The sequence below is a fragment of the Cupressus sempervirens genome, chromosome 4 (assembly GCF_028749045.1).
Source record: "Cupressus sempervirens isolate cs-2001-9-10 chromosome 4, ASM2874904v1, whole genome shotgun sequence".
Lineage (NCBI taxonomy): Eukaryota > Viridiplantae > Streptophyta > Pinopsida > Cupressales > Cupressaceae > Cupressus > Cupressus sempervirens.
In genome coordinates, this window is record NC_143121.1 from 660,262,120 (window position 1) to 660,334,208 (window position 72,089).

Sequence of the window (72,089 nt, forward strand, 5' to 3'; positions counted from 1 at the left end):
CCATTTTCTTTAGTTGCTTCGGCAATGGTGAATTATTGCACCTTTCTGCAAAGGTACCAGAATGTTTCAATTTGCTAACAAGCTAAAATTTGTAACGTCCAAAGTTAGTATTTGGAATAAGGAAGTCTTCAAGAATGTGTTTCATGAAAAGGCTAGGTTTGAAAATGATCTTAGTCTTATTTTAGATCATGTTGCTAATTTTGGTCTAAATGTTGAAGTAGCTGAGAGACAAAAATCTTTTCAATGCTATTGGGAAATTTTATATGTTAGGGAGGAGATTTATTGGAGACAGAAATATCAGGAGTTGTGGTTTAAAAAGGGTAATAGGAACATGAAGTTTTTTCATGCTTCTACTAAATCCAAGAAAGTGTCTTCGTCTATTATGTCTATTAATAGTGTGTTGTCAGGGGATATGTTGATATCGCAACAGGATATCAGTAATGAGGGTGTAGGTTTTATTAAAACTTGCTTTCCTCTTATGTGCCCCTAAGAGATAATATATGTGATAGGAGTGTGTTACTGCAGTCCATCCCTTCCTTAGTTACAAATCAAGATAATGTCGATATTATGAAACCTTTTAGTGATAAGGAACTTCATTCTATTATTTTTTCTATGGGTGCCAGAGAAAGCTCCTGGCCTTGATGGTTTCACCATGCTCTTCTATTAGAAGTGTTGAGATGTTATCAATTTTGACCTTTTATTAGCGGTTGAGGAATCTCGTAAGAAAGGATATGTTCTCAAGAGCTTAAATAGAACAAAACTTACTTTGATTCTAAAGTCAAAGTCTCCTCAAACTTTTGCTGATTTTAGGCCAATTTCACTATGTAATTCCATTTATGAGATAATTACTAAAGCTATTTACCTCAGGCTTAAACCCCTAATCCCAAGATTAGTATCTCATCAGCAAGGTGGTTTTGTTCCTAGTAGGGATACTTCTGGTGGGGCTCTTGTTGCTTTGGAAGTCCTACGTACCATTAAAACTTATTAGACGTCTTCTTTTATGGCTAAGTTGGATATAATGAAATTTTATGATAAAGTGAATTGGGCATTTCTTTTGGAAGTCCTTTCTAAAGTTGGTTTCTTGGTTGCCTGGTGTAAATTGATTAAGAAGTGCCTATCTAGAGCCACTTTTGTAGTCATTATTAATGGAAAACCTTCTTCCTTTTTTCAAGAAACCCAAGGGGTCCAAAAAGGGAATCCTCTATATCCTCTTTTGTTTATTATCATGGCTGAAACCCTTAGTAGATCCATACAGAAGCAAAATTTGTTGGCTAACTAGAAGGGTATAAGTATTCCAAATTCAGATCTCTTTGTGACTCTTTTTTTTTTTGCTGATGATACGCTTCTATTTGGAAGATCTTCTATTAGTGAGGCCAGATGTATTAAGAAACTTTTAGATACATATACTTATGGGTCAGGTCAGGTCATCAATTTGAATAAGTCAAAAGTATTGATTCTCTTTACGTATGAGTCTATTAAGCAAAGAATAATTAAAATTATAGGTTTTTCAGTGGACAAGTTTTCTTCCACATATTTGGGGATCTTGTTCTTCATGGGTCAAGTGAAAGCTTCATTTTGCGACAATGTTATCTCTAGGTTAAAAAATTGAATCTCAGCTTGGAAGGCAAGGTGGCTTTCTCTCTCTGGTAGAATTTTATTGATTAAAATAGTTCTTTTAGCTATCCCCAATTAATATATCTCAGTTCTTCAAGAACATGCATTGGTAATTAGTCAGATTGAAAAAATCATATGTACTTTCCTATGGTCTTCTAATATGATGAATACTAGAAAGATTCCCCTTGTGTCTTTACAGAAGCTCTCCATTAGTAAATTGGCTGGAGGGGCAGGAGTACAAAACTTATCTCTCCAAAACAAAGCCTTCGATGGGAAATTTGTTTGGAATATGTATTCCAAATCTCAATCATTTGGTGCCAAATTATGCAAGCCAAAGATTTAGATTCTTCTTGTGCTCATAGAATTTTTTCTATTTCTAACCCCCCTAATGGGTTGTCTACCTACAATTTCATGATGGCTTCTAGAGCAGTTGTTTCCAGGCTCCTCTCTTGGCAAGTTCATTATGGATTTAATGTTTCCTTTTGGAAAGATTCATGTAATGGCTACCCTCTGTTATGCCTCAATTCTACTTTCAAGGAAGTCATGGGGGTGTCTTTGTCATGTTGGGGGTTTTTTTCAATGAATTATGTGGATCATGTTGACATTGTATCACATAAGGTATACTGGAAAGACCCCTTCTCTCTTCCTATAGGAAGAATTGGGGCTAAGAAATTAGCTGATATTCTAGATAATAGATTGGTCTTTTTATCCAAAGGATGTGATAAACTATTGTGGTACCCTGCTAAAAATGGTGTGTACTCTGTTAAGTCTAGTTATGAAGCCCTTCAAGATATAGATGAGCAATGCATATCTCATTGAGCCTTTGTTTTTTGTTGGGATAAGTGTGTTCTTCATAAGGCTGGAGTTTTCTCCTGGTTGGCTATTCAAAATAGAGTCTTAACCTGTGATAGATTAGAAAAACTTCATATAGCCAATTCCTTTACATGTGTGTTGTGTGGACTATGTGCGGAATTAGTTGATCATCTATTTGTGCATTGTCAATTCTCTCTGCAATGTTGGCATTATTCTATGGGAAAATTATCTATCTCCTTTCCTCTCCCTAGATCTTTATGGGATTTGTTTCAGACCTAGCCCATACTATTTGCTAATTCAATATGTGCATTCTTATGGATCATTATTCCCTCTTCAGTTATTTAGTCTATTTTGTGGGAGCGTAATAAGAGAATATTTTGAAAAGAGATGGAAGATGTGACTATAGTTATCACCATAATTGAGTGTCTTATCTCTAAATTAGTGAATACTTATGCTTTTGGGCATTTCAATGGGAATGGCATCTTCTCATCTGGGATGGTTCTATTGTTCGATCTTTGAAGATTATCTCACTTCCTACTTCTCCTATGTTCCCTTGTATCAGAAATATTCCAATCAGTAGAGATTCAATTAAATGGGAGCCTCTTGATTCCTATCTTGTCAAGCTCAATTTTGATGGTTCATCTAGAGGGAATCCTGGTAAGTCAGGCATTGGGATTTGTCTGAGAAACCATCTTGGTGAAGTGTTGGCGTTTTATTCAGCTCCATTAGTCACGGTACTAATAATATGGTATAAGCTTCTAATATGTTAGAAGGTTTAATTTTGGCTAAGAGAATGTCTCTTTCTTGCTTGCATATCGACGGTGATTCTTCAGTTGTCATCAATGCCTACATTCATAGGAAGAGCAATAACTGGAAACTTTGTTATGTCCTCCAGTAGATTTGGGGTCTCATTGATTCACTAGATAGATATATTTTGTCTCATATATATAGGGAAGGTAATGCTCTAGCAGATTGCTTGGCAAATTTTGGATGTGATAGAGTTGTTTTGGACTCTCGTTCTCCTTCTACTAAGCTAGGTCATTTCTCTTCCATTTCTACAATCATCAAGAATAAGGCACCCATATCTTGCTAGTTGTGAGTTGCTAATGATATGTTAGTATGATTAATGTCATCATTTGGGTATATTTATGCATATCTGATTATATAAGTTATATGTGTAAGCAGATATGGTTATAAGTATGCCTTGCATGTTGTTATTTTGGGTGCATTAGTTATGGTAATATAGGGTTAGCATCTGACGGTTAGTGGATTGGTTGAGTTAAAGTTGATGAAGGGTTAGTGGCTAGTGGATTCTTCATTAATTTAGAGTGGGCCCATCACATGTACTTTGTTTGCCTATGTGGTGTATTCCTATCTAATAGTTGGATCCTAATTTTTTTCCATAATTTGGGCTCTGTATATTTATTGAGAGTCGTCAACAAGCTTACATTTTCTTTGGTATATTTTTACAGAGGCAATTAACAACTTTCATCTTATGATTGGATTTTGATTCTCTTTCCGTAGAAAATATTTTTACAAAGTTTTGTTGGGTAATTAGGTTGGTAGTTGCTTGTGTGAAATTATGTTCAACTTCAATCTCTTTTTATGGCTTTGTACTTCATTCGTCATACATTCTAATTATTTCACCTTATGCGATGGATCTCATATTTCTTCATCATTACATTATCAAGGTTATAAACTCATGAGAATTGGTTTAGTTCTGTGGGTTTGTGCCTATTATTTTTCTGCTCTGGCTTCTGGTTCTGGTTTCTAGTTTTTTCTTTGTGGGTAGCATTATGTCAGGTCGTCCCAACTCTGTAGTAGGGATTAGTTACCCAGTTGAGATTTGTTTGGTCTTCTCAGCACTTCACATGGATTATGACCCTAGGAATTACAGAGTTTGCTTGGAAATTGAAAATTGGGAATTGCCTTTTTTGGGTTGTATTAAAGATGATATTTTTACAACCATTTTTTTGTGATTGCCCACACATTCGTAGAGGGATAAAGAGAATCATTGGGCATGACATTCTCTTTCCTCTAAGAAAAAGAATTATCTACCCTTCTCAGATTTTATCAGTCTTTCTGTCTAATGCCTTGGATCTGTTGCAATCTCTATTCCATCTGGAGTTGATAGTTAGTAGGTTTGTTAAGTTTGGCTTTCTGTAGGGTGGTAAGCTTGTAAGAGCTTGTCAAAAATATGATCTTTGGTGTGGAGCCGCTCTAATAGGAGGTTTATTTCATCACCATGCTCTTCTTAACAACCATGGTATTTATGTGGTTTTCGAGAGCATTAAAAAGGCTCTCAAGAGGTTGTCTTTTCAGTTGGTTAAGGTTGTATTGTAGCAATATGGTGCTCATTTGTCAAGAGAATGTGTAAATAGTGTGCATCAGGTGGTTTTCTTCCATTTTGGATATCTTGGAACATGACATTTCTCAAGCACCCATAGTCTCGCAGGCTTCGGCTCCTTTCTTCCCCATCCCTGATCTTACTCTCAAGCTTGGACATTTTGATCATACATCAGGACTTATGGAGGAATAAGACATTTTATTTTGTGAGGAATTTTGCCTCCGTGTTTTTTTTGTCTTGTGTGACCTACGCAAGTTTTGAGTGTTTTCTACTAGCTTGTGGGTTTGGTTGGTGACGAAAGGACAAGCATATCTCCTATAGTAGTCTTCTATGCGTATTCAAATTTTTGATATCACATTTGGTTGTAATATATTTTGTAAGGAAAAATATGGAGCAAGGTGATTTTGGGTTTTTAGTATTTAGGTTTCTAGTGGTAGTTGTAGCCTTCTTCTATATCTTATGTTAATTGTAAACTGGAGGTACTTATCTTGGGATTCTGTTATCCGGATTAGCAATCCTACACTTCTTGGATGTGTTTTTCTTGATGGAGTTATGAATGGAGTTTTTCTTCCTGGTTCTTTTCTTTGGGAGCTCGTTATGTTAGAATCAATGTATTTGTAGAAAATTGTTTATATATATTGGCCATGCCACCTTTTTTTAAAAAAAAATTATCACAATTATTGGTTACATTAGGGATATATCACCAATTTTTAGTTTTCACTATTGATTTAAAATATAATGTAATGATCTTTATAATATTTCATGGGCTAATATTCCATGGTGATTGATGAACTTCCTCTTATCATTGAGATTCACCAATATTTGCTACACAAAAATTGTGATTCTAAAATAATCGCCAATATAAATTATATTTAAAATAGAAGAATTAAGAGATTCGCCAGCAAAAATTATTATATTTTCCAAAATAATGAAAGATTGTCAATATTTTATATCTTTTTCTGAAGGGGGTTTCTTAAAGTTTACCCTGCAACTAAGAATTGTTGGAGATGGCTCCCCGTATTCAATGATAAAATAGTAAGAACCAAAACCATAGATATTTTATATATGCGAGTGAGTCACTAATCTTAGGGTCTTTGGACCACTATTGCCAAGTTGGACAATAAGTTTTGTCAAGGTTGGGGAAGTCAGGTGCTTTCATTAATAAAGCCTTGGTCAATGTAGTGTAATAATCATAAGTCAATGAACTAGTAGTACACGTCTAGTTAAGATGGTCATTCTTGTAGCCATGGATGTTTATACGGGATGACCAATTAATATAGTTGTGAGTTTTAAACGTCATTCAAATAAATATGTGAGGGAAAGAGGGGAATTTCCAATATAAAATTCTACTTATGATCCAAATTAGATTAGCTAGAACCCAAAGAAAGAAGGGTGCTAGACTGGGACGGCAATAAGAGTGGATCATGTTTTTACACCTCTTGTGTAAGGTGGGACATGAGACAACTTTTGAAAGGAATTTAGACTAGAGACTGAAAGTTCAATGGTTAGAAGGTAAAGCCTCTAATGGTGCTCTCCCTCTCAATAAGACATCAATGACAAAATTAGTGACTAAAGAAACAAAGTACAGCCACTTTCTTCTTTTGCAGGTGGATATAATAATTTAGATAATTTCCTTATCTAATGTATTAGTTTTATACCATTAATTGTTATGTATCATTTTTATACTATTAGTTATTATATTATCATGTGAAAGCATTTCCTTTTAATATCATATTTCATTTATGATAAAGTTGGTTAAATAAGTAAATGTAAATTATTCATAATCATGTGAAAGGGAAACAATTATTCAATACCTAAAGTTCAATGGTCCATATTCAAATGTTCACCAAACTAGCACATGCATTGCACCAAATTCGGACTAATTGACTAAGCTTCACATGATTAATGTTATTTGTCTATTTAATAACCATTATACTATAAATTGATAACTTAAAATCAGCTAAAAGCATTTGCATACAACACAGAGGAAAACTTGTGCCTTCATGATCTAGTAACATCCATTAGGTATATTTATTTAGTATTAGTACTTAACAACTAACAAGCAATAAATAATTTAATGAATCAATAGATATAAAAAATGTTCACCAAATAATCAAGAGCTATGGGGATAGATTTGCACCTACAAAATTGGTTATTTCATGATTCCACCTATAAGAAAACAATAGTTGAACATAAAATTTCAAACAATGAACACTCAAATGATCTATTATTTCTATATTTAAATATAAAAGTTTTCACATTTTTCTACTTTATATTTAATTTAAAATACACTCAAATTCTCTATTATTTCTATATTTTTATATAAAAAATGCATATAATTCAAATTATCTATTTTATATCATCGTTTTATTGCTTTAAGATTTAACTCAAATTCTCTTTTATTTCTATATTTTCATAAGGAATATGTGCAAATATTATTATTTTTGTCCACATAAAACGTTACTAGAATTTTTATTGCCACACAAGAAGCTGCCTTTTTAATTTGGTGTGATTCGGTTGTATCTTTTTACCATTCTATTTTCCCCTTTTTCAATATGTAGGAAGGCACACATTGTCAAAACAAATACACAATACTAGCAGCTGAGTAGCGAGTGAAGAGACCTCTTTAGTGAATTTGGTAGTAAGAACTACATTTGAATCCCTCTATACTCGAAATTTTTTTGCTAGCAGTGCTTTCATTTTAAAATTTCTTAATAATTCTGCCAACTAAGAAAAACTTTTTATTATTGTGATTTTTTCATTTCATGGTTAACATAATGATGAAGTAAAAATAATGTTTTTAATCTTCTTCTTTTTTTCTTTTTTCTTTTTTTTTAATTTAAATTCTTATATTTATAATATTTTTTATATAAAAAAATTAAATCACTCTTTTCTTTGATTGTTATAGATTAATTATTATCATTTACTATAATGATTATTATTCACTATGTTAAATTAAGTTTTTTTTTATCACTAAAAGATTCAAGTTATATTACTTTTATTAATAAAGTTCATATTAAATTTTCTCCATTCAAACAGGCACTGGTAGGAAAGAACAAAGAAGAAAATTTGCCTGAGACAAGAGTCCTATATAAAGATACAAAATTAAAAGGGGCGTACCCCAATTTGTAGATTTGATGAGATGCTACCTTTATGATCTGTTGCCTTCTTTAACGAATACCCCTTTTAGTATGGATACTCCTTAGATTTTAATACCTCTTTTTTGGATCTAGTGATCGGATCTGAGTAGCTTGTCATTGAAGTCATAGTTTCTTCAAGAATCTTCTGCATTCTACTAAAACTTTTGAACTCATTTGAACCATTATAGTGATGAAATCAAGGATCAATCTAAGAACTACGCAGCTTATACCTAAAGAGTTAGTAAATTTAATTTAATAAACATAATATAATCAAAATAGTTATCCTTTGAATTTTTACCTCCAATTCTATTGAATGGTATGATTTTTCAGTTGTTTCCTTTGTTGTAAATCTTGTTTAAGTTTGAATTGTGTTTTATTAGTGTATTCATTTTAGTGCTTATCAATATGAGTTTATGGGGATAAATTAAAAAGTATGTTTGGGGAAAGGGTGAGGGTTGTCTTAGAAAGGATAGGTTATCATTTCTACAATTGTCATTAATCTCCCTTGATGAATTATGCATTTTGTCTTAGCAAGAAGTCGCATTGTGGATAGACTTTAGTAAGTTGATACTAAGAATAACTAGTAATCTTCCTTGAGTTTGTAAGGGAGGAACAACCCATTAATGTATCAGATGGTAATAATCAAATTTAAACGTTGTGGATTTGACGAGGAAAGGAAAATCCCAATAATGTTTTGCTTGTTGCTAATATGTTTGGTATAGTTGGCGGCTTCTAAAATACTGAGCTACAAAAATCAACTTTGGAACAAGCTACAAATTCACCATCAAAAGGGATAAAACTGGCTTGTAGCCATATAATAACATAAGGTTAAGTCGAAAGGTTAAGATTGCCTATGGGGCCTAAGCCTAACATAAACAAAAAAGATATAGGCAAAAATGATATTAGAGGGGAAGTAAATCCATTAAAGGAGTAGTTAAAGACATTTTCTCCTATAGCCCTGGAGACTACCAACCTAGTCATATCATCTACAAGGTTCAATAGTTTATTCCACCGCTCTTTCTTGACAAGTCCCTTAAAATTCATGGTTCTCTCCTCACAGGTATGAAAAAGAACTATTCTAGACTCCATTAAAAACAAGGGAACTAAAATACAAACACAGATAGATGATTACGAAGGGAGGATAAATGAAACAATGTGAGAAGGGACTGCTAAATAAAGGACAAAATAAATCTAGAGTCTTCTATATTCTCCGAGAACAATCTAGATCATTCATATCAGAGACAAAGCTCACGAACGAGTAGTCTTCATCAGGTATTGAGCTTCTCATAGCTTAGTGAATTATGATGAGCATTGTAGTTATTGCTATTGAGTCACCAGCTTTAGTGATTATACAAGTCCTTGTATTTAAATAATATAAATAGTCTCTAGATTTAGAAATAATGGGCTTAGGTTGATGAATGTTCTAAATCTTAAGTCACTCAAACCTAGAATCTATAGGATGAATATGTGATCAAGGTAATTTAGGAAAGGTGAGAAGAGGGCAAAGACCAAGGTTGGTCAGGAGTGTATGGAAAACTAAGAAATAGTGTTAGAAGGGGTGGAGTATAGTCGTGGAAAAAGGGGTGAGAGTGAAAATGGGAATCAAAAGGTTCCAACCTAATTACGGTTTAAATAGTTGAAATAGTTTTCTTTACTATTGATTAGTAGATCTTCTTCATTTGCTCCTTTATTTGCTAGGATATATGTTGTTTTATTTCCTTCTTTGTATAAATGTTGAATTTTAGTCTCCTCAAACTAGTCTAGTATTGCAAGAGCATACTTTGATTTAAAGTTGATTTTCTAGATGGGTGTGTTGTTTGTTCTGATTGCATTTACGATTAATTGGGAGTCCCTTTCTATGATTAATTTCCTAATACCCAAGCCTAAGCTTAGGTTTAAACCTTCCATCAAGATCTCTAGCTCTATTATGTTATTTGAGACTTCTTTTAACAGTTTGGCTTTCTACACTAACCATTCTCTTATTTCTGAACTGATGATACAACCTATAGCTGCTTTTCCTAGGTTGCCTCGAGACACTCCATCAAAGTTCATTTTGGTCCAACCGCACGAGGGGTTCCCATTTGCAATCCTCTCTAGCTTGTTTACCCTTTTTGGGGTAAACTAAGGATGGATTAATAAGTTTGCTCTAGTTTCTACTCAATTTTGTGTCCCAGCTTGTAAATGATCCTTCCTCTTTGATTGTTGTTCCCTAAGGTTTCTATTCATGACTTTTTTTATACTAGCTTCTAGTTTGTTGAAAAGGGAGAGAGATGCTAATTATGTATTGTCAAAAATTCTCCTATTCCTTTCCTTCCAAATCTCCCATAATAAGATCGAGGGTGAGATGTTCCAAAGTTTTCTAAAAAAAAAAATTCTTACCAAAATTGGGCCAACTATTCAGGCGCTCCTCGAGGCTACTAGGTAGGGTTGTAGCCCAGTTTAGCCTTTGCATAGCCATTGATAGCATTTTTCTGTGTAAAAGCAACGAAAAAACAAATGTTATGTTGTCTCAAAAATACAATTTTACAAAGCGAGCACTTTGAGGGGCCTTCAAAGTGCATCTTGGTGAATCTATCAGCTGTTAGAATCTTATTTTGAGTAGCTTCCCATAGAAAAATGCTCGTCTTTGGTAGGCATGTTGGGTTCCAAGATATGTTAAGGGGGATAGTTACCTTTTCTCACCTTTGAGAATTGATAATCATGTTGTATCCTTGCTTTACACTATACGTTCCAGTCTTGGATGCTTCCCGAATCAACTTGTCATTACTGTTTTTGTGATTGACTTGTCTTTGGTTGATGAAGTTTGTGAATGTTTTCTTTTCTTGGTCTGATAGGTTGGTTTCTTCTACTAATTTCCATTCCCAGATCTCTCTTCCATTTTCTATTTTTGCATGTTTGTAATTGAAGACTTTCTTGCCCCATAGAGCAACTAGAGTGTTTTTAATGTTTATAGGAAGGTTGTAGTTAGCAGGTGTTGGGAGCCCATTCCACAAATCTTCCCAAAAAAGAGTTTCCTTGTCGTCTCCTATGTCCCAAGTTAAGCTATTGTTGATGATTGGTTAACATTGTAGCATAAAGTTCCAAGTTTCGGAGCCTCTGGGAGGTTCCCTTGTCCTAAATATAGAAAGGGGGTCTAAGTTGTTTAGATATTTATGGAATAGAATTTTTGCCCATTTGCTTTCTTTTTCCTAGAACATCCTCCTAACTAATTTGGCTCCCAAGGCTTCATTTTGTCACCTTAGGTTCTCGATGCCTAGACCACCTGATTTGTTTGGTTTGCAAATATTTTTCCCATTTAATTAAGACTTGTACTTTTTTCTCATCTACTACTTTTCAAAATAAGTGTCTAAGTTTGTTGTCTAATTTCTTTTTGACCCCTTCCAATAATGACAGGGTGGACATTTGGTATTTAAGTTTTTGTCTATTTTATCTTACTTTTTTTCTTTTTTTAAGACTGCAGGAATCGGTGCAGCATGGCCCCCCTATAAACTACAGTGCACCTGGTAAACTTTTTAACGTGACCGGTAGTGCTGGCGCGACACACCCACCGGTACCACGAGGATGGGGGAGACTAGAACCCATGACCAACCCCCTACAACAGGGAAGATTTAGCCAACCGAGCTAGGGCCCCCGCCCTATTTTATCTTACTTTAATTATATATTATAAAATATAATTAAAATATACTTCTATTATATAATTTTTAAATTTTTAAATTTTTAAAAATAATATATTATAATTATATCTATTATAAATTTATTACTATAAATTTTTTAATATAATATTAAAAAAAAAATTACATTAATTTATATTCTAAATGTATTTATTATGACATGTTATTTTTTATAATATTAATATTTAACATATTCTTTATTTTGGAGAGCATGAACTTATTATTTTAAAATGTATTTGTCATTTACATTCAATACATATTAAAGTAATTATATGTAATTTTTTAAATAGTAATTCTATATCATTTTAATTATTCTTCTATATATTTTTTAATTCATTTTAATATTGAGGTTAATGTTTAGATTAGTGTAAGGGTTAAAGTTAAAATTAGAGTTGGGATTCAAGTTGTCATAGGATTTGTGGTTCAAATTATGATTAAGGTAACATGTTGGATCATGGTTAAAGATAATTATCTTTAGTGTAAGGATTTGATTAGCATTGAGTTAAGGTTACAAATCTGGTTAGTTTTATTATTAAAATTAGGTCTCTTATTAAAGGATAATGATCTTTGATTTTGTCATGATGAGAGAAAAATGACCTCTAACCTATTTTGTGTATCTATTGCACCCTAAATACACAGAAGAGGTTAGAGGTCATTTTGGAGAGGATGAAATTATAATTTTAAAATGTATTTGTCATTTACATTCAATACATATTAAAGTAATTGTATGTAACTTTTAAATAGTAATTCTATTTCATTTTTATTATTTCTTCTATTTTTTTAAATTCATTTTAAGATTGAGGTTAATGGTTAGATTAGTGTTAAAGGTTAGAGTTAAAATTAGAGTTGGTATTAAGGTTGTCGTAAGATTTGTGGTTAAAATTATGATTAAGATAGCACGTTGCATTGTGGTTAATATTATCTTTAGTGTAAGGATTTGATTAGCATTGAGTTAAGGTTATAAATATGGTTAGTTTTATTATTAGAACTAGGTTCCTTGTTAAAAGATAATTGTTTTTGTTTTTGTCATGATGAGAAAAAAATGACCTCTAACCTCTTCTATGTATCTATTGCACCCTAAGGTGCGCTTATTAGTTGTAAACTAGTAATTGTTTACACCCACAAATATCAAACAAAAAAATACCAGGGGATATCAAATTTAAAGTCCGTTATTTAATATGTAATTGGAATACTACTTATTTTAAAAGTACAGTTCTCATTATAAAATATTAATTAATATTTTATCATGTAAATTTTTCATAAATTACACAACTATCAAACAAAAAATATCAAGAGCTATCAAATTAAAATAATTTTATTTACTATATAAATGGAATACCGCTTATTTAAACGTAGTGGCTGAAAAATGATTCGTTTGTATTGCTTTTTGACAAGTTTTGGAAATAAAACAAAGCGTACCCCCTTCGTATGGACGAAGGTTTTCGTGCCTCTATAGCCGCTGCCCTTACTTTGAAAGCACATTAAATTTTCATAAATTTAGATTTTTGAACGCACGTAAAATTTTCATAGATTTGGAATGAAAAAAAATAAAGAAGCTTTAAACACAGCTGCCATTACATTCACACTCCACCCTCGATGCCATTATAAAACAACTCCACGTTAATCAAGACGAGATACCCTCCAAAGGATCGCTTTATGTCCACGAAAGTTGCCTTCTAAATTCTGCATAGTCTTAACGTTTAATTCGGATTGTGTGCCTTTCCAACAATTAAATTTCTTATGAAACCTATTATGAGAGTAGTATTCAATTACTAGCTCATAGTGTTGTTCTTTACTTGCCGCAATTATGAACACCCATGCAGAAGAATCGCCAACCCTGGCTCAATGTCTTATATAATCTATGAACATTAGTGGATTTAAATAACATAAAAAAATAGTTAAACATACTTGGTGTACAGCACCAATAAAGTTTATAGTCATGCTAAATAACAATACGTAACACTTCGCTACCATCCATTTTGATCATTGAGCCTGTTATATTGAAATGCCTTTTCCATTAATATCTTTTCAATTTCGAAATTTACACTTACCCGGTATTGTTTTATAACGAACATTTATCATGTCAAAAGTTATTTGACACTGTACCGGATGATGAAAGAACGCGAGAAAAAAGGGTACACAAGGACCATCACCTAACCAAGGTCAAGAAAATTCTCTGAAACTAACTTGCTAGCAGCCCCCGTGTGCCAGTCTATCTTGCTGCCTCTTAACAATCCCATCAACATGGACTAAGCAGGTACAAGACATATGCTACAAATTATAAGATCCCTCCCTATTCATTGTTAGTGACTTTAGTGCCAAATGAGCTCCTGCTTGAATTGCCAAACAAGATTTCAATGTTCAAGACATCCTAGAGTCAACAGCTCGACAAATCCTTTTCCCTGTCAAAACTTCAAAAGAATCCACAACAGCCTCCAAATTCCTGCACAACATGGTGCTAGTAATACACCAATCACACAGAGCACTGAACAGGTTAAAAATGCAATTATCAAAACATGGAGTACTATGTGGTATATAGACTATGAAAGGAAAATTCAAGGACAGAATAAATATGCACCAAACTATCCAAACTTTAAGTTGCCAAGAGAAGATTGTAACTCACCTGCAAAACAAAGTGCAATTTGATTATTTGTGAATGAATGTCAAATATGTCAAAAATCAAAAGCTTGACTCTCTATAGCTGAGATTGGAAGATATCAAGACCAACCTAATGAAGAATTTTGCAGTATCACTGGATATAACAGTCAGCTTCAATTACTCCTACAAGATGGATATTCTTGACGTGACACACTTCCCTAGTTAACTCAGAAGCACCGTCACATCCTCATCTATAAAAATGCGAGAATGAAAAGAAAAACTTGTCAGGTTACACTTTTTTCAACATCAAGACTGGTAGGCAAGCTAGAAAGGTAGCGATAGTGACCTCGGTTACCTAGCCTCCTTATTGCTGTACAGAACAGAATATACAACCTTCATGCCAACATACCTTCTTTGTTTGAATTCCGCAGAAATTAAATGTACTATACCGATTCCATACACTTCCATGTCAAGACATCTCCAGGTTTAAAATAAAGATTTAAATAGAACTTCTGACAATCTTTGACTTTTATGTGTGTCTTCTCATTTGAATATAGAGGCACGTGATATTAACCTTTTCTTTCTCAAATGGAAATTATTAAATCAATTCAGTCAATGATGATGCCCCGCTGCTTTGCAGTTTCAACTACTTCTGCTAGATTATTAGAACGTTGACGGAAGTCACGGAAAGAATGCCATAAAGCAACAGAGAAAGGGTGAATAGACAAAGCCTGCTGGTAAAACTCTTCAAGGACAATATCAACATCTAAAAGCTCTAGAAATTTAGTTACTTCTAGCCAGACTTTTTCTGGGGCTATAGGGAATGATTGAAATATAGAGTTGATTAGAAGTGAACTTGCCCAGAAGAGGGCAGCCACAGCTGAAATGCTCTGTGAATTGTATCTCTGAACTACTATCCTAGATATAGAGAGAACCAGCTTAAGGTTTGCCGGTGCAAGCTCAAGAAGACCTTCGATAAAATCTACTAAGTCCTTGAATGCACCAAAATGTTCAGGTAAAAGAGATGAACCATGCCAAATTTCTAGAATTGAGTTCAACAGCGAACAATCTACAGGTATAGGACCCAAGAGATTCTCGATAAAATTTCGGATTTTCAGCTTTCTGATGCTTTCAGTGAAAGCTCGCGACAAAGGCTTAGGAAGAGGAAATAGCTGGGATCGAAGGAAGCACTTGTCAAATAGTTGAAGCATTCTGGTATCAAAGCCACTCTTCATTGGCTCTGATTCATCGGGAACACTAAATAAAGCTAGTGCAGCACATTCTTTGATGCATTGCTTAACATCTCCATAATCGAGAGCAACTTTTAGTGCTTGATCTGCAGCAGATTGAGCTTTTTTGGGATCATTATTAAGGAATCTATAAATTGCAAGATTTAGTAGTGCAAACATCACATCTTGGCACCAACTTCTCCTATTCACCCCTGTTTCTGAAAAAAAATCATGAGTTTTTCCTTTTGTGTCCTTGTGTTCTTCAACTTCCTGCTTTCCCACTGTATGCCCTAGAGGAGAGCATGTAAGGTAGTCTATGTCTCTGAAGAAAATAATTCTGTCTAACATTTTATGTTGGTCCATATAAATGTACCATTTGTCAATTATGTTCTTGGCAGAATCAGCTCCTTTCGACTCTAGAACATTCCCAACATACTGATTCCAGAAACGCTGTATACCAGGTATGCCTTCTGGCCAATTAGATAACGACTCATCAAAGAAAGCTGTGCCTGCTCTGTCATCTCCACTGTGTGAATCAATGGAAGAAGAGATTAGGAAAAGTTCAATACAGGATGGATATAGCTGTCTATACTGTAAACACAGCTTACGTGCACTTGCTAATCCTTCAATTGCTAACACACATTTGACGTGGTTGATAACCACTGCATGCACTGGTTGAAGAGAATTGTCATTATTCTTCCATAACTGAGAACTGTGATCATGACGAGCATTGAGATTAGAAACTGCATTATCCATCAATTTCAAGGTACAAGCAATCAGTATTTCTGAAATGTCACAACTGTGCCACTTAACATCAAACGGTAACTTTTTCTCAAATTCAAGCTGCCCCAAGATAGCTTCAGGAAGTTCTCCATAGACTCTGTAATATGTACAGCTGACCCAAAGAACACAAGCATCCTTGTTCGTCAAACATGACAGCACAGTAAAGACATTGTCAAAATCAGGCTGTTCATCCTTGTTAAAGCCTTCAGTTGAACAGGATAGATCATCAATCCATGTCATGGCTTTCTGCTTATGCCCAGAAAGTGAGAGAAAATTAAGCATCTGCAAGACTAAATCCAGCACATATGGACTACTAGATTCATCTTGCATTTCACAAGCTTTCGAACATAATACAGATATTGCATTTTGGTAAGCTTCCATTCTTTGGTCCATTTGAAGACGACTATTGATAAAAAGAAGCCAAAGTTCATATGATCCTTCATTGTGCTGCACCTGTTTCAAATGACAGATTATGCAATGTGGATTCTGTGTAAGAATAAGTCTCATAAAAAAATAGCACATATACATTTTTATGCAGCAGAAAAATGTGGAGTACTCCAAAACTACACTGGGAAGGTAATGCCATGATAACAGTGAAAAAATACAGAAAAAGAGTTCACTAAGTTGATAGTCTCCCACTAGGAACCATGTGAAAATGAACAGTGACTGAGCTTCAAGAGAGCATTCTGTCATGTTAGAGTTGTGCTGGAGCGGTAGTAGAGAAAATAGTGACACATTCACAATCTAAATGAAAATTATAGAGCAGAACAATTGAAAGTGATGACTAAATAAGCTTGATCCATACCAATTTTTTTTTCTAAGATGGGCTCTAAAGTGATAAGCTAGCTTTTAAATCCTAACGCCATAACAACAACCATTGGAAACTGTGTGTTCTTGTGAGATAATATCACAGAAGTTACCATATTTGTCAAGGTCATTTATTGATATGTCAGCCAAAGTACAAATGAGCCAGCAGGTAATTCACCATTACTGACCTGGCATACTCCTTGGTTTCAATGAGCTGGTAGTGATATGAGAAATAATGAGGCAATGGTGGTAGGACCCTTGCTAAAAGATTTGGAGACTAGGAGTGGATATCCGATTTGATGTCTGGTGAATATCTGAAAAATCCATACTCAGGAGTCTGGAATAATATAGCTTGAGATTGGTTGAAGGCATTTAATTCAATTCCTCTGGTGAATGACAAGCTGAATGGATGCGATTATTGTGTCTAATATTATATTAGCTCCCTGTAGGAAAGAAGGATGTTTGTTAGGGAAGTCAGGCATATATTGAAGAAAAAGAACACACCACGTATTTTTACTTTGAACCAGCAAAATACTTTTCAAAGGAAAAAGGGAGAAGTGGAATAAGACCTACAACATGGAGAGATATGGAGCATGGTGGTAAGGAATTTGAGGAGCATGTGGGTTACAAGGAAACTCAAAATCAAAGAGCCATATCAACCTGGTGCTACTTAGTGCGGTACCACTGTTCTCTAGACAATGGGAGATGGAAAGAAGACCTTGCGTAGACTCTTATACCCTGAAGAAATCACTTTCAAAAGATTAAAACCAATGTACACTATCACATTAAATGATCTTGGACAGATGTCCAATGTCCAACACTCCTAGATCAATTTGATGGTTGGATATAAAAAGATAATAATGTTAGAATGCAATTAGAAGACACTAATCAGAACTCTCCGGTTTTTGTCTAAATTATTGGATCCCTCTGGAAAGCTCCAGATCCTGAACCGATCCGATTCGAATCCAAGATCCATGAGGATCTGCAGGAATCCACACCTGTGGGCAAGGAAAAAGGGGCCTACTTCAACATTTGCTATTTTTATTTACATGAGAAGGCCACGATTGCACAACGTTCCCATGTCTCTGTATCTGATCAATAATTGGCAACTGTTTCATATGCCATGTCGTGTGCCACAGCTGTAGGTACAGATGAAGTTGAAGAGGAACCAAACATCCACCTTGATTCCGAGGAAAATGATGAAGAAGAATATGGAATTGAATATTAAGTTTACTGCTTCAATTTTTAGATATGAAACACTGAAATATGGCTTCTGATTTTAAATTTCCAGCATGTAATGACATTTTGAGACTTTCGCGAAGTATGAATAGGATATAATCATATATTGACAACTATAAATTTGTCATTTTTATGAGAATCATGCTTCTATGTTCTTTCTTATTATTATCACTATATGTTTGAACTTTGAAGTTTGGAATTAATGATGAATGAGCATTGACATGTTACATGTATGGAATCTATGAGCATACATACATACATATATATTTTTCAAAACTGTCTGTGGCCACGGAATCAGGATCTGGCCCAAAAGAAATTGCCAAATCCCAACATCCAAATCCAGATCCGATTCCGAACCACAATCAGGATTGGCTACTTAGATTTTTGCATTAAGTAAATACTGCTCAAAATCTGATTTCAACGTACCTTTCAGCTGGGAAAAAAGCCTACAGAATGACTTCTAAAGACAAATTTCAGAATAGGCTGTTGTAATTAAGTCACATACAAAATTTGGCATCCAGTCCAGAAAATCTATAATTAGAATATTCTGAATGTAAGGGGCAATAATGTCTGTAGAAAAGAAACTAAATAAGACGAAAACTAAAATGGATGCATAGAAGTGTTTGTGAGTCACTATATAGTCAATAATCAAAAGTATATCATAAATAGTATTAACAAAGTTTAAACCAGTATTGCATACTAGTATAGATATCTTAAATAAATCTATCTAAAGAAAAGCCAATAAATATTCACTACAAAATAATTATAATTTAATTTACTATATCTAAAATAATTTATATTTCATTTATCTCCATTTATTTAGTTTTTTACTAACTTAAAGCTTTTTATTTTAATTTCTTAAAAAATGGATAATTTATATCTCCAAATATTATAATTTAAACGGATATTTTATGTGGTATTTATTAAATTATTTTTGAAAGTATATTCTATTTATAATAAGTTTTAAACTTTTGACATGTAAATGGTTGTCAAATTTAACCTAGAAGAATAAAAGTTAACAAAATGTTCACACCATCCCACTCCCCATTCTGCCATTGTAGAATGCCTATCGGCATTAACCAGAAAACCACTTTTCAGTTATCATATGATCTAACAGCATTTAAATAAACACTAAAGATTTGAGGCATACCGCATGATAGAACAAATCATCCTTTCCAATCACTTTTTCCTTCCTGTAGAATATATGAAGGTACACCACCCATAGAGCTACAGAATTTGGATTAGACTCAATTGCTCGCGATAGCACACACAATGCCTACAAACCAATTTCCAGCTCTTAACTTTAAAAAGAAGCAAAACACTCTACAAAGTAAACTTTTTACAAGTCAAATGAAATCTCTCAATTATGGATGTAATATACAAACTACAGTAGAAGCCAAATTTTAGCATCAGGAAATAAACTATCATATAGAAGTGAGAAATCAGGATGGAATCTTGCATAATTATTATCTTCTCCTTACGTATGTTTAGTATATTATCAATTAAACTTACTTTTTTCCTGCCATCCATTTTATCAATATTGCTGTCAGAATTCATTGAATCAATTGCCAGCTCCAACCAGCATTCCACATTCTCAAGCCCTCGAAAAAGATGCTTCTGAATAAAGATTAGCACAAAAGATTAAGAAAGAATATAAAATGACCAATACTTCGACTGAAATAACTCTAAAAGGAACATTAAATTAACTAATATATAAATAGACTCCTGATTATCAGCAAGATACAGAAATCAAGTAGCAGATGATCTAATTATTTGGGCCTTCAAAATATGTTTTCCTAAACATATTCTGATAAGAAGAAATTTGCTAAGCTAAACCTATTTTCACTATTCTAAACATGAATACTCAAATTTATTATGGAAATCATGCAATTATTTAAATGAGGATTTTATTGGTCAGAACCATATTTCATTGATAGAAAATAACATAATACAAGAATTTATGCAGGTAAGTGTATACACTTAGCAGGCTAGCCCAAATATTGTAATGTCTTCTCTTAACACAAAACCTGGCAACAGAACAAAATTTAAGCACAAACTCCAAACCAAATATTCTGGGTTACCTGTTCTGCACCTTGGACCCTCGAACCGGGTCCAGGATTGAACCTGGTTCAGGTTTGCGAAGGGGTCCGGGCAGGGTCCCTTGCCCACCCTCTAAGTCTACGAATTCCGTAAGAACCCACAGGGCTGGGCATGGACCTGCCCAGACCCAGATGGACCGAGCAGGGTCCCATGAGGACCCCCAGCATCCAACTCAAAAAGTTGGTCCAAAAACATAAAAAAACATTTTTTATTATTATTTTTCTGTTCTAACCCTAAAATGGTCCATTATGAAGCCTCCAAAAACACTTTTTCTCACATTTGCTCCCTCCATCTTGCCAGTTGAAGTGAGGTATTTGCATTCGCTTGTGGAGTATCAAATACCTTCTGCAAGGCAGATTTCACATTTCCAAGTATCTAAACTTTTAATGTTTATCTTTGACATTTGGCATTGATCAAATGATAAAGCATCATAGACTCATACTATACTATGAAATGATTTAGTTTTACAATTATGTATATTTTTCTTGTTTTAGTTTTTTTTGTATACATGATGCATATAAATAAATATATATACACACACATGAACCCATTTGAACCATAATAAATAAATAAAATCCCGAACCCATGTACCAGCTTCTCATATCGCAACCCCTCCCCAAACCTGAACCAGTAACATGGCAAATATTCATAAAATATTCGATTGTGGAGGGCCAAATACCTTCCACAAAGATCTTTGACATTTGGCATTGATCAATGATCAAGAATCATAGATTCATTCAATGAAATGATTTAATTTTACAAATAAGTGTATTTCTCTTATTTTAAATTTTTGTATATATAATGCATATAAATAATATATATTACTATATAAATACACACACACAACATGATCCCATACAAACCATAATGAAAAAAAATCACAAATCCAAGTACCAGATTCTCGTATCTGAACTCATCACAGAACCCAAACCGGTAACTTAGCAAATATTCATAAAATGAAAACAAGTTCAGAAGTCCAATGTTAAAGAGCACCACCAGGTCCATGAAAAAAAACGCATAAAACGGATAAAATTAGAAATTAAAGTTGAGATTTTAAAAAGAAACATATTGAATAATCTACAGGACTCATTTGGGAAGAGATCATAGATTCAAAAGAGTTGGTTGCCAATGGATAAATGCTATTTTGGAGTAGTTGATAACACAGTTATTTTGACCATGCCCATCTTATTTTATGGGTGTTTTCATTGTCCTGATGGTGCCACGAACGGATAAATGCTATTTTAAAGAAGTGATAGGGAGATTGCGGGATTGACAGCAGCAAGCAGTTCTTGAGCATGTGCATCTTATTTTATGGGTGTTTTTCACTGACCTGATGGTGCCATGAATGGATAAATGCTATTTTGGAGAGGTTGACAGGGGGATTGACAACATCAACCAGTTCTTTTGACCATGGCCATGCAATTCAAGAGTCCAGCAGCTACCATAGGATTCAAGGGTATGCAGGCAGGTGCTCAGAACTTGTCAATATCTAAACCTTGTTACAAAAATTTCTTCAGCAATCACATGGAACTATAAGTCTATTTTTATTTCTCCATTCAAGAGGTCCGTGTTTTAAATGTATATTAAGCTTCTGTAACAGCAATTAAGTTTGTTATAAAAATATTGTTTGCTTATGTAATAGATGCTGAGGAAGGCACCAAGACTAATATTTTATCAATGGTTCATTGTTTAACTGTAAAAGAATTTTAATAATTCTGAGTTCTGATTGTCCGCATATTACATTATGCTGTCTACAGTCTGTAGAGAGTATGCTTTCATCAAGGCACTTAATGTTTCCATGAATAGCCCTTTCTATCCAGGAGATGCTTTTAAGACAGGATTGAAGAAATTATATTTGTGATGATCTTATATAGTAGCCCTGTAAGCAAATAATTTGATTTATCTATTAAGAATTGAATATGCACTATCTTACATTGAAGCTCCTCTTCAAAAAGTTTGAAGTTGATCCATTTAGCTTTCAGTAATTGAGGATAACAATTTACTGTCATAATAACATCAGCAAAAAAATGTGTGTTTAATTGAACCAGAGGCAAGTGGATCAAGAAATAAAACTTATCTAATGCCTCTTGCCCAGAGATCTGCATGGTTTGACATGTGTATGAGACACTTGGATGTTACAAAGAGAAAATAGATTATCAACAAGGTACATCAATATTAAAATTGCAAGCATGAAAAATATATTTACCCAAGCCTTTGTATCATCTGGGTTCGCACTCGAACAATATAAACAAGTGGGCAGTCGACTGTTATTGCCAAGCATCCACTCCCTAACTGCTACACTGTGCAAACATGCCATGTCCGGAAGTAAAAGTCTTTGATTGGCAAATGGAATAGAGAAGGACTGGCAAAAACCCAATTTCCAAAAACGCCAAGTGCTCTGTGCTATCAAGGCACCCACAATCGGGGCATCTGCTTTTATAAGATGTGGTCCAATTCGATATACTGGCACTGCCACTCCATTACTGCTGATTACACGACATGAGAAGCCTCGCAGAAGTGCAGAATTTCCAGTACTTACTGCAAAGTGAAAATTGAAGCCCCTATTGATTACCTCTTTTGTTTGTAGCTCAAAACATACTTTTGAGCCTTGCTTTCCACCAGTTTTGCATTTTCCAGTTGAACTATCCATTTCATTATTACAGTACTTCTTCAAATGCTCTGCAAATTGTGGGGAATTTAGACTGTAGTCTCTAGCATGCTGCCATGGACATTCCTCATTATTGCATTTCCCACGGTGCTCAAACTTGCAAAGTGGCCAGAAGGGATTAATAACATAACTGCAAGTAATTGATTTGTCAGGTGCTCCATCAGGAGCTATAAGATTGAAGATGTTGTATGACTTAAACATATTCAAAGGACTTTCATAAAGGAGAAACACTGGTAAATGTTCTGGTATATCCTGTAACATGACTTGTGTCATTCTTCCAGAAGAACCACCCATAATTGCATGGTTATTTGTGAGAATCACTTTAACATGGCTAAACACAACCTTCAATTCAGAAGACATCAACAAGTTGCTTTCAAGTGCTTGATTGCTAGCCTCTTCATAAAATTTTGTGTTCACTGCTAGATTGTTTCCCTGAGCAAAATTTTCTCCAAGGGTCTTGTTTTGACCAGAATAAGCAGAGCCAATATAAGCCACGTCAGATGCTACAGACCCACCTGGAACTAATATATTAAATGTGTTAAAAAAATCTTCACAAGATAAAAGTTACGATCAAAAGATACTATGTAAAGAATTCCATTTTGTTTATTTCCAAAAGAAACACAATTCAACAAAGGGTATTCTGTAAAAAAGCACTCTATTGTACATCATAAGACTTGTCATGTTAGATGTCCATCTGTAGTGTTATTCTCATTTTTTCAGTTTACCTGCATTTATAGATTCCTTACTAATCATATAGCTACAATCCACAAATAATGTCAAATCTGACAGCTTAGGCCGTTCTGTCTGAATATTTACCTGAATTGTCGGAAGTTGCTAGTTCCTGGATAGGGTTTTTCCATACTGCCATGTTTTCTTTTTCTATGGCACAACCTTCATCAATGCTACTGCTGGAGTGACACTTTTCCTTGTTGCTTTCTTCAAAAACAACCTTCTTACCTATTAAACTGGAGAAGTTTGCAATAGAGCTCTCCTTGTTAGTCTTCCCATTGTCAATAGCACTAGCATGAGAGTTCTCACTACGGCGTGTAACAGCACTATTTTCATGTACATCATCACCAGCCAAGTGCCCAAGAGCAGTTGTCTTGACAGTCTACCATCAGTGAGAGCACAAAAATTGCAAATCAGAAAGATATAAAGGAACAGGCAAAACAAATGTCATTGGCAAAATTAGAATGATACCTCTTCAGGCATCTCTTGTGATTGAGGAAAAGCATAGGCAAACTCTTCAATTTTTCCTGCAAAGCAAGCCATGAAAATCATAAAGAAGCTATCTTCAAACGAAATAATCTTGAGAGAAAATCCCATAAAAATTAATTTTAAATTACAGTAGATTTAAAAAAGGTATTTTTTTTACAGTGAATTTTAAAAAGGAACTTTTGTGCAATAAGGTCAAAAGACAATACAATTCCCAATAACAGCCACCTAGCAAACTAATAAACCTTAGAATACAAAAATAAACTTAGCAGTGAAGTCACTATTTAAAACAGGAAATCTTTCTGAGAAGTAACAGTAAATATGAGGTGCACCTAAATTAACAGAGAACATTACATCTCAGCCATACCTGGGAACTGAATATTGCTCTCTTCAGCATTATTCTGACCATGAAGTGACTCTGCATTTGTTTCTGCACTTGGGCTCACACTGCCCTCTTCTATGGTTTTCTCCTTTAAGGAAAACAAGTCCATACCCAAATTCAGCTTTGAAACTGATGGGTCTGAAATTTTTGCAAGACCATCAGCGCTGCATTCAGAAGCTACAATTTGGTTAGACCGTTTCCTCTTCTGAGGTAAACAGGTGACTTGATGAAAATTGGGTCCTCCACTCTTCTGCACAGCTGGCTGGTTCTCATCTGCCAGAGAAACAGGGGTGACAGATGATTTTTGCAGGAGTTCATTATTTTCATCATTTTCTACATTGGTGTCTACTACACTGTCTATTAAATTTTGTTCTCTTATCAACCCATATTGACTGATATCGCACGGTTCCATGTTCTCTGAAATTTGTAATTGATGACTTTGAAAGGCTTCAGACACTTTAAATGTTGATTCCCTGCTGACAGGACGCTTTTCTTCCATTTCATTTCTTTGTTCACTAGTCTCAATCAACAATTCAGGTTCACATGAGTCAATGTCTTCGTTCCGGTTAACTGTTACTCCTAAATCTACAGAGCCATAAATCTTGCCAATGTCTAGATTTTTGTTATCCATGCGTAATCCATTCACTGTGTTGACAATCGCATCAGTCCCAGTGAGTCTGCAATCAGAGTTCTGCTTAATAGACTGAAAGCCATACTTACTTGAAGACAAATTATTACCAATGCATGGTTGCAATGAAGAGTTAATAACATTGTCCACAATGGAACTGCGTTCATTAAGCTTGCAGCCTAGCTGTTCTGAAGCCTCCAAGTGACCTTTCAGAAAAGGAGTGACCTCCACAGCATTGCTCAAGTTTTTATGACCTGAAAACCTTTGAGGTTCATAAAACTCTTCTTTTCTCCCAACAGCTCGCCCTGGAGATTCTTGTGAAGAGTAAGTTCTCAATGCAACAGCATGCATTTGGGTGGATAACCTTTGCCTCTTTTCATGAAGATCCACACACCTTTCATTAATAGCTTGAACAGCAGTTTGGGCCTTGCGATAAGCTTCCCAAGCAAGTTTTTCTTCCAGTTCACACCTACTTCTATGCTCCCGTGCTTCTTCCAAATCTTTTACAACCGCTTCTTCTTCTTTGATCAAATATTGCAAAGAAGTATTTCCACTCTGTAATGAATCATCTTCAATATGAAAGCCAATTATGTTGCTTTGAGGATCTCTATTTCCCTGCATGAAATGAAAAATTTCTGTTATAGTTCAAAGAAAATCCCTAAAGGAGATTAAGCTTCCAGCTAAACAAGAAGCTATACCTGCCATTGCACAAGTTCCGTAGATGTGAAAAACATTGGACCCTCTGTCATTTGTTCTCCTTGAGGAATATCACCAGAGGCATCAAAAATAGATTTATTTCTACAAGCATGTTCCACAGGTTGCCTACCACATGTTAGATATGAACAGCCCTCTTTGATGAAGGGTTGAACACTGCTTCCATCCTTTTCTACTTTAGCATTTGTCCAGCAATCCACAGTGGACTGTTCCAAACCTAATTTCATTTTCTGAGAACTACTTTGAATATCTGTCGTTTGGACAGGTTCCTTCAAGAACTGCCCCCTAGTCTTCTCAATCTCAGGCTTCACTTTCTCACCTTCCTGAACAAGAAACCATTGAATAGTTGTAATGGGGTACAAGAGACCAATTTCAAACAGAAACACAGTTAAAAATCACTAATACAAACATTAAAGAAAGCAATATATCTACAAATACATTAATCCAAGCTGAGGAATAAATCAGATACAAGCTTACTCTTGAAATGACCTTCACATTTTCAATACTCCCTTTGTTTGGGAAGCCTCCAGCTGAAATTTGTCTTTGATGATCTGGACTATGCTGAGCAGAAGACTGACAATTTGCTATATGAATATCACTTCCTGATTCTGGTGACGGTCCATCTGTCTTGCATTTTTTTATTCCTTCTCTTACCGGAAAGCTATTGATGTTTGCAAGATGGAGCTCATCAGGCATTACCTGCTTTGATGGTGTTGAAGTACAATGCTTTTGAACAGAGTCAGAATTTGACTGAAAGGTTACTACATTTCCATCGATAACATCAGTTGTTTTTAGACATTTACGTGCTACAGGGTTATCTTCTGCATGTGGTCTTTTATGACCTGCTGAATAAAGATTTGTTATGGGATTGTTGTCAATAGAGGCATCCTTTGCAAAATTATAGTTGATGCTGGTATTTGAAGTGTTTTTTCTCTGCTGCTGTAGACTATTTTTCGTAAACTTCAAAAAAGGGGGTTCTTGCTCTGTGACAAGCAAAACTTTATGTTTGTCTTCCCCCGTTTCCTTATCAAATGTGCCTTCCAAATTTGGTGAAGCTGAACTGTTACACATTTGTCTGCTAGGACTTCCAGAAGTTGATTCTCCAATTTCTGGGGGATGTACCTTTCCATTTGGAGCTGAGAGCATGCCTGGTCTCCCTCCTGATTTCATATGCCTCTGGAGCTTGAGTTCATTTTCTTTAGTTGCAATTTGCTTCCTCAAGTCCTCTAAATTAGTCAAATCTTTGTTGGTAATCTGCTTTCTCAATTTCTCTAGATCAGTACCACCTTTTGTTGGAATTTGTTTTCTCAAGTTATGTAAGTTACTGCCACTAGCCTTTATTACAGGTGCCCCAGGTTTAACCCCGCGTTTCTGTCCTATTGAACTCTTTTGACCAATAACACGCTTTTGCATAGAAGACTTCCAAGTTGAACCATCTGTAGATGACCCAGAAGCTGCTCCACGGACTTGAATAGCACTTGACATGCTCGTCCTCATTGCAGCTAGCTGCTTTCGCATCATAGCCATTTGATTCCACATTCCAGGGGCATGCTGTGATGCTGATATCACCATCTGAGAAGAAACCGCAGTAGAATGGTTTGCAGAAGACCCAGTAATATTCCCCCGAAAAGACATATCGCCATGCCTCTCATCCATTTTCAAGTGATTTTCTTCAGCATCACTGTCACTCTCTCCGTCAGAAAATCTAATTACAAGGTTATCATCTTTCTCTTCTGCTGAAGGGGATAAGGCAGATTGGTGCAGATCTTGCAAACTGGATAAGGTGACATCTCTTTCATTATGGCTTCCACTAACTGATGCAGGAGATGGTGCACAAGAAATCATTGGTGTTTGTACAACATTTGTGTCAAACAAATTATTTGCAGGAGACTTTCCTGCAGTTCCAAAGGTAGCATTTGATGAATGATATGGTTGCAGAAATGTCAAGAGCAAAAGAAAAACCACCATTCAGAAAGTAAATGTGTTCCAGCCAAATATCACTTGCTACCAAGTGGCATTTTACAAACCCATATTGACCACTGATTGGGGCCTATAATGGGAGGGAGATATGCAGCTCGTTCAAATTTGCAGATACTTATAGTGGACCACAGAGTACCAAAATTTTAATAATCATTACAAATCACCGCTTGTCCCAGCCAGCGATCTGATCTGTGACCCGGATTGCCAATTTTTTTCCTTTGACCACTGGCACAATTCTCAAAGCTGTCAATTTTTTCCTGACTGCTGCCAAGATTCCCAAGGCCAGTTTAATTGCAATAAACTACTGTTTTTTCATCCAGTTATTTCAATTTGCCTGTCAAATACTTGTTCTTTGAAGTTTCTGTCAAGAAAATTATCTTTACATTGCAGATTTGGATGTTGTGCAAGTAACAAAACATTGGATAGATTAAGTTGCACTGAAGGGTGATTATTCTTCAATGAATATCCATTCCTTTCTCATTTAATTAGATCCTAATAACTGCTTTATGGCCTTCATACTTTGCTTTCTTAAGGGTTTGGAGATTAACTAAAACTGAAAGCAATAAAATTATGAAAAAGCAAATGTGCCATGTCCCATGAAGGTCTACACGAGCCTAAACCCTTGCAATAGGTCTAAATGTATAAGGATAAAAATTATTTAGACTGCTCCAGTAAGAAAAGCACTGTTTTCCAGTAAGAAACAGCAATTTTTCTCTATTTTGAATTTTTCATCATTTTCAAATTAATTAAAAAAATGTTTTATATCTTGATCTCTGCAGTTTATCTGTGGTAAGATTTTTGTTGCTATTTTTAAACTTAACTAAAGGGTTGTGTACTTATAGTAAAATAGAAAGTTTCTTATGTTTCAAAGACAAGATGTTTGCACATCATTTAAGTCTATAGATGTGGTCTTTCTCCTTGTGCCATGTAGATTCTTATAGATTTTGAATGGTTTGAACTTTGAAATCTCTCAACTTTGAGAGCTTTAATATAACCTTAAGACAAATGATCCCCATGGAAACTAGAATAAAAGAACATTATATATTTAAATCCCTCTTCTAACCATTACAAAACTCAAGGTGGTAACTTAGATTTTCATACCATTAAGCTAGATCGACCGTGAACGATATAACAGTGTTACTGTTGACAACAAAGGAACTAAATATAAGTATTTTTTATTTAAGTGATTCAAATTCCAACGGTATCCTCCAGAAAATAATCAAAATTGCTGCATATCTTACAAGCCAAATGATATAATCAAATCGTAACAGTAATGTTGGTATAGATACAAAAGTAAAACTTGAGCATTAATGAATAAATAGAATATACAGGACCAGTGCACTAAGCATGCGTATAAAAGAAGTCTCATTTTATTCTCTGTCTATGAAACGAGTACATAATATCAAAGCTGACAATGCATGCATCAAAAATGTGGTTGAATTTACTTACTACATTGTTAAGACACGATTCAAGGGTTGTGAGAAAACTCCCAGACATGCAAGAGGCATGCCTATGTGATCCCAGTGGATGCATTGATATCTCCATCCAGGAGAAGACAATCCAGGTTATGACATGTTAAAACCAAATCAATATCTGCATTTAGTGCCATAAGAGATGTATGGATGGATGCATAGAATTGTTGAGGGCAAAGAAACTGTTGGAGAAAATGAAACAGTTGCTCTATTCTGTAAAAACCCAGTGAACCCAGAGACTCGCACCCTCCCAAAAACCTCAATGTACCCATCCCCGAGATGTCCCCGCACTAGGTACTTGGAGTACCCAAGTACCCTCACATCTGTCATTCCACAACCACACCGCCACCAAGACCGGTACTTGAATTTCTATTTGAATTTGTTTGAATGTTACTACGGCATTAGTCTGGGTATTAACTATATTACTATGTTCAATATTCAATGGTTCTGGGTCGTGTTGCAATTTTGTTATGTTTAAGAATTGCAATTTGGTATGTTATACTGAAACATCATTTCATAACTAGCACTTTAAGTTCTATATGTATAGTATAAAGCACCTGCTGTCATCCCCTCACCATCCCAAAATTGAGGCCTTTTCTCCCCCCATCCCAGAAACTCGTCCCAACATCCCCATCTCCCGAAGTGCCGGTGTTACAAGGGTAAAACCCTTTGTCTTCGATCAGTTGAAAATGAGCAAAATCAAGAAGTTATGGTAGTTCCTTGCCTGCACAGTACCACAGGTTGACCCCGAATAGAAACCCCTCAATTCATAGGCACCTCTTCACAAGGAAGAAGACAAGAATGCACAAGTAATGAGGCATGTTATACTTGGAATATTCCAAACGATGTTGACAATAATAGTAATACCCTTCCTTATATTGATGTTGCATTTCATGTGCATTTATTGTGGCTTCATAGTCTTTGATGATGCTCGTCACTGATTGATCTCTTGATGATGGCCTGCAATACATATGTACATTATATATATATATATATAGATTTATTGACATATATTTATATTCTCTTTTAGATTATTCTAATAAAGCGATTGATTGGAATATATAATGTGTTTAAAGTGTTGCTATAAATTAGTGATTGATGATTATGTTAAGAAAAACCAAGACTAGATAATTTCTTGATTAAATAATATTGGTGCTAATTTAATATCAAATAATTGTGGTTCAAATGATAATGTTAGTTGTTATTGATTAAAATTGAGAATTAATTTAATGAAACTTTTAACTCAACATTTAGTGTATTACTTATTAATCGTATATTAATGTTATAAAATTAATTAAGCAAATTGATTTAATCAATCTTTTAGTTTTCCCAAGCATTACAGTTCTTTGGTGGGTAACTTGAAGAGTTCTAGGGAGAGGCAAAAGGGGGTCTGAAGAGTGGTGATTTTGTGCATGGTTTTCTGGCCGGAAGCTTTTGTAAATTTTTTTAAGACTTTTGGTAGGAGATTTTGGTGTACAAACATCTCATCTGTGTGATCCATTTTTGTACTTAAGGTAGGGCTGATTCTTAATATTTAAACTGGAATTTGGAGTCCCTTCATTTTGATGTTATTTGATTGCATTACCATTTAAATTTGCAAATTTAGGGTGATTTGAGTCTTTCCATTCACAGTACATGCCCACAAGAGTGCTGAACATATAGCACCTTTTACCTTCATAGATCTGTATTACATTGCCGCTGTTCGCACTTCTTTCTGATTTTCAAGGCTAAAACATTGATTAAGTGACCATTAAGTCATTTTCATGTTCTTCCTGTCGTCTTTTATGCAAGACAAATTACTCCACATTGTGAATTTTCCAGCATTTATGTTTTAAGCTTGTTTGTATTTTCATTCGATGGTTTATTCTTTTTCTTTCATGATAGTCTTGTCCTTACTAATCTAACTCGAAGACCATGAATCTAAACTATTCATTTGTCACCAAGATTGGGTTTTGTATTGAAAATATTATTACGCAAAGTAATTGGTAAATATTTGATGTCTAAACAAATGATCATAGAGATCATTATAAAGAATTTACAAATGTACAAAATAGGAAGTTTCTAATAAGAAACTTAAGAAGACCTTAGAAACGATCTTATCTACAAAGAATTAAATATATTACATAATTAAACATTCAATTAATAAAATAATAATATTCTAATACCCTCCCTTAATGGTCAATCTGCCCACAACACCAAGTTGTCCCCTAAATTGAACAAACTTATTTGGACCAAGAGGCTTGGTGAGAATGTTTGTCGTTTGATCCGCTCTTGGACATTCTGCAAGTAAACAATCCCATCTTCAACCAACTGTCACAATGAAATGACAATGAAAGTCCACAAGTTAGGTTTTTTCATGGAAGACTGGGTTCTTTGCAAATTTGGGCACTCCCTAATTATCAAAGAGCAATGGAGTCAAGCCTACTTGAGATAAATGCATATCCATAAGCATCCGATGAAGCCAAATTGACTCACAGGCTGAGTCTGCTCCTATTAATGAGAGTGAGACTGCATGTTGCTTCTTGGACTAAATCCCAAACTCAACACATATCTAGAAGTTGATGTCATCATCAACTGAACCTCCCAATCTAAATCTGTGAACCCACTAAGTCTGGAATCATGACTCCTAGTGTAAAGAAGTCCATAAGATGTGCCCTTCACAAAACGCAGCACATGCTTTCGCTGCTACCCAATGGTCAGCCTTGGGGGCTGTCATGAAGTGTGAATGTAGCTCACTGCAAATCTGAGTTCAGGTCTAGTAGCAGTGAGATAGATAAGACTGCCCACTAGTTGCCCGTAAGTGGTTTCAACAACAAGAGAATCAGACTTGACAAACAATTTCAGTCCTTTCTCCATAGGTGTGGAAGCAAGTTTACAATCCTGCATACAAAACCTGTCAAGCAAGTTCATGGCATACTTAGAATAAGAAATAAAGACACTACCATTAGTCTGCTAAACCTCAACACCTAACCAATAATGGAGAAGCCCCAAATCTGTCATATCAAAATCCTTGCACATATCTTATTTGATTTCTACAATCAAATGTGTTGAACTGCTAGTATTGAGCAAGTCATCCACATAGACAACAAGAAAGAGAATATCATCACTAGAGCATTTGATATACAGATTGTTGTCAGAAAGGCAACACTGAAAACCATGAACAACCAAGTATTAATCAATTTTAATATACCATGCTTGAGGGGTTTGTTTGAGTCCACGGAGGGCTTTCTTAAGTCATCAAACTTGATGTTCTTTGTCGGCAACCCTGAAACCAGGGAGTTGTATCATGTAGACTTCTTTCTGCAACTCAACATTGAAGAAGGCACTCTTAACATCCATCTAATGGACTTTCCATCCAAACTGTGCTGCAATGGTAAGAAGAAATTTTGTACTCATCTTCACAGTAGGAGCAAATGTCTCCTCATAATCAAAGCCCTCTTATTGTTTGAGCCCTCGAGCAACTAATTTGGCCTTGTATTTATTTAAGGTACCATCAGCATGATACTCAACATTACAGTCTCATTTGGAGCTAATGAGTTTCTTTTTTGGAGGAAAATTAGAGACAACCAAGGTGTGATTCTTCATAAAACTGTGGTATTCTATATTCATAACCTATGCCCACTCTGAAATCCCTTTGGCCTCTTCAGATGTCTCAAGCTTATAAATACCATGAATATTGGCCATGAGAGAAAAGTTAACTACATCTAGTTGCTTGCCCTTATTTCTAGAAGATCTACCCTCAATGAACTCATCGAGACAAAGATCATTGATAGTTTTAACCAACATTTAGGTCAGAGAGAAGATGTGCCAACATTAGGAGGAAGAATAACTGGAGCTCGAAGAACTAGAGGTGGAACATGATCTACAACAAGTGGAAGATTAGCATCGTCCAGAGGAAAGTTAGGTGGTGCATCATCAAATTCAGATTCTGCATCACCCCTTCCATCATGGACCTAACGAAAGATAGACACCCAAATCAGAGGCATTCAAAGGCCAATCCTCGAAATCCTACTTAGGCGAAGAAGAGAGAAATGGTCCTCGCTCTTCATCAAAGACAACATCACGACTGAAGATAAGACGATCAATGTCTACATGAATCATTAAGAAGCCTTGTCACTATAACCTATAAACACGAGCTTTTGACTCTTGGAATCCAACTTGGAGCGTAGGGCATTTAGAATCCAAACATATTTTTAAAAGCCAAAAACTTTCAGATGGTTGATCCTAGGTTTGCAACTAGTCTAGGCTTCCTAATGAGCCTTTTCCTTAATAGCGTGTGTGGGAGATCTATTAAGGAGAAAAACTGTAGTAAAGAAGATTTTTGCCCAATATTTCTAAGGAACATTACTCTATTCCATCATAGACTTGGTCATTTCTATAATGGTGTGGTTCTGACACTCTACGACGTCATTTTGTTGAAGGGTGTATGGGGTGGTTAACTAACATTTAATGCCACGTGTATCACAGAAAGTGAAGAAAGTAGTAGAACAAAATTCCTCCCATTATCAAACCTATGAGATATAATAGAACAACTAGACTCTTTTTCTAGTAAGGCCTTAAATTTTTGAAATACAATAAACACCTCTGATTTCTGTTTAGGAAACTACACCCACATTTTTAAACTATAATCATCAAGAAGAAGAAAGATCTGCACCATATTCATTGGACCATATACATCGTCGTGGACCAATTGTAGTACCATAGAGGGCTCGCCATGAGTCGCTATCCTTCAACGATGTCTTGTGTTGCTTACCAAGCTAACAAGCTCCACAAACTCACTACTTTTGAGTCAGAACTTCAGGTAGGCCAAGTACTAAATCATCCCAAACAAGCTGAGCAAGATAATGAATGTTCAAGTGACCATATCATTGCTGCCAGAGATTGTTGATAGATGTTGATTTTGCTAGGAAAGCATGCTCAAGAGCATCACCAATATCCACAAGTCTACATATACCATGATCCTCAGTACCAAAAGCAATAGGCATGTGTCACATGATCAACAATCAAGCATGTGTGTGAACTAAATATCACATCAAGCTGAGGAGAGTGTTGCATGATCCGACTCACTAAGGGTTCATTAAGTTCCATGCCAAGAATGTAGTATACATTGGGGAAAATGAGAATTCCTCCCACCAGAGTGTATCTATACATTGCCCTTGTCAACAACGATATACTCTTCACCTTCTCCAAATATAATTGAATTAGTAAAGGGAGAAAAGTGAGTAAACCAATCACGCCGATCAGTGAAATGCTAAGAAGCACCAAAATCTATATGCCAAGCATCACACGATCTACAGGTCTTTTAGCCACGAAGGCATAGAAGGCAGACTCCTTTTGCTTTGTGTGCTCAGCAACATTGGCTTAGGTTGAGACCCTCCCTACTTCCGTTGTACAGAAGCCAATCCAATTGCAACAATCTTTGAGCGACTAGCCATACTTGTGACAATAATTACACTACACCTTCTTTGAAACAACCAGTGACTAATTTGAACCATTTTGCTAAGATTGTTTGGTGTTGAGATTTGCCTTTATCCTTGTGAAAGGATTTTGCTGAAACGGCAAACTCTAGGGAGGACGAGGTGGCACTTCTACCAAGCTATTGTTTCCAACAATCCTATTGCAGAAATTTGGTGCATAACCCTGAAAATTTCAGATCAACATTAGTAGAAGTAATGTTGAGAATCTCTATAGAGTGCTCAAGAGATTTTGGTAGACTCTTCAGGGTGATGACTACCATATCTTCTTCCTCCATTTTCCGACCAATAGCTTCAAGTTGATCCCAAATATCCTTAATCTTCATGAGATGTTCCTGTAAAGACAGAAGTTCATCCATCATGATCAAGCGCAATTGGTTTTTCAAGAAAAAATGCTTAGATTTTGTCGAATGTCTCATACAACTTCAAATGTTGCTAGATGTCTGCTACAGACTTGCTAAAAGGAATCCAAGGCAATTGGTCATCTGTGACTGAGATCTTGAAAAGCATGACAACTTCTCAATTCCGATCATCGAACTTGTCCATATCTACTTGGCATGTGGTAGGACGAGTCTCTGTGCCCAAAAACAATTGTTTCAAAGCGACCATATTCAAAGATTGTCAACACGCATTGCTTCCATGTGTTATAATTCTTGCTTTTGAATCTTTGATTGCCTTCCAACATGAAGTTGGTCAACGATGCCATCATGCACGTTTTCCAATGCATGAAAAGCAAAATCTACAGAAGAGGCAATAGCACAGATCCAAAATACGAATACCAATGCAGAAATCGGTGGCAGATTCAAGTACACACTCCAGAAAAATGATGAAGTACAGCAAGCACAGATTTTGAGCAAATTTGCTTTGAAGACAACCCAGAAACCCTTTCAATAACCCCAAAAAGAATTTAAATGCGAAATATATATATATATATATATATATATATCCACAGTGGCAGAACCCACTCAAAAAAAATTGTCGTCTCGAAATCTGAATCTGAATCTGAATCAGAACCATAATCGGCAACTTAGTTGTAAACCATTTGAAACACTAAAACAAACTCATTTTACCTCATTGTAAAAGACAAAATCCATTCATTCTTGTTGAACTTCCATTCTTGCTTCTCATTACACAAATAGAGTTACTACGCATGTTATTTCTAGAAATAGTGCTAGATGAAAGATTGATCGTTGCAGATTTCAAAACAATTGGATTGCTGTTACAACAGGTGGAGAAGAGCCCCTTTGCTAAATCATAGACAGATATTTGTGTAAAAGAGAAGATTTATGGAATTTTTTCTTTTTCTTTTAAAAAGGAACTCCTTTGTTATACACACACAAACACAAATAATTCTTTTTGTTTTCATTTGCTTAGAATATATTGTTTTCCAAATTTCTTCACACCAGAGCTAGAATAGCAGCCAATGCTAGCTCCATGGGCCAACCCCACTTTAAAATGCATGAAAAGTAGCATATAGAAGTACATTGAAATAATCCAGGTTCCAAGGGATAGGTAATGAGTTTGTTTTTGCAGTGTATAGAGATATACAAGCTCAAACGATCAAGTAATAAGTTTATTTTTGCTGAAACTTGGTTCAATCAAAAACAGTGAACACATGCCAACATCTCAATTCTTGGGCAATAGAATATATTAGAAACCATGAGAAAGCAAACTAAGCTGTAGAACATAGAACGAGTCATTATTTGGGAACAGAATTCAAGAATTGAAACCTGCTCTTCGCCAATTTGTTCCTGAAGTTGTAGTAAACAAATAGTTTGTCTTCTAAAGTTGCATTCTCACCGCTTCGAAAGAAAAAAGGACAAGTGGGCATGAGTTTTTAGGTGTGCAGCACCATATTGAAAATGGAAGTGGAACTTGTAGAAAGTTTGTTGAAATTCATTTGAGGTTTTTGGAGAGAGACAAGGGTGTTCAGCATTTCCAACCAATGGAAGAATGACAACAATCAGCCCTTAATTGATGTGATTACAGTAGGGGACACTGGTTTTTAGAGATGCCAATCGTCAAGGAAAACAAAGGATGCACAATTTATTGCTAACATCCTCACAGGGGTCATTGAGGAGGTGAGGCTTCAGAATATCGTCCAAGTCATAATGCACAGAGCAAAAAATTGTAAATGGCAGCTAGAACACTGATTGAGGCACAATATTTACACATCTTTTGAACATCTTCTCTTGTCCACTCCCTCCACCTTATGCTGTAAAAAAGAAATGGCAGCAAAATTGATTGAATCAAATAGGCATTTGCCAAGGCTAAAGAGTGTAAGATTTGGCTATAAAGATTACTACCAGAATCCAGGAGCTTCAATGAAAACACAAAAGATGCAGAAAATGAGGGAATAATTTCTATCAAAAAGATGCGCAATGTATGATAAATGCTTGAATGAGAGATATGAGTGTACATATAGGACACACCACAAAGAATTGTGAATATACAACCAATATGGGATAATAAGAGATGGTGTCATATATGAGCACATCTCCACCAAATACCAAGTGCAAGTCAAATTATGCAAATGCAACCGACCTAAGTAGATACTTACAAAAGCAGGTTCATTCTATCCTCAGTGCACATATGCAATAAAATTATTAAAATAATTAAAAAGCAAAAAGAGAACAACACACCAACACCCCTCAAAAGCAAACTTGTGTTTAGGGGGAAATGGAAGCAATGAATCCAACAACGTAATCTAGAGGGGATGAATTCATTAGTTACACATATTCACCCCAAGTCATTCAATACAAGAGAAAGAGGGACTTCCAAACATAACTTTCAATATAACTCAAGTTAGATTAGCAAAACCCAAATAAGATGAAGGGATGCCAATACTAAACCCAAATTATATCAAGTACGCAAGCAAGTCCTCTTTCATGCAATGTTCATAAACTTTAGCTATGCAATGTGAAAATTAATTGATCCAATTGATTAAATGACAAAGTTGAATAGATCTAAAAGCAATATGTATGCAATCAGTCCAGTTAAAGTAGGAAATTAAATCTACGATGTGAAATGAAAAGGAGGAAGAAAATAGACCTCAAAATATGCAAGAGAAAATGCTTTTCTTCTTAAAGAACCGTGGATCTCAAACTACTACAGGAACACTGACTATGGATCCGGAATCAGAGCAAAAAATAACTTAAAAACTTAGATCTCCAGGTACCAGTCGACCTAGGCAATGTACACAAGTAGGTTCATGGAATGACAGACATATTCGCAGAGGGCGAAAACAGAATTGACCCAAAATCTCCTGAAAGTCACCGATTGTGAGTTTACGAATCCGAATTTGCAATTTCAATAACCTGCTCCTGCACAAAAGAAAATTTGATTTTTGTTGGGGCGAAGGGGCCCCCATTTAGGAATTAACCTTGAAAGAGAAGTATGGAAAAGTATGTAAAATAGTAAGACAAATGCAATGATTCACCTTACTTGATGAAACCCTTGTTAATAAGAGTTGCATTATTGGTAGATGTTATTGATCTAGAATCTTCAATAGGAATGTAGGAGATCTCCACAAATGCAATGGACCTAACAACAAATCATGGAGCCATGGATGAAGATGTGCATACAGGAAGAAGAAGATGAATGCCACAACGTAATTCTCGTCCCTCAATGGCCAACACAATGCTAGATCTTGTAGAGGAAATGCTCACAAAGGATCCTTGAAACTTGAGAACACCTTGATTGCTTTATGAAATTGCCTTGAGAACTTGATGAATGCCTAAAATCTGCTAGCTTCAGTGTCCTCTTTGTGATTGTGAAAATGAGGAGCTCAAGCTTCCTTTAATACTAGTTTCAAGATCAAAAACAAAGCAAGTCGATGGGGTCACCCGATTTTCAAAATTTTATCCCAGAGACAAAATTTGTCCTGGGACCAAAAATGTTTGGGGTACAGGTCAACATGGTTGACCAATACCAAGCTTATCCTAAGGAGGGATAATCATGGGGTCTCTGAAACTACACAAACAAAACTAAAAAAGAGGAAAAAAAGCGAGAGAAAGAATAATTTGAGCACAAATGTATCCATGGACCATATAATCACTAATGGGCGGGAGCTAAAGGTCTTAAATGATGGATGCTTCCATTTTAAGACAATATAGCTTGCTTGGTAGACAAAATGGATGAATCCTAGAAAATATGTATCCATGTTAGAACACATGTGCAAAATATCCCTCAATGACCCAGTAAGGATAAAACCTCATAAAAGCGAGAACTCCTGTATAAAGAAGCCCCCTCACCCACACAAATTCAAAACTACCCCACTCCAGATAGAGAGATGACAAGAACAATCATGAAGCCCCCCTCAAAATGTAGTCCCCTTCTCGAATGGTAATGCTTGATTATGATTGCTCGAGATGATCCATAAAAATTGAACAACATTCCTCTTTGTTCAAAGATAATGATGCATGCAAGATATCTTTCCATTTCAAAAACCAATGAGGGAAGAAAGATAAAAAGATATAATGTCTTTGAGTGTTGCTCAAAAGCATGTCAAGACCACAGTTCCGTATGAAATCCTTTTGGCGGAGGTGGGTTCCTTTCCATTAGAAGCCGTCGCATTGATCCGAATGCTAAGCTATTTAAAGAAAACTCAAGGTCTAGAAACACATCGTTGGCCCAAGTTGGTAATAGAGGAAAAACTTGTGAGGCGGAAAAGCACATGGATGAAACAAAATGACAAATGGATGCAAAAATGGGATATCAACATCCAAGCTTGCCCGGATAACATTAAAGAAATAAAAAAGTTTGTCAATGAAAAATTTTGCAATATTCTGTGGACAAGACACATAGGGAGGAAAAAATCTTATTACATTAAAGAATTTAATCCCACTTCTAGTCATGATGAAAAGGCCTATATAAGGGCACCTATTAACTGGAAAGCAAAAATGTTGATGGCACAAATTAGAACTAGTTCACATCAGCTGCGATGTGAAACTGGTAGATGGCAAGTTCCAAAGGAAGAGTGGGCAGACAGAACATGTTTATTCTGCAATATGGGAACAGTGGAGACAGAGCAACACTTTGTCATGGAATGCTTGGCTTACAACGACATCAGATCTGATTATACAAAAATTCTGCAGAACAAGGACTTCAACTATTTATTTGAGGAAGATCAAGTGAAGAGAACAGCGGAGTTGATTATCAAAATTCAGAGAAGAAGAGACAAGTTAACCAAAACTTTGCAACTGACTAGTTTGGCTCCTGACTCGGGAGGGCGATTGCATGGGTCCCATAGACTACTTTAGTCTCGTGGACGTCATTAAAATCTATCATATCATATCATATCATGTCTTTGAATGTTGCTTGGTATTGTCATGTCATTTCTTAGATGTGCCACAACCATATCAAGAGTCCCAATGCTAATAGAAGAAAGTGATAATCCAATACCTTGTGGACATAAATGTCGAACAAGACCCAAACATCGAAGAGCACATGGACATCTTCAAAGAGTGTCCTCCAAATTTGCAACAACTGACTCACAAAACAATCATATAAGATCTATCCAGTACTCATTCCAAGAAGTTATATCTTGAATAATTATCATGTTGCAAACAATGCAAAGAATCATGCAAAGCCATGGATGCAGCAACACTTGACCAAGTAGAAGCAACAAGAGATAGAGGTGATGGAATGTCAACACATTCAAAATCTTGCATCAATGAAAAGACTTAAGTTTTAAGTGACCATATTGTATCTTTTCAAAAGTGTCCATACAAAACGCTCAAATGTGAACATTGGCCAAATAAACATCAAGAGCAAAATGTGAGGTGTAAAACCTAGGTGGATAGTCTATCTTGTCAACCATAATCTAGTATCATCTCAACAAGGAAAGCTCAAAACTCTTCCTTGTCCCCCACGATGTCATCTCATAGTTATAAAGGAGATTATTTAACAATTAAGGTACATAGTGGACATCACCCAAGGTCAAGAACCCCTCATTTGGGTCAACAAACCATTTCTCACGAAGACACATGTATGTATTATTATCCATCAAGAAAACATACTCTATAATGAAGCCAAATGATGTTAAGCTCCAAAATTAGGGAGTCATCCCTTTATGTATGAACATGATGTTCGCCATGCCCTAATTTCTTAAAATATTTACCATTGGGCTTTTGCTTCCTAGATGATTCCCCTTTTGAGGGAGAGGATTTGAAACCTAATTGTGTTCTATCTCTTTATAGCTTTTTATTTATCTCCTTTTGTTTCATTTTATGATTCTCTAATTCCTACTATCATGTGGGATTACTACCCACTAGTACATGTAATTCAAATGACTTGTTGACACCCATTTGAATTATCTCCTCTTCTTAAAAAAGAGAATTGGTAGATGCATCAAAGGTAATCACAGCACAAGTAGCTCCCATATAATTATTTAAAAATCCATTAATTTTAGAAATTTAAAAGAGCAAAAAATTGTTTTGAGGAGCAGATTTTGAAGGAGACTTAATTCCAAGATGACTAAGATTTTGTTTTGTCATAGGTTAGTGCCTCTACATAGAAGAGATTGGTATCTCTTACTATAAGTTGGTGCTTATTTGTGTGATTGAAGTCTCCATCGGGTTGGTGCCTCCAAAGATAAGTGAGACTTGGTGTCTCCAATAAAGATAAGCGAGGATTGGTGTCTCCCATAGGTTGGTGCCTACAAATTTTGTAAGATTAGTCTTTTTATAAGAAAATCTTTTTGTCATGGCTTTCTCCCAAAAGGTTCCACATAAATCTTGTGATCCTAATTGTTGATATTGTGCAATTGATTTTATTGTGGCAAACTGCATTTCCACAAAGGCCCACGTTAGTACTGGCTACTGCATGGCCACCATATGAGGCCCAATAGTCCTTTGTTAAGTACTATATACTTATATAGTATGACTACCTATGAATAAAATATTTTTATTGTAATTATTTCTTAATAACAATATTAAATGATTTTTACTGCCCTACAGCCCCCAATTGTGTTTGCATCTATGCAAAACATCTTTTGTTTGTGTGAGGAATATGCTTTCTGGTATGAGACATACAGGGGGGGGGGGGAAGGAAGAAACATTCCTAAAAAAGTGCTTAAATTTATACAATTTTACAATTGATTTATAGGTTTTCCAAGCCTTGTAGATGTGGCCTTCTATGCCCAGTTTGGATAACACCAAGTGCAAAACTAACTTCCATAAACATTTATACTCAATGACACAAGATTTAACGGGGACGGGGGCACTTGGGTACTTGGCGTACGAATATCGCTATGGCTACGGCTACAGCTATTTTCCAAAGTAGGGGATGGGGGTACTTGGGTATGTCAATTTCTTTCTAATATAATATCATGTTTATAGAAAATATGAAAATATGAGTCATGAGTCATGACGATGGTTTTTAAAAACAAGAACGGTGATCAAGTTTGCAGATGTAATGTATTGTTTTCAGTTTCAGATTTGCAATATGTTTATAATAATAATATAAGCTAAATATTTAGATGCATAAGAGAGGAGACAGACCTTAAACATGAACATGAAGATCAGAAATCATATAATAATGACATGTTGCAAATGATAAACTTTTGACTTGAACAGTGATAAAATTTATTGTTAATCAGTATTGTATCAAAGTTTTAAACTGATTACATATTGAATTAAGTTTGATAAACAAAAAATTGAAACACAAACAAAAACCTGAAACAAAGAACAGAAATCTTAATCAAGGTCCTTAGCTATGATGATCTCCACTTAGTAGTTGGGCACGTGGGTATGTGTCCCAGGGGTGTGGGTTCACATACCCATACAAAAAAGCAATAACTGATCAGATATGATCCATCAAACACAATAATGCACTTGAAACATTGTGCCACAGTGAAGTACCCCCCAAAATTTTGATATGTCTATCTAATTTTTTTTATTTTGATCAACAGTAACTTAACTTTTCAAAAAATAAAAAGATCTATAGCATAGATCTCTAAAAAGACTAAAGAAGCAATGCCATAAGTTTTTGATGTTATGTAAAATTTGAGTATAAAGATGCACATCCAAATTCAAGGATCTTTAAGGAAACCACAAAAATGACCTGAAATGTGATAATAATTATATTCTATCAAAAGATGCAAACATAAAATGTATGATAAATGTCCAAATGACAGCTACAAGTGGTCTATATAGGATATACCACTAAGATATGTGAATGTATAAACAATGTGGGAATATATTAGATGAAGTCACATGTGTGCACTACACCTTCATCAAACTAGGAAGTACAAGTCACATGATGCAAATGCAACCTACCTAACTAAGCTTATCATATTCTTGATAAAATAAGAATAATAATAATGCACCAACAAAGAGATCCCGACATTCTTCACCAACCACCACATGCACTACTATTCAAAACATTCTCGAGATTGAAGATACTCAAGATGATTGCAACAATATAAATTTTATTTTTCACTTCAGCAATTTATGCTCACAACCTATGTCATATAGTTCGGCAAACTTCAAAGATGAAGTTCGAATTCTGCCGAATATTCAGCAGTGAAAAAAGAATCAGTCAAATCCGCTAACAAATTCGGGTTCAAACAAATGTGTTTTATTTTTCTTAATTTTTTTCTTTTGTTGGCCGCTTTTCTCTGATTTGGCCTAGCACGTGGAGGGGAAAGAGGATGGGTTTGATGTAAATAGAGGCAAACAAGAGCTGGAGAGTACCTGGCTGCAGCTTTCACCTCTTTGGCGGAAAACAAAATTGACCTGGCCAAGCACAGGATTTGGCATCGAATGAATGATTGATTGAACCGATCCATCTAGTAGCTGCTTCAAAGGCTTCTGATCCCTCACAACTGCCTGTCAATGATCTCATTTTTGAAATCTAGGTTTTTTTAGGTTTTTATATTTTGTTTTTATATTGGATGAAAATTTTAAAACGTCTTCTTAAGTTCTATAAAAATTTAAAAATATTTTTTTATAATTTGAGTTTTAATTAAATATTTACTTAGATGTCAATTATAAATATTATTTTATTTATATTAATTTTTTATAAAAATATCATATTTAATTATAATAGACTTTAATTAGAAATGTTTTCTCTTTAAAAAATAAAAGTTAAAATAATTCTATAATTTATTAAATATATTATTTAAATATTATTTTTCTAAATTACTTAAGGCAAATTTATTGTCGAATTCTATTTTATTTTTTCCCTTATCGAACTTCATCCAAATTTTATACTTGTCGAACTCGAACTTGAATTCAAATCTTGTAATTAAGCTCACAACAAGTGGGATGTCCAAAACCAAGCATTCTAGTACCTCTGACTTGTTGCAAACAAAGTTTGATTCCAAGCTTTTATTTTTCTCCTCTAAAAGACTGGAAAAAAAATCAAATTTGAAGTTTCATTTATAATTTTAAAAATTACTTTGGCTCAATTAATAGTTTATTTAAATTTAAGCAAGCCTAGTGGCGATTTCACTTTCCATCATGCTTCCTTTTTAAAGTCAAATGGCCAACATGTTTTTAATGTGTGGTGGCGACGCTCTTTGAGGTTCTTCTAGACTACCTAGATCATCTAATGTCAATGATAATGATCTTTTTGACCACCGATATGATGTTGATTGCCAAAAAAGATTTGCCAATTCCATATGATAAACCCACATACCTAAATCCAAACTACTAAAATATACAAATGTTTAGGGTAATTGAAAATTTAAAATACTCCATCTCTCTCCTAAGATATATCTTTCAATATCAAGGTGCTACAGATAGAAAGAAAAACCTATCTACAATAGGTAAATAGGATTAGGCAAGGCATGACCTAGAGCTCAAATCCCATTTCTTGTCTTGCCCTATTCTTCAATTGCAAAAATAGCACCTCTAACTAAAAATCATTTGTTTCCACTCTATTGCACCAATCTGGAATTTTTGAAATATCTTGCATTCATTTGTTATTAAACAAATAATCTACTCACAAAAATTTAATTTACAATAAACTACCAATGAACCATTCCATTTAGGCAAGTCATGACCCAGAGGTCAAATCCCATTTCTTTGTCTTGCCCTTTCTTCTTCAATTGCAAAAATAGCACCTCAACTAAAAGTCATTTGTTTCCACTCTATTGAACCAATCTGGAATTTTTGAAATATCTTACATTCATTTGTTATTAAACAAATAATCTACCCACAAAAATCTAATTTACAATAAACTACCAATGAACCATTCCATTTAGTACTAGGGAGCGGTGATCTATTTCCATGAGAAGCTAGTGACAAATAAAATAGGATTGAAAACATATGGATGTTTTGAATTTATCATGCAAGAAAAGAAATCCATGAGAAATATATTATCACTGTTAAATAGTGTTACCCTGAGTTTCCGGACAGGGACTGAAGGGACAGGGGGATGAGTTGCGACGACAATTTTTTTTGTCAAGGTTGGGGATGGCTATATAAAAGGAAATTTGCAAATATATGGGAAAATTTGCAAATATACATGACGTTCATATGAAAATATGGATAAAGCATGCCATTTCAGCAACATAGAAGCTTAACATGCAAGTTTACAACATTTCATTATTTCAAAACATAACATGCATTCAAAGTTCAGAAATCGGAATTAGAGTTCATTGTCAATATGATATATGCATGTGCTAACAAAAATATATGTAACTAAGTTTAATATACAAAACCAAATGCTAAATGTTGCCATATAATTTCATGTTTAATATTTTTTAAAAATACATAAAAACAAAGCACACTGCGGCTCCTATTCTGATTTGGTCAACTCTGCATCAGAATCAGAGTCATTTGAAGGCAGTGAGGGACAAAAGAACTTAGAATAGTTCTGTTTGAAGCAGCAAGTATTGAACAGGCATGTTTGAAAAGAATCTATTCTGGCTCATGAGCACCTGCTATGACCAACATCTTGGTCTACTAGTGTTAATGTGATTGCAAGGCCAGGTCTATTATTGCATAAAGAGTTCAATGTTGTGTAAGTCATTTGTTTTTGCTTGTTTAAATTGCTTATCATTTGTAGTTCTTGACCCATCTCCACTCTATTCTGGCTAATTAGCACTTGTAATGACCAACATCTTGGTCTGCTAATGTTTATGTGATTGCAAGGTCTGGTCTATTGTTGTATAAAGAAATTAATGTTGTGACAGGCATTTGTTTTTGCTCGTTTAAATTGATTATCATATGTAATTCTTGTCTCTTATCTCCAAATCTACCATCACTGAATTTGTTTGTGCATTTGTATTTTAACCTTCTTGTATGTATTTTAACCTTCTTGTTGCTGTCAATGTGAGAAAGAGAGAGAGAGAGAGAGAGGATGTAAAAAACTTGAAAATTTTAAGCATGCAAAAAGAAAGGAGAAGATGCAAGTCAAGTTTTTGGCTTTTTAGGGCATGTAACAAGGTGACGTGGACAAACCGACCCCCCCATAAAGCAAAACATGTTGGCATTTTTTTTACTTTTTTGTGTAAAACATTGGGGATGGACACTCATCCCGAGTATAGTTGGGATCATCCCCAGTACAGTTGGAGGATGACTAAGATGTCCCCGGGACTTCTTGTCGTCTCCCTTTTCTAGGTGATGTCCCCAAGTTTGTGGGATGTCCCTACCAAATTTCCAAAAATCAATGACGTAGAGGGACATCCCCTAGCCAAACCCAAGTCCTCGAAACGTCCTCGGAACTAGGACACTAGAAATTAGTTGGGGACGCGTGCTCAAGTAACTCTATTGTTAAATTGTGATTACTCTTTCATGTTCCATATTCTTAGTTCGTTACAAAACTACAGCATGCAAAACCTCTAGTTAGCAACATTGGATCAGACTTTACAAAATCATATAAAAAAATTATCAATGTCTAAATATTTTATTGTAAAAACCTTCGTAAAGCAGGCATGCATCCCCCCCCCCAAAAAAACCCACATCTCTGAGACAAAGACACAAGGACGTTGTTCCAAGAGGTGTCACCCATCTATTGTCATTCCAACGAAATAGGGGGAGGTAACGTCCCAGCGTCCTCTAAGGGGTCAAGGGGACAGGAATGCATCCCTCGAGCCCTCCAAGGGGCAGTCGAATGTCTCCCATCCACTTAAAAAATTTAAGTTAGTTTTTTACAAAAATAACATTTTTTAAATCTCTCCCGAGTGATGACCAAAGGCCTCCTTCACTACATTTTGTGCCTTGGCATTTTGATTATGTAGTTTGCACTTGTTTTGATATATGAACATTGAATATCATGTTGATATTATGTTGCTCAGTGTAATCATCTTTATGATGATTGATGAATACTCAATACTTTTGAAAATTAGATATCTGTGACTAGTGTTATTGCCGATTTGAGTATTTAAGATTATGATATTTATTGTTCAATGTTCAATCACAATGCAATGCTCAAGTATTTAAATTCTAGAAAATTGGTATTTTTAATTTTACATCTTTGTCTTATATTGTCATACATCTTCTCATAACTAGCATTTTAAGTACCACATGTATAGTATGTAGTATATACACCTCCCCCTCACCCTCCCCCTCCCGTCCCCCGCCACTGTCCTCGTCATAGTTTATGTTGCTCAACGTAATCATCTTTATGATGATTGATGAGATACTTAATACTTTTGAAAATCAGATATCTATGACTATTGTTATTGCTGATTTGTGTATTTAAGATTCTGATATTTATTGTTCAATGTTCAATCACAATGCAATGCTCAAGTATTTAAATTTTACAAAATTGGTATTTTTAATTTTACATCTTTATGTCTTATATTGTTATACTTCTTTGCATAACTAGTATTTTAAGTACCACATGTATAGTATATATTATATACACCTCCCCCTCCCCCTCCCCCTCCCGTCCCTCACCACTGCCCTCCACATAGTCCCCCCACCATCCCCAAATTGATGCCCCTCTGTACCCCCTGCTCAGAAACTTGTCCTTCGCCCCCCAAGGCGGTGTAACTATGGTATCAGAAATTAAGTTCAGATAGCCACATAATATTCATAAAATAAATAAAACAACAATTAGTTTTTTTAAGATTTCATGGCCTTCAAATTTAAAAGTTGTAAATTTCTTTATGGGGACACTCGAAAGGTATTAAATTTTAAAACAGCTGTTAATTTTAATCACATGAAGCTAATACTAATTGCTTTGAATCCAGAAATTTAGCAACTAATGTACATGTTTCTCTGAGTTCTCAAGATGGTGATGCATGGAAATGAGGGAGCATATTTCGAAGGACACCAAAAAATATGTGATAGCAAGGTGATGGCAAGGGGACTACTCAGAAGTAAAGTGAGCCACCTAAAACCCAAATAAGCACATTTTAGTTAAAGACCACGAGCCTGCAACGTGCATTGTAGCATAGCATAATTGAAGTTCATTTTCCACAAGTTTCTTGATTTTGATCCAGGAGCTAATAATAAAGCTTGGGCTGAATTCCAAAGCGTTGTAGGCTAGAGATGACAGATAGTGGTCATAAGAGTGTAACTCGGGGACAGATAACCTACTTGTTTCTAAATTTCAAAAAAAGACATGTCAATGATAAGTTCCAATTAAACTCCACAGCATTGCGGCAGGGAACACTCGCAAGAGTACAACTCGGAATCATATACCCACAAGGTGGAGCTAAGTTTGAAATAAGCTCCAGGAGTTGCGGTAAAGCTATAACAAGCAACACCTACGAGGACACAACTCGGGCTCAAAACCTCCACAAATTTCCTAAAAATTAGAGTTCGGGAAGCTAATAACCGTAAGGTCAGCTTCAACTCTCCAGAATTGAGGTCTAGCAGTAGCAACGTCAGTCATGACAGCACAACTCAGGTTCAAAATCCACAAAGCCCACAAATGCTGTCCAACAACTATAGCCAGCATTCAACGGCTCGACTTGGACTCACAAATCTTGGCACTATAGTCCAAGCTTACACCAAAAGAAACCTAGAACATAACCTCGCCCAGTGGTTAGCAAGCCAAAGAACATAAGCTCGAGTCTAGAAAATAAATAATTGTGCACTCACCTGGCTGAGAATCTGATTGTTGTTGTTGCTGCTGCTGCTTCTTCTTTTTCTGGGGCATTGAAGCCATAGCCTTGCGCCTCAGCTCTTCGATGTCCATGCTTCCCCCAATTCAGCCTTCTGTTTGCCCTAATTTGATGGTGGTGATAATTCTTCTTCTTCTTCTTCTTCTTTCTTCCTCTGCGCATAACAAATAACAAAGCATAAAGTAACGGAGTGGGTCAATACGCGCTGTTTTCTCCTATTAACTCTGGTGCAGACCTTCGATCATCTGCCCACTTGCTACGTGCCACGTGGTGCAGAAAATTGGTTCCCACACGGAGTTTTATTTTGGTACGACGTCTTCTGGGTAAAGCCGGCCCGACTATACTTCGTTTTGCCCTTGCAATAATATTCTACAAACCTTGGAGCATTTTTTTTAATCTCTTAATCTTTTCGACCATTATAATCACCAAATTTGGGATGATTACGAGGCTTAAGTATAAAATATCGATTATTTTTATTTTCAATTTTAGTACAACTTAGTAAATGGGGGTAGCTCTTAGTTTAATTTTAGAAGGAATTTCATAATCAAGTGTGTTCAAGTTGGAACGATATTTGAATGTGTGAGTGATCTTTCTAGAATGTGTGACCTTTTTAGAAGACATAATGTCTTGTTCTTGCAAGAATCCTCCGGATATAATGAATCTTAAGTGTTTCATTTATTTCTCATAAGAGATAGGATCTTGTGAATCATTAATTATGAATAATGGATCGATGAGTTTGACTCATCCATAACACAAGTGAACCTTGATAACATCGTGATATTTTATTGTTATTTTCTATTATTTTGATTTTTTTTTTTGTCGAATAAATTTGAAAAGATATTGAATTTTTTCTTAAGGCATTAACCTATTGAGGCTAAATGGTTCTATAAGTTTCACTTTAAAACAAGGTCACAAAGCGTCAAAGTTCTTGTCGAAGTTATATGTAATTTGTTGAAAGTTAATTATTAAGAAACTATAGCAACTTAAATGTATATTTTAATAGGAAACATGAATTATAGTAGCAAATGTTGTAACAAGGCATTAGTAAATTGTAGTATTTTAATGAGAGTAGATGTGAATAAAGGGTGTACAACAATATGTAACATATACAGTCTTAATATTTACTTGAGGGTAAACTATACTAGGAGGAAGTCATTATTGAGTAGGATGCAATACAAAGTAGCATTGATTAAGTGAGTCACTTTGGATCCAATATAATGGATGTGAAATATGAATGTCCATTTGTTGTTTAAATGCCACTTATCTCTGTAACAATCATCATCAATTGTAACTTGATACAATAAGTAATAGTTTTTTGAACAATAGATATCTATGAATTGTATTTTTGGTAGTGTTTGTTACTTGCAAATTTTGTAGCGTGGATGTTTTTTAGTGAACAAGAAAAGTGTTGGATTGATTGTTAAGTGGAAATTTATGAATGAAAAAAGAATTTGTAAGTTTTTTTGGTTCACCTTTTGGTGGGATCTATTTTTACTTTCCACGTGTAATTAAGGGGTAGGAGGGAGCATATTGTATGCTTAAAAGGTGAACACACTACTATAGACCATTATTCTAAAGAATTCCCATGACAAAGAGCATCTCAAGAGGCAGTCTACAGCTCCCTATCTATGATGTGCAAGGATAATAGTATGGCGGCTCTCAAATGAACATAGTTAGGTAACCTTTGCAAGGGGTGCCATAGACCAATAGATTCAAAGGAGTAGAGGCAAGAGTGCCAATATCTGAGAATCAAGTATGCAATGCAAGATGAAATCTAAGCTAAATGAGATGCAAGATCTAAGCTAAAAAAGAGTTGCAAAACCCCTAATTAGACTAGATGTACTAAGCTATTGTATAAAAGAGAAACTAAGCTATAATATAAGTAAAGAAAATGTGAGTGCAAATGTGCTCAAGAGTGTGAGTAAGCAAAATGACAGCATAACAAGAGAGTGCAAACATAAGATATGAAAGAGCGAAGAGATAACCTCTTTGTAAAGAAAAGTGGATGATAGAGATTAAGAGTGATGCAGTGCAAGGTAGGAGAATCCCCAAAGGAGATGTCCTAGCCCCCAGCAAATAACCACACAATGGAAGATAAACAACAATGCAAGATCTCATACCAAATCACAACTCTTTATTCATAAAAAAACTTATTACATGCAATGTGCCAGGCTGTAAGGCCTTCCCAGTTATGGCCAAATATAAAGCCAGTAATAGTTCTGCAAGATCCCTCAAGATCCCATCCAAACCCTAGCTAGTACAGATCCATACTCTAGTAGAAATCTCCAAGGAAGATCTAAACTTGTGCTCGCAAGCCCACCAAACAATCTCCTTGTTTCCCAAGCCTCAACTATTAGCCCTTCTCAAAATTCGCTCCTCTACCACCTCCTCTTCTCCAAGATGGATGAATAATCACAATCCTGCTATAAATTGCCTCGCATTCAGTGCTCTATCCACAGACTTAGGAAAAACTCACTCTTCATCTACTCTCCAAACTCACTCCTCCTCCCAATGAATGAATCATGACTAAAGACTTCACCACACCCCCTACTTATACCCAACTAAGCCACAAGTCATCCCAATAAGCTAAAAATTAAATATCCCTTACATTAAATACCTGAAGAGCCACAAGTCGGCCTCCAATAGAAAATTAATACCAAATGCCTTTGAAGGCTTACAATACTTATTAAATACATCAAAATTATTTGCTTAAGACCCAAATAGGTCCACTCAACTCCTCCAAAATCTCTTAATCATGCAGGATAGCCAACTACCCCAGGATGCTCCTGCATCAAACTCCCCAAGTGTGAAAAGAAAAGTGTGTCCCACACTTTGATGCCTAATATAAAAAAAAATCCACAAACATCTTTATCTTCACCAAAGGCTTCCACTCCAACAAGGACAAGAAAATCAACATGTAAATCATCCACATCTGCACCACTCTGTCAAACACTTGAATCTCAACCATCCAATCAATATGCTCACTCCCAAGAACAAATTGAGCATAATGCTTCATCAACAAATAAGAAACTAGTGAATCCATACTAGCAACAACAAACTCCACATCAACAACAATATGTAGATCTCCATCAACACATTCCAAACTCACCACACCAACAATCTCATTACTCACAACGAGATGCTCTGCAGCACATAAATCATCACCAATAGCAACTGGATCATCCACGACTGAGCGCTTTACAATCTCCATGTCAAATTCAACCAACTAATCATGAAAACCAATCTCCATCCCAACATCAACATCAACAAGGTTAAGAATATCCTTAGCAGTAGCCTCTAGTTGCTCTGTAGGTTTTGTATCAAGCTCCATAAACTGATCAACAAAACCAAACTCTTCCACCTCAACCTTGTGATGCCATCTTCTCTCTCAAAAAAGTCTTCTAACTGGCTTGACAACTCTCTTTTAGATTGGTAGACTCTAGCTCCACAAATCTCTATGAAACTCAACCATCCCTTCCTTAACTTGATCAACCAAACTAGCTTCAGACCAAGTAGACATCTCTAAAAACCTCTTATCCACCACATCACAGAGATTCACAATCACCTTAGGGTTTAATCTTCTTAGAGCCATCTTCCAAGATCTTCATAAACCATTGGCAAAAAATCACCAACAGATCAATCTTCCCAAACAAGATCAACCTTCCATATTTGCAACCATAGATCCATTTGCACATCCTCCTAAGGTCCTGGTACAAACTACCTCAACTTCGGTGATCCGTCTACATGCTCAAGAACAACCTTCACTCTAATACCACTTAGCGCAATGCAAGGCAGGAGAATCCCCAAGGGAGATGTCCTAGCCCCCAGCAACTAACCACATAATGGAAGATAAACAACAATGCAAGATATGATACCAAATCACAACTATTTATTCATAAAATAACTTATTACATGCAATGTGCCAGGTTGTAAGGCCTTCCCTATTATGGCCAAATACAAAGCAAGTAATAGTTCTACAAAATCCCTCAAGATCTCATCCAAACCCCACTCTGGTAGAAACCTCCAAGGAAGATCTAAACTTGTGCTCATAAGCCCACCAAGCAATCTCCTTGTTTCCCAAGCCTCAACTACTAGCCCTTCTCAAAATTTTCTCCTCTACCACCTCCTCTTCTCCAGGATGGATGAATAATCACAATCCTATAATAAACAGCCTCACATTCAGTGCTTTGTCCATAGACTCAGGAAAAACTCACTCTTCATCTACTCTCCAGACTCGCTCCTCCTCCCAATGAATGAATCATAACTAAAGACTGCACCACACCCCCTCCTTATACTCAACTAAGCCACAAGTCATCCCAATAAGCTACAAATGAAATATCCCTTACATTAAATACCTGAAGAGCCACAAGTCGGCCTCCAACATAAATTAAATACCAAATGCCTTTAAAGGCTTACAATACTTATTAAATACATCAAAATTATTTACTTAAGACCCAAATAGGTCCACTTAACTCCTCCAAAATCTCTTAATCATGCAGGATAGCCAACTACCCCAAGATGCTCATGCATCAAACTCCCCAAGTGCGAAAAGAAAAGCGTGTCCCACACTTTGATGCCCAATAAAAAAAATCCACAAACGTCTTCATCTTCACCAAAAGCTTCCACTCCAACAAGGACAAGAAAACCAACATGTAAATCATCCACATCTACATCACTCTTTCAAACATTTGAATCTCAACCATCCAATCAATATGCTCACTCCCAAGAACAAACTGAGCATAATGCTTCATCAACAAATAAGAAACTAGTAAATCCACACCAACAACAACAAACTCCACATCAACAACAATATGTAGATCTCCATCAACACATTCCAAAGTCACCACACCAAAAATCTCATTGCTCACAACGAGATGCTCTGCAACACATAAATCATCACCAATAACAACTGGATCATCCACGATCGAGCACTCTACAATCTCCACGTCAAACTCAACCAACTAATCATGAAAACCAATCTCCATCCCAACATCAACTTCAACAAGGTTAGGAATATTTTCAGCAACAACCTCTAGCTACTTTGTAGGTTTTGTATCAAGCTCCACAAACTGATCAACAAAACCAAACTCTCCCACCTTAACCTTGCGATGCCATCTTCTCTCTCAAAAAAGTCTTCTAACTGGCTAGACAACTCTCTTCTGGATCGGTAGACTCTAGCTTCACAAATCTCTATGAAACTCAACCATCCCTTCCTTAACTCGATCAACCAAACTAGCTTCAAACAAAGCAAACATCTCTAAAAACCTCTTCTCCACCACATCACAGAGATTCGCAATCACGTTAGGGTCTAATCCTCTCAAAGCCATCTTCCAAGATCTTCATAAACCCTTGGCAAAAAATCACCAACAAATCAATCTTCCTGAACAAGATCAACCTTCCATCTTCCACAACCATAGATCCATTTGCATGTCCTCCTAAGGTCCTAGTACAAATTGCCTCAACTTCAGTGATCTGTCTACACACTCAGGAACAACCTTCGCTCTGATACCACTTGGCGCAGTGCAAGGTAGGAGATGTCCTAGCTCCCATCAAATAACCACACAATGGAAGATAAACAATAATGCAATATATGATACCAAATCACAACCATTTATTCATAAAATAACTTATTACATGAATGTGACAGGTTGTAAGGCCTTCTCTATTACAACCAAATACAAAGCAAGTAACAGTTCTGCAAGATCCCACCAGATCTCATCCAAACCCTAGCGAGTCTAGATCCATAGTCTAGTAGAAACCTCAAAGGAAGATCTAAACTTGTGCTCGCAAGCCCACCAAGAAATCTCCTTGTTTCCCAAGCATCAACTATTAGCCCTTCTCAAAATTCACTCCTCTACCATCTCCTCTTCTCCAAGATGGATGAATAATCACAATCCTATTGTAAACTGCCTCACATTTGGTGCTCTATCAACAAACTTAAGAAAAACTCACTCTTCAGCTACTCTCTAGACTCACTTCGGCTCCCAATGAATGAATCATGGCTAAAGACTTCACCACACCCCCAACTTATACCCAACTAAGCCACAAGTTGGCCCAATAAGCTACAAATTAAATATCCCTTACATTAAATACTTGAAGATCCACAAGTTGACCTCCAACAATTAGATATTGGATGCCTTTAAAGGCTTACGATAGTTATTAAATACATCAAAATTATTTACTTAAGACCCAAATAGGTCCACTCAATTGCACCAAAATCTCTTAATCATGCAAGATAGCCAACTACCCCAGGATGCTCCTTCATCAAAGAGGCAAAATCTACAGTAGATAATGAGCCTCATGTTGACTTTATGCACAAGAATCTCAACTAATCAAGATCAACGGATATGTCTAAGAGACAAAATATGTGAGGAGAAGAATTAAATTTATTTAGAGAAATAAAGATTTCTCTCACATAGTAAAGTGTGCACTCCATGTTAAGACAAAATAAAAATTTTAAAAATAGTAAAATGTCTTTTTATGTGCATACTTATGATAAAGGACTTTGGGGATTTTATTTAATTAAAAGGGGACAAATTATTTCAATTAAATAAAGATTTAGGAGAAACTGATCAAATCACAGGTCATAATCAAATAAATAGTAATGTGGTGATTTGATCAAAGATGAGTGATAGATAAATTATGCAAAAATGCTAGAAAGGGAGCTCATGGTATAGAGGACTATATTTGGGTGATTACATTTTCCCCTTTTTGACTAATGCGTGATAAATATAGGAACACATTAAGTCAATGAGTAAAGATGTAAAGTTGATAGATAGATTTGACTCTACATCTAATCAAATGAAGCACAAAGAGGTAGATGATCCTAAATGCACAGTCGATAAATGTTGAACATTAGGAGAGAAATAGATAAGACAACATCAACACCCATAGTTATGATAGGCACTAATATGTTAAAGATGAGAAGTTAAAAGCAAGTAGATAGATCAAGCTAAGACAAATCAGAACCCAAGATGAGTACAGACGAGTCCAAAGTAGATAGATATGATCAAATTGAGATAGATAAAGTTCATGATGACAAATAAGAGATTAAGACCAAAGGTTGATTGTAATGCTGTCCCGTTTCACTTTCACTTACATGGTTGAACACTTTTAGCCCAATTTTCATGTTATGTTATTTGATTTAGTGGTACTTGGTTGCCTAGTTAGTTGACACTATCTTCATGATTTGATCATATATTTGATAAGCTACTTCATACTTGAGATATTTCATGTATTATTATGATTCACAGTTATTCATGTGATGAAATTTAAATGCTTTATGTAATGATTACACCTAGATGCATGGTGGCATTTTATATTAGATTATGGATACTTACCCCATACTTTCATGTGTATGGTGTACATGTCTATTTTTACTTATGACTAACATATCTGATGTGGTTGAGGGAGGGAGTTGTAGTCACTTGTGAGTTAGGATCTACATGATGTACCACTCCCTATCATTGCATGTTTACTCTCTCTCTCTCTCTCTCTCTCTCTCTCTCTCTCTCTCTCTCTCTCTCTCTCTCTCTCTCTCTCTCTCTCTCTCTCTCTCTCTCTCTCTCTCTCTCTCTCTCTCTCTCTGTGTACATGCTCGACTTTTATGCAGGTTACAGGTATCGGGCATTGACTTCCCTGAATTGCCAAGATGAGTGTGCTCTATCGCAGTATCTCAATGATAAAAGAGGGGAGATAGTTTTCAAGTCCAAATCCTAACTCTACACCTATTTTTTCTTGTGGTAAAGGGAAATTATTCAATTACTCTACCCTTCTAAATCTGTCAAGGTGATGTGAATTTGAGAACTTAAGGCTTGAGTTTGATTTTTATGCTTTGCATGTTTGTCGAGTTTCTTTTGAGTATGTGGTCTACTTTATGGCTTCAATTGCAATTAAACAACCAAGAGAATTAATTAGATAAATAATTTAATGGAAAATTTTAGGAGGGAAAATATTATTATAATATATTAATTAATTGAAAATTAATTATATAAAGGAGTTAAAATTAAAAAAGAATTGATTAAAAGTCTAATCTTGGAGTTAATAGCAATTAAAAATTGTTAAAGTTAACATATATAGATCAAGGGGAAGAAAGAGTGGGAATGGAGACCCCGAAGATCATAGCAATGGATGCAGGAATGGATACAGAGATTTGTGAGAAAACTGACAACACTCCAAGAATTCCAGAAAAGGGTCATGCAGATGTCAAGTTCCATGGGGACACCCTTTCTTTCAGCAACGAAGAAGCTTTCAGTACACAATAGACACTAGAGATGAACCCTAAAAAAACCCTAATGCAAAAAATGAAGGTTTCTTTAGAAAGCACAAATTGGTGGTTTTCAATATAGGTTCCAGATTACCTGGAAGGGTGAGCAAAAATGCTCCAACTACTAGTCACATAGGCTTTTCAAGTTTCAGTTGGAATGGTAGGGATGGGAAGATTGGTAGGTATGAAGGGAATCAGAGTCATTACATTTATCTAGTGCCCAATAACTTCAAATTTAGGAACATCGAACAAAAGTTTTGGAGAAAGGAGAAAGTGAGAGTCACTCATAGAGACATGGTTGATGCTCATGCGTTAAAGGTATGTAATGATTTGATTCCTAAAGATATTCATAGAGGCACAATACTTTTCATTGATAATCATGCATCAAAGGACTCAATCAGTAGATATCAAATTTTAGCTTTCTTTATGAAATGTTTGGGGTCATGGCCTACCATAACAAAATCACAGGCTTGGATCGAAAGAAACTGGGGACAAAATATGACTAAACTACTCTCAAAAGAGTTTTTGAGGATCATATGCCCCTCAAAATCAGAAAAGGAAGACATTTTGAAGGGAGGTCCATACATGATTGATGGGAAAGGTGTGTATATTTGTGATTGGTTCCCCAACTTTAACCTTGATTTAGAGGAAGTAAAGGATGTGATGGTATGGGTAAACCTAAAAAAACTATCTAAGGAGTTTAAAGATGAGAAAACCCTAAGGAAGATGGGGGTTGTTTTAGATCTTACCATTTATATGAGGAGGTGGTAGACCTGAACTATTTTTATCAGTATACTAGAATCCTTATTAGAATGCATGATTGTTATATGGTCCTAGACTTTTTTATGTTGAGCACCTCACAAGGGGAATGGAGGCTAAGATTGGAAGTGGATTGTGCTGAAGTTGAGATCAGTAAAGGTAATTTTAATTACAAAGGGGAAGGTTTGGATGGAAAATTTTGTGTTGATATTGGAAAAACCATTCAAGAACAAAGGGAAATGATCCCCCTTGGTTAGCCTCCTTTGAAGAAGAGATGCTTATGAACATAACCAATTTAATAGCCATAGATGATGGTTTGATTACTAAAATAGGAATCAGTAAGAATCCAAAACTAGAAATGTCTATTGGGACAGATCCTAATCCCTAAGGTTCTACTCAAGCGGTAAAGGAGACACCATATACCCTTATGAGGATTGAAGGTTTTAAGACAAGCTCTTTAGTTGCAAACATGGAATTAATTATTTATCTTGTATTGTTCCTGATACTATGGAGGAGTTTGATCAGAGCCTACCAAGTTTAGAAGGTATTACAAAGGATAGAGGACAAAAACCAGATCCCAAATCAAGTTTGGATCCCTCAACAAGAAATGTCTCCACCCCAAAAGGTAACATGGATGGTTTTGCAAAAGGTTTCAAAGATATACACATCTCTCCTATTAAAGAATTGGAAGTGGCTTTGTAGAGAGCTAGGGATAGTGGAGGAGATAAGTTAGTCTTAGATGCAGAATATTATTCTCACGAGGAGGATAATGGATAGGATGAATGTGGAATTGAGGATTAGGTAGACATAAAGAAAAATATAACAATCTCATAAACACCCTCTAAAATCCAGAAATCAAATTATAGGGAGAAGAAAAAGAGAGGTCCTAAATTGACACTCAAATCCAGAAACCAAATTATAGGGAGAAGAAAAAGAGAAGTCCTAAATTGACAAAAGTTAAACTTGCCATAGCTGGTAATGCATTAGACTAGTCAAAATTGTTGAGATTGGGAAGAGGATACACCTCTTCCCAATAGAAATGAAGATCCTTTCATGGAATGTCAGAGGCATCAATGCTTCTAAGGTCTTGATCAAACCCAACCAGATTTGATTTTTCTTTAAGAGAGAAAGTTAAGTGGGGACAATTTACAAGCTTTTGCTAAACAGTTTAGGATGTTGGGGAGCTTATTTGTAGAGGCAGATGGAGCTTCAGGAGGTTTGTGCATCCTTTGGAAGGAAGTGTCGTTAAGTGTGCAGATGATAGATTTTGATTCAAACTACTAGTTGATAAAAGTTCACTCTTTTCAGTTACAGATTGGTTTTTTTTGTTTCCAATGTATATGGACCATGTCAACTTTTTAAAATCTTAGCTTTGGGTAGCTTTATCAGATAAACGCAATAATGCTAAAGAAAACTTGTTTTTGCTAGAAGGGGATTTCAATGCTATACTGTCTCTAGCAGAAAAGTTAGGGGACAAAGGTTGCCTCAGCCAAAGCCATGTGGATTTTGCAAATTTTGTAACAGCTAATGAATTGCAAGATGTTGATTTAAACATTGGTAACTTTGCATGGACAAATTGTTGGAAAGGTTTTACAAATATCGCTAAAAGGATAAATTATTTTTTACTCGGGGGGACATGGAACAAAACTAAATGCTTGTGTCAAGCTGAAGTGATGCCATTAAGTGGATTGAATCACTTTGTTATATGTCTATGAATATGGGATGATGTGACCCCAAAAAGAGCCCCCTTTTAGTTTGAAAAAAATGTGGTTAAGGGAGGAGGGGTTTTTAGATTTAGTCCAAGACATGGAACTCAATGGCAAAAAGAACATGGAATCTAACTTTTATTTTCTTCAAGAAACTACAATTTGTGAAGGATCAATTAAAGATTTGGAACAAAGTCATTTTCAAAAATATTTTTGATGAAAAGTTTAAACTTGAAAAAGAGTTGGCAAATGTAAATGAATCAATTATGAAAGGTGGTATGGATGAAATCATGTACATTCAAGAAGTGAATTTGAATAATCGGTATAATGAGGTTTTACATACAGAGGAAACCTTTTGGAGACAAAAATCACGGGAGCTTTGGCTTAGAGAAAGGGATCGAAACACAAAGTTTTTTCACAACTCAGTCAAAGGAAGAAGAGTAGTAAATAAGATTTTCACTATTAAAGACATACAAGGTAGGTTGCTAGAGGAGGTTGAATCTATCAACAAGGAAGTTATAAGTTTCTACTTTGATATCTTTTCTAAAAGAATTTAGGATGTGAATGGTAAAAATGATTTGTTGGATGGAATCTCCAAACTAGTAAATGTGGATCAAAGTGCCATGCTTATGTAACCTATTTTGGTGGAGGATGTTAAAAATGTTGTATTTAGCTTGGGAAGTGATAAAGCTCTAGGCCCAGATAATTTTCCTACACTATTTTTTCAAAAGGCGTGGAATGTGGTTGGAAAGGGCTTATGGGAAGTGGTGGAAGAATCACTGAAAGGGGGCTTTGTGTTTAAAGACTTCAACAACACATTCCTAACATTCATACCCAAAAAAATATGTAAAGGATTCATTTGAGGACTTCCGACCAATAGCCCTTTGCAATACTACTTACAAATTTATTGCCAAGGTTATTACAAATAGACTGAAACTAGTTCTACCAACTATTATTTTAGGGGAGCAGAGTGGTTTTGCTCTGAGTATATCTCTCTACGAAGGGATTATTATAGTGCACAAAGTAATTCATTCTCTAAAATTGGCTAGAGAAATGAGAAGGATGATTAAATTGGATATCAAGAAAGCATATGATAATGTCAATAGAGCCTTCCTTCTTCATGTCCTAAATCAATTTGGTTTTGCCTCTAGATGATGCAACTGCATTTGTACTTGCATTTCAACACCCAGGATCTCCATCCGATCAATGGTAGCCCATAGGGCTTCTTTGATACTTTTACAAGTATTAGACAAGGTGACCCTTTATCTCCTTTTATTTTTATTATCATGGCAGAGGTGTTGGGGTAGTCCATTAAAAAAGCTAATTTGAACAAGGATTGAAAGGTTTAATGATTGCTAAGGGAATAGTCCTAGTCACACATTTGCAGATTGTAGATGATACATTTCTTATGGGGGAAGCTTTAGGTATTGAAGCTAATAACATCAAATCAGTCCTAAAGAAGTATAACAATGCTCCATGTCAGTTCATAAACTGGACTAAATCTAAATTTATTTTCTTTAATACCCCGCGCCCTACCCAAGAGCACATTGGTAGAATTTTGGGTATGGATTTGGACACCCTTCCTAATAAGTATCTTGGGATCCCTCTTCTCAAGGGGGCAAAGAGAGACAATATTTGGAAAGATCTAATAAATCCATGTGTTAAAAGGCTTGATAGTTGGAAAGGGACATGGTTGACTTATGCTGGTAGAATTTTACTGTTGCAATCGGTCCCCTAATTTTTTTGAGATATATAGAACAAAGGAATTGGAAATTTGTTTGGAATGGAGCATAGGAGGAGGAGGAGGAGATCCCCCTTATTGTATGGGATTTCATATGAAAATCAAAGAAGAAAGTGGGAGGGGGCTTGATAAAATGACACTTGGAAAATAAAGTACTTGGAGCCAAGTTGGTTTTCGGTATATATGCTAAACCTTCTTAGTTGCGAGTGCAAATTCTTTAAGATAAATATCTTGATTCCAAGGAAGCCTCTAGAATACTAACAATTAGAAATCCTCCAAAAGGTTCTGTTGTTTGGAATCTTATTCTTGACTCTAGATAGGTTATAACAAAACACCTATCTTGGCAAATAGGGAATGATAGAAAGGCCTCCTTTTGGGAAGACTCATGGAATGGAGAACTTGTACTAGCTGATCCAGATGAGATCGAAGAGGTTAAACAAATTTTAGTAAGAGAATGGGGGGACAAAGTAACTACATTGAAAGAAAGGAATCTCTTTTAGGCCCTAAATGGGGATGGAAACATTGGACTCCTTTGAGATTATCAAAGGATTAGAAAAGGGTGATTTAGAAGATTTTTCATGAAAGGAGTGTTGTCATTAGGGAGAAAGATGATAAGGTCATATGGTGTGCAGCAAAAAGTGGTAGAGACTAAGCAAAAGTGGGGTCCCAATTATTAGGTAGAGAAGAAAGCATAGAGGATTGGCCCTCAAATTTATGTTGGGCTAAGGGTTGTCTATAGAAGGTAGGTTCTTTAGCTTGGTTACCAATACAAAGAAAAAATTTAACTTGTGAAAGAAGGAAGAAATTTGGACTCAGAGGACCAACTTGATGTATTTTATGCCTGAGGGAGGTGGAAGATGTAGATGATTTATTAGTTCAATGTGAATTTGCACATGTATGTTGGGAAAAATTGAGATATCATCTGAATTGGTCCAACCCACTACCAAATAAGATATGGCATTTATTTCAAGGTAGGCCAAAAGACTTCAAGAAATTGACCTTTTCAAAATTATGGATCATTGGTCCTTCAATAGTTACATGGGAGGCGTGGAAGGAGAGAAACAAATGATTTTTTCAAGATACTACAAAATCAATGGATAGAATCTGGGATATAATTTACAGAGCAATAGGAGAAACCTTGCAAGTAATTACTTCTTGGGGGCTAGCTAATAGGATTTTATCTTCATGGGATTGCTTGATATAGAGAAACTAGCCAAAGGTAAGAATTAATTGGTATAATGATGGAAAAAGGAAAGTGGACAAAACAAATGGAAGGGAGAATGTGATTTGGAAACTGCCGGATGAAGGTTGGATAAAAATTAATTTCAATGGAGCCTCCAAAGGGAAACCAAGGGTTTTGGGAGTAGGGGCCATTGCAAGAAAGGCTAACAGGGAGATTTTAGCCATAGCAATAGTAAGATTACCAGATGGAACTAACAATGTAACGGAAGCACATGCAACTCTCCTAATTGTCCAATTAGGAGCCAAATTGAGTGCTAATAATTTTCATATAGAAGGAGACTTAGAGATCATTGTCAATATGCTAAAAAGGAGAGAATTAAAAACTTGGTATTTATAGAGCCAGATAGACAAAATTATTTAAATATTTGGATAATTTTATAAATTTTAAAACCATACATACTTTTAGAGAGGCAAATTTGGAAGTAGACAAATTAGCCAACTTTGCAACAACTTTATCCAATATTGGAGAAATGATAATGGAGAACTTCAGTGATTGTACTAGACATGAGCTATTACTGTAAGATAATGACAATCTTCTTAAGATGGTGGGAGATATGCTGGAAGCATGTAATTATGGAAAACAATTCATGACACTACCTGGAAGGATAGGATGGTGGTTTTCAAGGGCATTGCTACACCCGGAAAAAAATTTAATTGTGAGGTGATAGATGAAACATGTGAAGGGAAGAGTATAATTACCATCTGATATGATATAGTTGGTAAGAAAGTAAGGGAGTTTCTAAAGAAAGAGGAATAGGATGAAGATGGAGGCCACATTTTCAGTAGATTTAGACAGACAACTGAAGGCTTTTAAAGGACGTGTAGGGTGGAAACAAGTGAAGGGATCATTTAGAATAAAAATGGAGGGGTTGATCTTAGGAGTGATGGGGGTTATTGGAGACTAGTTCCAAGAATGGGCAATAAAAAGGAAAACAAACATGAACGTGATTTTAGTCTTCATCACATGGGGTTTGGAACTGACTAAGAGCACATATGAAGTGGAATCTATAGCATGAGCTTTGTTTGCAAAGGACATGTTGGATGGCCTAGAATCAATTATGGAGTGGTCAATTCCAAGTATTGGGCAAGATATAAGCAAGTATTTTGTTGATGAGGATGATGCTCGATGCTTCAGCCATGTGCCCTTTTATTGTTGGAAATCTCAAGTTGATAAACCCTTGATGTATAGGAAAGCAAAGGAAGCCTGGAAGAGAGTTGTAAGGGAATTGGGGCATGTGGAATGGTCTGAGCAAGCAATAGTTGTCGGGCCATGGATAAATGTACCTCATTGCAAAAGAAATGGTGGAGGCTCCAAGTTGGGATCATATGGAGACTGAGAGATGAGACATGAGGGAAGAGAACACACAATTTTGAGGACGATGGACAAGTAGTGGTGAGAAACAAGAAAAACATTTTGTTTGTTTGGAGTTGACAAGAAGAATAAAGCATAAAGGGTAAAGAGAAATCCAATCAGCTATGCAAAATGAAAATGGATACCAGTTTTGAATTTTGTAATGTTAGAACCACAGACAAATGATGATGCAACATAGGAGGATACATAACTCAAATTTTGATATTATGTATGAGCTCGTATTTTAGTTGCTTTAAAATATTTTTCTCTGTGAATTTGAATTATGTAAGACTTTAGTTTATAAATTCTCTAGACTAGAGGAAAGGCTTACATATGAAAATAAGCTAAGATGGGAGGGAAGGATTGTAAATCTAAAGGATAGAAGAGGTAGTCGATAACTCAACTTAATTCTTTTTTATGATGTTATGTGCTTAATGTTTTTAATTAATAAAAAAAAACATATTACTGATCAAAAATAAAAATAAAAATTACTAAAGTCAACTTGGCATAATTATAATTATTTAATTTGATATTATTATAAGTTTAGCAGCTGCCCCTTTTAATCTATAATAACATAGGATGTTTTTGTCCCGGGCAAGACTGGAGGTTTTCTTCTTCATTCTTTCCTACCAGTGCCCGTTTGAACAGAGATAACTGATGTATTTTATCTTTATATTAATAATATTATCAAGGCCTCAACCGTTTACCAATCAAATTAAAAAATTATAAATTTAGCAATTATTTTTAGATGACGAGATTTTAATATTGATTGAAGTTAAAATAATAATATTATTCTCTAAAAGCATCTTGCTAAATTAAAATAGGTGGAAATTATAAAATAAAATATTATTTTATTTTAATGCACTAAGTGTGCATGAAAGATTAGGCAAGAGCCTACAACACAATGGTAACTTGTGAACCTCTCATCAGGGAGGTCTTGAGTTCGAAACTACTCAAACCTAGCAAATAATAATAATTAATCTTCGCAAATAATAGTAAATAAATGATAAATAATTAAGGCTTCGGTTGATTACCTATAAAAAAAAAAGTGTGCATGAAAGATTTAATTAAAATAAAGTAATAGGAAAATAAATAAAGTGTGAGGCCATTTGGAAAAACAAAAACCCAAATTAGGGTTAGAGGCCTTCAATAAGAAATTTTAGCTCATGTCTCCACACACAAGTTTGGAGGGGCAACTTGAGGATTGACAGGCAAGAATTTTTCTATGGACTTTTGGAGATGGGAATTTCATGAGCACAAGGAATCATTGTATTGTTAGCATCAGATTAAGGTAGGGTTCTGGAGAAATTCACTTTAGAAAATCTCTCAAAAACTTTTGTCTTCTTCATGCCTGTACGAATGGAAATTTATTGTTGTAGATATGTGAGAATTTACATTATTATTGTTACCATTAATTTGGTCAAAGAATTGAAAACCCTCATTTAGAAAATTAATTGATCTTTGTTTGAAACATTTGTGAAAATAAGAGATTGAAACCTTCATTAGAAAAGCTTGAATTCAGATAATGAATCCGCGGGTAGGATTTGAAAACTGAGAAGAAAAAAATTATAAATTGAATTCAATTGGTTGACCGTAATTCCTCTATTTGATTTACTAGGTAAAACAAATAAAAAATTATACATATGCTAATTACCAGAGTAATAAAATTACTGTGGTAATTCGTATTGCACATTGTTTGTAGCAGAGAGAAATTTTTATAAGAAAATAAAATTATATATATATTGGAGGGGGTGGGGCCCACAACCCCCACCCAAAGAGAGAGAGAGAGAGAGAGAGAGAGAGAGAGAGAGAGAGAGAGAGGGGGGGCAGGGGGTCACAACCCCCACCCATCCTCCCCCACCCTCATTTCTCTCACGGCTTAGGTTGTGCACTACAAAGGCAACGCCGATGTTGCCTCAATAGTGTTGCAGTTGACTTGCTAGTCCCCCCCCCCAAAAAAAAGGTGGGGGGTTTGTATTGTTATATATAAAAAGTTCTATTTAATAATTTTTTCCTTTAAAATAAATAATAATAAATTTATTTTATTTTATTGGTAAGAGGTTGAAGCCAAGGTTAATTATTATTTGTTGTGGTTAAGTATTTTTTATTATTAGTTAAGCTTGAGTAGATTGGAACCCAAGACCTCCCAATTAAGAGGCTCGCAATTTACTGTTGTGTTGCAGGCTCTTGCCTAATAAAATATGTTTGTTATTTAAAATTTTTAATATTATTTAAAAGATTTATATTTAAGATTATTTAAATTTAGTTTTAGTTTTAATTAAATTTTAATTATAATTAAATAGTATCGAATTTAGTTAATTATTAATTGACTTTGATATATTTTAAATATGATTTCTATTTAGTATTTACTATAATTAAATTTAAATTATTATTAAATATGAATTATTTTGTAAAGAATAAATAAAGTATTTATTCGTATGAATTTATTATTATGATCTAATAAATACCAAGATATTAGGGAAAACAAGGACATTTAACTAGGAAGATGAAACTTATTTTATGATCAAACAAAAACTTGGAAAACTATACGAATTGAGGATCTTTTGCAAATGAAAACTTTGACTAATACTTAAATCAAACTTTAGGAAATGATATTGGAATAGCTTCATTGCTAAAAAGTACATGTGTTTTAAATGCACTTTGTGATGTTGTGTTTTATATGGTGATGATTATTTTGGGAAACCTTATAGTTGGCCATATAGGACTGTTTTTGATTAAGTAAAATAACTTTTTCTATAGGGGTTCCTAAAACTCCCTAGTTAACAACCAAGCAACAAAAAAAAAGGCCAAACCTAGCCACCATATGTAAACAAAAAACAAAAGGCTAAAAGCTAGGGAACAAACAAAAAACCAGGAGCCACAATCAAGGCACTAATTCTTTAGTCAGCTCCACTTTCTTGAGCTCTAGCTCTTCCATGGCCTTAGCCTCATCAGTCTTCAATTGGCTATCGTCCGATGAGACCTCTTCCCTCTTCCTCTTTTCCACTCTCCTTCTTTTTCTTAGGCTCTCACCCTACAAAGAAACATCCTCATCAGCTACCTTAGTTTACTCTTTGTCCATTTCCTCCTTCCCCTTCATGCTTTCCTCCATCATTGTGTGTAGTTGAATGATGTTATCATTAAGACCTTTTATTATGTTGAGGCTTTGGTTAGCTGAGCTATGGAGAGATCTCTCCATCATTTCCATGCTTTTTTCAATCTCAAAAAGCCTTGCTTCCAGCCTTCTAATTCTGACATTCCCATCCCCCCCCTTTCAGCCTTTCTTGCCCTTGCATCCTGAACTTTATCTCTTCAATTTCATGGAAGATCCATTTAATGGACTAGAAATTGTCCACCAAACTATTGCGAGCATTGTTAAGGAGGTTCATCTCCATTTCTTGCACTTTGTCACTAAGAATCACCAAAGTCAGGTCAGCGAGCTCTTCTAACTGAATTTTGCCATCCCTTCCCTCCAAAACCTCTATGTGGATACGTTCTCTAACTAAACCCATTTTTGTAGTGCTGGCATGAAAGTTCCTCCATGAATTTTTCCTTCCCTCTGCATCAAAAGTTATAGTGGTATTAGCGAAGCCCTTTTCCTCTTTTCTCTCTTCTAAAGCTTCAATAGTGCTCTCCTTACCCTTACCAAGAGCCTTCTCAACATCCTTCTCCCCTCCTCTTTTCCTTTTGACTAAGTTTTCCTCCTTCCTACTTACCTAAGCTTTACTAGTGCCCTCCTCTCTCACATTGTCCTTCTTATCCATGTTCATCCCCTCTTCCTCATCATTATAATCCTCCTCTAAGTTTTTTTCTTGCTTTATCCTTCTCTCCATTTCTTTCTTTGGCTTCTTTCTCTTCTTCCTACCCATATCCTTCATGATTTTAGCCACCTCCTCTTTGTCTTTCGAGTGAAGACCAACACTATCCTCTGTATCTGATGGGAGGTAGGAGCTCTTCATCTCCTTAGAAGAAACAACCTTTTGGGCAACAACCCTTCCACAAGTTTGAGCTTTAAAATTCTCATATATGAGTAATAACAAACCCTCCTGAAAGGTTGGATTAGCATACACTTTCTTCTTATAATCCACAATGCTCTTATTTGTAGAGAAAAATAGGTAGAAGGGGATGGAAATTTTTGTTCCATACCTAAAATAGTTTAGGATAATGAAATGGTGGGTTTGAATCCTATCAAACCTTGTGTCAAGCATAATGTAGGATATAATTACCCTTAGGACAAACCTCCAAAGTTTCTTAATAGATATGGGCTCTTAGTAGGCACCAATCTTCACTAGATCCTTCATCTCCTTCGTGTCCTTTGCAAATTCTTTCACCGCATTTAGGGATATTTTCTTATCCCTATAGAATTTTATGCCCTAATTAGGGGAGTTAATGACCTCGACAATTTCCTCTTCATTAACCTAGAGGTTGATTCCATCAATTTTCACCTTCCCATCTCTCCATGACTTCACCATAAGGTCAGTTATCTTTGGATCCTAGCCATGGAGTTTTTCAATGAAGGACAAGATGTTGCCTTCCATTAACTTCTCCCACACCTTCAAACACCTCTTCCACTTGTCAACTTCTTCCTTTGGCTCTCTACGATGCCTCTCCCCAACCATTATGTTGTAGAAAGAAAAAGAAAAACACTGTGTTCTCTTGGCACCATAAGTCGAAACCTAGTTTATCTCACAAAACCTGTACTTGCCTCCAACCTCGGCAAAGTAATAGAAATAGTAATTACTAGTTGCCCATAAAATTGCCCATAAAAAAGTGCCAAAAATCCCCCTAATTATGATGCCTCTGGATCAACCTATGCCAAGCTTTCATCACTTTACAAGTTTGATTGACATCATTAACTACCATAATTACACTTTATGTTGCCTGTCCTCCCTTGGATTCTCCCTAGTTCAATTATACTTTTAATGGTCGTTAGAAATCCCTCTCCATTAGTCCATCGTTACTACCTCATTAGCCATACTATTAGTAGCCACATTTCCTTCATGATAAACATGTGACACAAAGACCCTTTCAAAGGAAATAAATTTTTATTTTTAGTTCCTCCATCATATTCTTAATACTCCATGATGGAGGGTGTTCTCCCCTTAGGCATTTAATAATATTATTTGAATCCCCCTCTAACCATAGGCATTTGACCTCTACCTCTTTAGCCAATTTAGTTGTTTGAAGAGTGACACAAGCCTCCACATAATGATTTCTTTGGTGTCCTAGGGGGAAAGTAACCACCGCAATACCATACCCATGACTATTTCTAATCACCCCTCCACATCCTACTGCTCCCAGTTTGCCTTTGGTTACAACATTAAAGTTGGCTTTGTGCCAACCTTCTAGGGGTAAAGACCAGTGACACTCCTTTCTTCTTGTTTGAGTATCAATACTGCTACCAGTTTCACCTGGGAAAGGGTTACATCCTTTAGTAAACATATAGTTTTTCATGAGGGCATTTTGAATTTTACTAGACACAATTCTAGCAAGAAGGCTAGCATCCCTAAAGATACAATTATTGTGCTCCCTCCAAATACCCAATCCAAAATGAAGCAAGGCCCATTTACTTATAGTTTGAAGCCAATATCCCTGCTGAAGAATTCAATAGTTGAGTTACGAGCACACCAGATCAACCCAAAAGCTTGACTGAAAAAAAGACCAAACTCTCTAGCAAAGGAGCAATGAATAAATAGGTGATCCATAGTATCAACCTGGTTTTTACAAAGGACACATCTATTAGGAATAGGACTACCCCTTTTTCTCAAGTTGTCTATAGTCAATATCCTATTCTGGAGTAAAAGCCAAAAGAAATATTGATTTTAGGGATAAGACCAGGGAACTAGGCCTTAGCCCAGTCTGGTCTTGTATCTTGCCTCATAATAGCTTGGTATCCTAAGGCCACCAAATATGTACCATATGAAGTATTCTCCCAAACAAGTTGGTCTCGATCCTCATTAACAACCATTAAGTGAAGAATAGTCATTAGAGGTTTTAGGTCCTCTGATATGGAAACAAGATCCCTCCAACCCTGACCTTGTAGGAATGTTACCAAAGGTAGGGAGTTGAGTTTTACTTTCCAGTGACTTATGTTAGGATTGATTGTCTTGATGTGTTTTCTGTGATGAGATTGAGTTCTTTATGTAAGATCATGTGTTGTGATTCTTCTGATGTAACCTACGAGGTCTTTGATCTATGATCTATTTGTGATTTCAGTTTCTTGTATAGAACTAATGTGATTATGGTGATTTTATGAGATGCATTTCTACGAGCTTAGGATAGGTTATCTATGTGCATGTTGGGAAGTAGCCTACAATGGAGATTAGATCCTAAAGAGGCTACCGAGGTAATTCATTGTAAGTAGTATTAATAAGTTATATCATTCTCAATAATGGAGTTGAAATGAATTAACAAGAGTCAATTTGATACTTCTCCCATGCCTCAAGTGCTAGTAAAGAGTAGGATGAGAGTAGAGAGGATGCTTGGTTGCAACCTTGCTTCATGGGTATGCTTTATTTGTAAGAAAGGACATTGATGCCACATAGAGTCACTAGGGGGTTGGGGTCCTAAGAGACTACCAAGGTAACTTTAGAGTTGACTCATGTGATGACACTTTCCCATATGCATATTAGGTTTTCTACGTGTCTTGTTTGTATTTGGGATTAGATATTACCTTGTGTACTTAATACGTTTGAGATAGAGTGCTTTCAGTATCCGAAGACTTAGATTCTTGTTGTAAATTATGGATTGCTATCCATTTGGGATTTGAGATTATCTCCTTATCATAGTGGGAGTGGGGCCACTTAGGTTCCATGAGGTTGGGTGGTAGTGATTCTTTTTCCATTGAGATCTGCCAGCTGAACATCGATGTTGTTTGTACCTTGTTACAGTTGTTCTCTTCTCCTTACCTGATGATTATGTTGTATGTTTATACTCTGATATTTTGTACTTTAGTTGTTGAGATTATATGTGATGATGTATATTCTTTTAGCATTTCATACCTTTGACATGTACAGTGGATGAGTATGCACCCTATGTGCGTGTATATTATTTCATGTGCTTTTGTACTTATGGTAATTCTATGAGATGGAGTAAACTTAATAAAAACTTATGTGTGTGATTCAAAATTATGGATGAGGGGGGATCCATTGATGCATCTTTGGTTTTGTTTCTTCCTAAGGGGGGAAATGTTCTACACTCATCTTGTGGAGTAGTTTCTACATCGAGCCTGGAACATCTACCACAGGTGTACATTCTACATTGAGAGGGGGGTCCCTATTTGGTCTCTCTTCCACTTCTTCTCTTCTATATGGAGATTCTCTATTGTATATGCATGATGTATTTTATAATGGGGGGGGGGGGGGGGGGGGGGGAGAGTCTTAATTTCTCCATCCATTCATGCAACTTTCTTTTCATTTTCATCTATCTTTTAAGTGGAGGGTGTTTCCCATGCGGTGGAAGCTCTCTTATTCATAATGGAGGATAATTTGCCTTTGGTGGACATGTGCTCAATTGTTATACTTATCACTTGCATGACTCCTAGTTATCTTGCATTGTCTATACATTTGGGCACATCTACATGTATTATCTGATTATCTATTATGGATTATTTATGAATCAAGTCATTTGAGGATCATATCATTTGTCTCTCTTGTGCTATGAACTAAGCTTCTAGATCTTGGCAATTTCATTCTTTGCCTTAGGCAAATTCTTACAATAATCTTATCCATGCTCAACTTATGCAAGAGAGACAATTATAATATTTATTCTCCTCAACTTTGCATTTTCTTGTGAAAATAAAAAACAAGTTTTAAGCAAATATAGATGAAGAGAGATTCTTTGTATTTTATATGCATTGAAAATATGAACTATAAGCCACAATCCACAATCCACATAAAATAATCTTCAAAAAAATAATTTGTCTCAATTTAAATAGCTCACAAAGTGGATGAACAACTATTCATATATACAACATAAAAATAAGAAAATTTAAATTTTGGGACATGGATTTTTTTTGTGCTTTTAATATATTTTGGATAAAAAGATGATGACTAAATATGATAGTTATATGACATATTTTGTCATTCAATATATTTCTTTAAAAAATAGTTATAATAAGGTGGA

At 35.4% G+C, this 72,089-nt stretch overlaps 1 protein-coding gene across 4 annotated transcripts; it reads right to left on the bottom strand.

Annotated features, from left to right (window-relative positions):
• Positions 1–13,580: 13,580 nt before the first annotated feature.
• LOC149562984 (zinc finger C3H1 domain protein) lies at positions 13,581–49,100 on the bottom strand. 4 transcript variants are annotated; one of them, XM_089826424.1, is made up of 11 exons: positions 48,878–49,100; positions 26,426–27,843; positions 25,933–26,271; positions 24,592–25,849; positions 24,210–24,265; positions 23,826–24,120; positions 22,548–23,524; positions 19,754–19,858; positions 19,392–19,517; positions 14,314–16,648; positions 13,581–14,043 (listed from the first exon to the last, which is right to left on the bottom strand). In XM_089826424.1, exons 1-10 carry the CDS (start codon positions 48,972–48,974, stop codon positions 14,792–14,794), a joined length of 6,528 nt encoding a protein of 2,175 aa, XP_089682550.1. In that variant the 5' UTR covers positions 48,975–49,100; the 3' UTR covers positions 13,581–14,043; positions 14,314–14,791. The 4 variants fall into 4 exon arrangements, with proteins under 4 accessions (XP_089682550.1, XP_089682547.1, XP_089682549.1 ...); XM_089826421.1 differs by having other exon boundaries at positions 22,548–23,530; positions 48,878–49,099; XM_089826423.1 differs by having other exon boundaries at positions 13,581–14,070; positions 22,548–23,530; positions 48,878–49,099.
• Between the last annotated feature and the right edge of the window lie 22,989 nt (positions 49,101–72,089).

What these genes read in the sequence shown, in the direction of transcription:
- LOC149562984 (XM_089826421.1), bottom strand. Translation starts at nt 48,974, where the DNA reads ATGGACATCGAAGAGCTGAGGCGCAAGGCTATGGCTTCAATGCCCCAG. An exon ending in CGGAACTTGTGCAATGGCAG is followed by an intron (nt 25,850 to 25,932) that starts GTATAGCTTCTT and finishes CATTTCATGCAG; the next exon opens with GGAAATAGAGATCCTCAAAG. An exon ending in AGCAACTTCCGACAATTCAG is followed by an intron (nt 23,531 to 23,825) that starts GTAAATATTCAG and finishes TTAATATATTAG; the next exon opens with TTCCAGGTGGGTCTGTAGCA.